General features: G+C 37.7%; 2 protein-coding genes, 1 long non-coding RNA gene and 2 pseudogenes across 4 annotated transcripts; 2 read left to right on the top strand and 3 right to left on the bottom strand.

The window, feature by feature from the left end:
* Positions 1-11,527: 11,527 nt before the first annotated feature.
* Positions 11,528-13,943, bottom strand: LOC143880951 (beta-1,6-galactosyltransferase GALT29A pseudogene; annotated as a pseudogene).
* A 10,641-nt stretch (positions 13,944-24,584) lies between these two features.
* On the top strand, positions 24,585-58,522 carry LOC143881834 (purple acid phosphatase 22-like). 2 transcript variants are annotated; one of them, XM_077385134.1, is made up of 6 exons: positions 24,585-25,228; positions 52,742-53,033; positions 54,310-54,479; positions 54,924-55,322; positions 56,695-56,783; positions 58,090-58,522. In XM_077385134.1, the coding sequence occupies exons 1-6, from the start codon at positions 25,082-25,084 to the stop codon at positions 58,304-58,306; spliced, it is 1,314 nt and encodes a 437-aa protein (XP_077241249.1). In that variant the 5' UTR covers positions 24,585-25,081; the 3' UTR covers positions 58,307-58,522. The 2 variants fall into 2 exon arrangements, with proteins under 2 accessions (XP_077241249.1, XP_077241248.1); XM_077385133.1 differs by lacking the exon at positions 24,585-25,228 and adding an exon at positions 50,122-50,586.
* LOC143880950 (beta-1,6-galactosyltransferase GALT29A pseudogene) lies at positions 39,238-41,172 on the bottom strand (annotated as a pseudogene).
* Positions 45,405-47,685, bottom strand: LOC143881835 (uncharacterized). Its single transcript, XR_013252026.1, has 2 exons — positions 45,955-47,685; positions 45,405-45,802 (listed from the first exon to the last, which is right to left on the bottom strand). It is a non-coding gene; the product is annotated as an uncharacterized LOC143881835 (long non-coding RNA).
* Positions 58,523-63,154: 4,632 nt separating the features above from the next.
* On the top strand, positions 63,155-70,798 carry LOC143880949 (purple acid phosphatase 22-like). Its single transcript, XM_077383930.1, has 5 exons — positions 63,155-63,431; positions 66,518-66,809; positions 67,708-68,279; positions 69,300-69,388; positions 70,342-70,798. Exons 1-5 carry the CDS (start codon positions 63,285-63,287, stop codon positions 70,565-70,567), a joined length of 1,326 nt encoding a protein of 441 aa, XP_077240045.1. The 5' UTR covers positions 63,155-63,284; the 3' UTR covers positions 70,568-70,798.
* The last annotated feature ends 1,135 nt before the right edge of the window (positions 70,799-71,933 follow it).

The following is a 71,933-nucleotide window of genomic DNA, read 5'->3' as shown; positions in this document are numbered from 1 at the left end:
TTGATACATATCGAGGACATTCTACTAGTGAGGCACTAATCCCATTCACGTGTTAGTACGTGATAGCAATATGGTGGCTTTATCCACACAAATCATATCATGCATAGGCTAATACTCCTAAGTAACCAAGATTCGTAAACAAATTGGAGTCCCATGAATAAACATTTCTTTTTCTTTCTTTCTTTTCGAATGGGAACCATATGAATAAATAGTTTAATGCATAGAATGGCGATTACTACATATCAGAAAATCAAATTAAACAAGGCATGCATTTAACTCGATGATAAAAATCACCAACATGCATAACGAGAGTGTATCTCCATATTCCTCAAAAGCACACCGCCTCCACCATTGTAGAGAATTGCTGCTAAGGTTTCTTCAAATATAAAATGCACTGAATTTTAACAAAAATAAGTCATGAAATTAGAATAGGTATTCTATTGAATGGAACTCCCTTCTTAACAAGAGACCTTGTCTAAACAAGATGATGGCATGGATCTTAAGGTAGACAAATCAAGCCATGAGTACAAGCAAATGTCCATATGAGCTTCTCACAAGACCAGGGGCGCGATTTCTCGAACTTTTGCTTTTGGTCATGAGAGGGTTATCAAAAAGATCAAAACTGGGATGGCTTTCTTGTTTACATGATTTCTATAGTTCTCATTTATGTAACTCTGCAACTTCCTTGTAATCCTTATCACGTTCATATTAAATTAAATACGAATATATATATATATGAGGAAACTGTTAAGCTCACCAAACTTATGGTGAGCTAGCTTGCCCAATCACATGGGGGCCCACTCTGTTAGGATGATCCAAACCATTCATTTGAAAGTCCCTTACATAGATGGGGGGTGTACCAAAAATCAGCTCCATAGGATCATCCTAACCCCTCCATTTGTGGAGGACAAAAAATGGAGAGATACAAATCTGCCAATAATATATATCATTATAAATTGAAGGTCCCTCTTAGAAAAAAAGGAAAAAAAGAAAAGAAAAGAAAAGCCTTGAACTGTTTGTTTATGTCAGTTTTCTCAGTTGTAATCAGGAGATGGGAAAGCAATAAATTTTTAAAAGTTTTTCTTTTCCAATAATTCGTGCAAACCAAATAGGAGATTTCTAGAAAAATATTTCTCGGGCAAAAACATTTTTAGAAAATTATTTTTGTTTCCATGATTTAGAGAAAAAATGAAATGATTATGAGAAAAATGATATTGTTATGTCTTATTTAGAGGGATATAACTATAAGGGCCCGTTTGGATACCTCATGCATTTGTATTTTGATTTGAATTTGAGTTTTGGATACAAAATACATCAATCATCGTCATGATCATGTTTTAAGAGAGAGAGATAGAGAGAGAGAGGGAAGGAGGGAGGGATATCTCGCTGCTGCCGGAGCAACCTCGAGGAGCAGCGACGGTGAAGGAAGTTGCCACAAATATTGATTTCCAAATATTGTCTCGCAAAACAGATTTGAAAATCGGAATTTTTTGCACTGTTGTAGTTGATTTGGAAATCTAAGGATCTGATCCAGTTCAAAATATCAAATAAATCCAAATCTAAATCTTGTGGGTATCCAAACGTGGCCTAAAGGTATTTGATAGGAACCATCTCAAAAGACATTTTCGCAAGCCGGTTTGTGCATGAGAGAGCAACCACCTAATGAATAAGACAAAATCTGTTGAAAAGTGAGCCTGTGTGTGTTACGTGCCTAATCGGCCGTAACACAAATAAACAAAATAAAAATGAAGACTAGGGAAGATGACGGTTGATTCGAGGCAACCGGGACCTCCTAATGGCCCGGTTTGAGAGGAGCCATTACTCTCCTAGAAACATACTCTCTATTTTGCTGTAAATTCTCTTCACCTTTATTAATGATAAACATGCCCTTTAAATAGAGCAACTACAACCCACGTTTGCAGTTACATGGATAATAGCATAACCCAAAAGATAGGAAACAATGAGAAAAATAAGGAAAAGTAATATCAGCCACGATTCCTAGTAACAACTACAACTTTAAATAACTCAAATAAAATATTTAAAAGCCTAAAACTTAGGAGATTTATTTGGGGAAGATTTTCCATCCGTTTTTTGGAGAATCTAGATTCGGCACGCATCATTCCTTCCCCCTTGAAACAACCTTTTTCCTCAAGGTTGAATTCCTTACTGGAGAAAATACTTCAATCTACCGGGGTCCCAATAGGGCATAGTTTTGTTGAAAAATATTGGCTTTTCATGATCTTCAAAAATGGTGGTCGTGATCATTCAAACCCCGCCTTCAAAATCAATTGTGATTGAGGTTGGAAAGGAATATGATTTTTCAATGAGCCCCATCACAATTAAAGAAGGATGGAATAGTTGAACAAACTCAATATGCTTTTCGGCAATGTGTTCAACTAGCCCATCCTTGACGTCATCTGCTCGAACAACAACATTTTCAAGATTCTTTTCTTCTTCGTCTTTGCACATTTCCTCGATTAATATGCTGATTTTGTCCAAGCCTTCTTTAAATCACCGTTGCTCTTCTATCCTTTTCGAAAAAGGACGCTTTGAGCTTTTGAAAATCTTCATACACGGAATCCAAAATCTCGCGGAATGGAGCCATGGCGCAGGACCGACTGCTCTGACACCAAGTTTTACGTGCCTAATCGGCCGTAACACAAATAAACAAAATAAAAAGGAAGAATAGGGAAGATGATGGTTGATTCAAAGCAACCGGGACTTCCTAATGGCTCGGTTCGAGAGGAGACATTACTCTCCTAGAAACATAGTCTCTATTTTGTTGTAAATTATCTTCACCTTTATTAATGACAAACATGCCCTTTAAATAGAGCAACTACAGCCCACGTTTTGCAGTTACATGGATAATAGCATAACGCAAAAGATAGGGAACAATGAGAAAAATAAGGAAAAGTAATATCAACCACCATTCCTAGTAACAACTACAACTTTAAATAACTCAAATAAAATATTTAAAAGCCTAAAACTTAGGAGATTTATTTGGGGAAGATTTTCCATCCGTTTTTTGGAGAATCTAGATTCGGCACGCATCATTCCTTCCCCCTTGAAACAACCTTTTTCCTCAAGGTTGAATTCCTTACTGGAGAAAATACTTCAATCTACCGGGGTCCCAAATCCTATTGGGCATAGTTTTGTTGAAAAACATTGGCTTTTCATGATCTTCAAAAATGGTGGTCGTGATCATTCAAACCCCGCCTTCAAAATCAATTGTGATTGAGGTTGGAAAGGAATATGATTTTTCAATGAGCCCCATCACAATTAAAGAAGGATGGAATAGTTGAACAAACTCAATATGCTTTTCGGCAATGTGTTCAACTAGCCCATCCTTGACGTCATCTGCTCGAACAACAACATTTTCAAGATTCTTTTCTTCTTCGTCTTTGCACATTTCCTCGATTAATATGCTGATTTTGTCCAAGCCTTCTTTAAATCACCGTTGCTCTTCTATCCTTTTCGAAAAAGGACGCTTTGAGCTTTTGAAAATCTTCATACACGGAATCCAAAATCTCGCGGAATGGAGCCATGGCGCAGGACCGACTGCTCTGACACCAAGTTTTACGTGCCTAATCGGCCGTAACACAAATAAACAAAATAAAAAGGAAGAATAGGGAAGATGATGGTTGATTCAAAGCAACCGGGACCTCCTAATGGCTCGGTTCGAGAGGAGACATTACTCTCCTAGAAACATAGTCTCTATTTTGTTGTAAATTATCTTCACCTTTATTAATGACAAACATGCCCTTTAAATAGAGCAACTACAGCCCACGTTTTGCAGTTACATGGATAATAGCATAACGCAAAAGATAGGGAACAATGAGAAAAATAAGGAAAAGTAATATCAACCACCATTCCTAGTAACAACTACAACTTTAAATAACTCAAATAAAATATTTAAAAGCCTAAAACTTAGGAGATTTATTCGGGGAAGATTTTCCATCCGTTTTTTGGAGAATCGATATTCGGCACGCATCAGTGTGGTTGCACTCTCATGTAACAGCCGGCCTGCGAAATGCCTTCGGGGATGGTCCCTAGGAAATCACCAATAAATTGAAGGTGCTATCAATAAAAACTTGAGTTGCAGTTATTCAAGTTACATTTTGTTTTAGTAAATGATTTTAGCACTCCAATGTTTTGACATGTCGCGAAAGTAGCATGTCTTTTTTGTTTTTAATTTGTGGTGTTGGAGCTTTTTGGGAACTGTAAATAACCTTTTGACAGCCCTTTAAATACTAAAAGATCAGAAGCTTGTGTGACATATCAAAACATTGGAGTGCTAAAATCATTTTTCCTATTTTGTCTGTATAAACAAACAATGAAAAAGCAGGAAATTCTGGAAAAGTTTTTCTTTTCCAAACTTTATCAAAAAAATCCCGCAATCCAAGAATGGCCTCAGTAATTTGAATTTTCCTAACAGTGAGACAATAAGAAGAGAAATTTTCAATTGATTTAGAGGGGTGTGATGTGGCTTGGAAGAATAGAAAAGGGGAGGGTGTCTTCACAAAATTATAAGGCATGATTTAGGGCATAATGATAATGTGTTTATGTCTATTTTCTAGGATATGCTTATAATCGTCTAATCAAAGCAATATTTTGGCTATGGTGTCAACGAATCCACTTCAAATCGGATCCACCTATGCCTCAATCATGACCCATTCAAATCCCTCAACTGTCATATCAGATTCAGTGTGTTCTTCGGATCCTACTTCTTCTGTCTCAGTCATGATCTATTTCAAATGGGACCATCCGTTAGAGTGTCCCAGTAGGTTCTATTTAAATTGTACACAGTTAGAATGTCCAGTCCACTATTAGGGTATTTATGCAATTTATTCAGATAAATTAGCCTTTTCTCTTTGACTAATCTATAGTTCTAAATAAGATAATGCATGTAAACAATAAAACTCATATAAAATACATAAAAGAATACCTAATGAAATCGTACAACAACAGAATTCAATGAAAAAGGTAAAAAATTGTATCATTGTGATTTGTGATTATGTAAAATTAACGGCACAGACAAAACGGAAAAAAAGAAACAAGAATTCCTTCATGAGATAGTGTGAAGGTTTGAGCTTTTTATTAAGTTCCCAAATCTAGAGTCCAAAATGAGCAGTGTCCTTACCATCAATGCTTATTTAACTATTCCTTCTTGATTTAAACAGTGAGACATTGTTTAGACTTTAGATTGTAGGAAAAACGTTTTTTGTGGAAAAATCTTCCCAGGAAATTTTTTTTCGTTTCCATGATTTAGAGGGAAATGATATAGTTATGACTTTTTTGAATGGTTGTTGACTTAAGAGGGCGTCTCCAAATATAAGGAATTGTTTGCTTCAATTCGAAAACTGATTAAGGATGAAGATACCATATTTCTATTAGCCCAGCCTCAAGAAGATGAGGTGAAGATGGTGGTATTTAGCATACCTATGGACGCCTTTGAAGGTATTGGCTTGGATATAGTAAAAAAGGATGTGGTCAACGCCGTTTCTCAATTTTGAATAGCAGTAAGTTGTCTAGAGCTTATACTCATGTTTATGATTGTTGAGAAAATCCGCTGGGTAAACCAATCCGATCGCGCACAAATTAAACGGAAAAGGAAAAAATAACACAAGCAAACCACAAGATGAACACCAAGATTTTATGTGGTTCAGCCAAGCCTACTCCACGGGTGAGAAACACGATATTCCACTATTAGAAAAAACAATATACAAGGATTACAATGGATTTAAGCCAAAACCCACAACCCGCAACCCTTTCCTTGCTTCTCAAACCCAAGACCGTACACCGAGAGAAACCCTGAAAAAGAACCCAAGAAAAACCCCGAGAAGAAAAACCGCTTCTCATCCAACAGCAGCGCACTTTTTAAGGAGCTGCTGCTGGATCAAATATCAAGGGCGGTACTTCTTTCGTACCGCCAATATTGACATGTATGCGCATTCACCGTATAATTTCTCACATGTTTATAACCATCATTCCAGAGATTGGAAATCCCAAAAGCTTCTCGGACTTTAGGCATATTGGCTTTATGTAATTTCTGATATAAAATCATATCTATGCTAATAGCCATTCGTCTTGGTAATGTTTCTAAAATAATATCCCATGGACAAGGGACTTTTATGAAAGGAAGACATATTATCAACAGCATATCTGTTGTCCAAGGAACTTATGCAAAGGTTGAACAGCAAAGTGAGGGGTGATAATATCTTGAAGCTAGATATGATAAAGGCCTATGATATGATGAACTGGGATTTTCTTCGAAAAGTATTGGAATCATTTGGCTTTAGCGAAGATTGTAAAATCTGATTAATGGAATGAAAAGCAACTTTTTGTTTTCAATTTTAATAAATGTAGAACCAAAAGGCCCTCTAGGGGACTTATACAAGGAGACCCTTTATCCCCTCTTCTGTTTATAACGGAAGAGGTTTTGAATAGGGGTTTGAAGAGTGATTTTCATGATGAAAAGGCCACTATCACATGTCAAGAGGGTTTGTTCTGACTACCCACAGCTTATTTGATGATTTGTTTTTAAAATTTCACTCGTTCAAAAACAATGAGAAGCAAGAATACTCAACCTATGACAAGGAGTTCTATGTAGTGGTGCAAGCTTTGCATTATTGGAGACAATATCTTATACCCAAGGAATTTTCTTTATGTTCTAACCATGAAGCACTGAGCTATATCAATGCAGAGAAGAAGTTGAGCGATAGACATGCCAAATGGGTTTCCCTTTTGCAGGTGTATACTTTTGTTGTCAAGCAAAAGGCAAGTGCAGAGAATGAGGTTGTTGATGTGGCTAGCTAGTTGTGTTGCTCATGCACTTATTATCATCATACTATGGCAATCCAGGTTATTTTCTTCGACTTGCTTAAGTGAGATTATCCTTCGTATCACGGCTTCAATATTGTCTATGCTGAATTGCTAGCAGGCCAACAATCCTCTTATCTTGATTTCTCATTGTACGATGGTTATCTTTTGAAGGAAACTCATTTATGCCTTCACAACACTTCACTCTAGATGAGATGATATGGGAATTACACGTGGGTGGAGCAGTAGAACATTTTGGTAGAGAAAAGACCATCGCAATGGTTGAAGATCGACTTTCTTGGCCTAGTCAGAAGCGTGATGTGGCTAAGGTTGGTAGGCAATGTCACTCATGTCAGTTAGACAAAGGGAGGAAGCAGAATACTGGTCTCTACAATCCTCTTCCTATCCCATACGAACTTTGGCAGGATCTAAGCATATATTTTGTCCCTGGATTGCCTAAGTCCTTAAGTGAGCAAGATTCTATATATGATGTGGTTGATCGTTTCTCCAAGATGACTCATTTTATGCCATGTAGCAAGACAATTGATACTATTCACATTGTGCATCCTTTTTTAACGAAGTTGTGTGACTACATGAGTGCCAAGTACCATTGTCTCAGATTGTGACATCAAGTTCATGAGTTATTTTTGCTATAACCTGTGGCGTATCTTGGGTATCAAGAAATTTTCTTCAATGTTTCATTCACAGACCAACGATCAAACAGAGGTTGTGAATAGAAGCTTGGGTAATCTCTTGAGATGTTTGGTGCATGATCATGTTAAGCAGTGGAATCTTATTCTACCGACAGCTGAATTTTCTACACCAGTCACATCCCTTTTGAGATTGTGATGGGAATTCAACCTCAATTGATTTGGTTCCTTTTCCTCTTGAAGTGAGACCAAGTGATAATGTATACAACTTTGGTACTCAAATCAAGTAGACTCATGATGATGTTAGGAGCATTGTAGGAATGAGTCATATAAGTCGCAAGCTGATTTACATTGCAGGTTCACTGAGTTTAATGAGAGTGACATGGTCATGATTAGCATACGTTGTGGCACTTCTATAAGGATGTCGATTGGGGTACAGAGAAGAAGTGATGAACATTTCTGTAAGAAACTAATTAAATGTCTCTAAGTAAAGGCATAATCATTATCAAGTCAAACATAATTTGTGAAGTAGCCATCTCCAACATAAAGATTATCACGTTTCACATAATACATGAGAACATACCTAAATCTCCTATCACATGTTGTGGCACTTCTATAAGGATATCAATTGGAGTACAGAGGAGAAGTGATGGAAATTGGTGCAAGAAACTAATTAAATGTCTCAAGGTGGAAAGCATGATGAAGTGACAGTAAATTGAGGTTAGGTGGTTGGTTCATTGCAAACTTAAAACAATGGTTTTAAATTTCGGTTTCGGCTAAAATTTCAGACTTATCCGAAACCGAAATTTCAGCCGAAATCCTGAAATTTCAGTGATTTCAATCGAAACTTTGTGAAAGAATAAAAAATTAATATTTTTTAACAAATTTCGCCGAAATTGCTGAAATTAACGAAATTTCAACTGAAATTTTGTAAATTTCGGCTTTTTCGGTTTTGGAACGTTTCGGTTTCGGTCTTAACCGAAATTTCGGATTTCGGTCGAAATTTAAAACCCTGCTTAAAACTGATCATGGGCAGTACCTAATAAGGGGAGTGGTAGCAAGAATGAAATTTTGAGAAATCACCGCTTCCAAGACCACCATTAAGAGTGAATGAGCACATCAAGTCTACCACAATTTTGTCTGCATCCAACACCACAAGATCAGCCATCATGATAGCAACCAAGGTAAGATCCACAATGAGAATAACATGTTCTACAAAAATATGGGTGAGCATAAAAGGTAGTGAATTCTAAATTGCATTCGCCAATTGAATTGCACCACACAGAATTCATTGGGGGTTACATATGGGGCATGTTAGAAACAGATGGGACAGACATTCGGTTCAAGGCCAAGTCCATCCAGAACAAAAATCTTCACCATTAAATAAAATGCATTAGATAACTGCAAAAGAGCCACAGATTCCTTTGAATCTGATTCTATTTGGCACCATTATGATGATGTGAGCCCCACGTGGGAACTTGGATGATGGCTTAGTGTTTTAGGAGTCTTAGCAGTTGTAGTCTGTCTATTTACTTCTATTAGTATTGCTGCTAGATTTAGTTGCTTTGACTTTTCTTTAGCTCTTATGGGCCGTTTGGATATGCGGATTTTAGAATCCGGGATTTCTTCAAAATTGTAGCTAAGAGACAAGAGAAGAAGCGGATCAGCCGTCGTTTTTGTCTCGTTTTTTACTTCTCGCCCTTCTTTCCGTCAGCAAGAGCAAGAGAGTAGCAGATCCTCCCATATTTCCAGGTTTTAGAGATCTCAGGATGCAGGAGAGATTTTTAAAACCTGAATCTCTCACTTAAAATCCAAGAAACGCGCTGTCAGGACAGCATACAGCAGCTTGATCATGAACCCTCTTTTACACTGTTTTCAAACTAAAAACCCGGATTCTAAAATCCGGGTATCCAAACGGCCCCTTAAAGTTAGAGGCATTTTTTGGAATTTCATTAAAAGTAGGGTTGCATGTGAAGAGTGGTATGAATAGTAAAACCCTATATAAGCTTATGTTTGCTTCAATTTATTATTATTGAATGAAGATTTATAGAATTTTTGCTGATGCTAAAGTGTGTGATTGCGTCTCTAGGTGAGAGTACCTAAGCCTAAGTGTGATTGCATCCCTTGGTAAGAATACCTAACTCTATGTGCGGTTGCTTGGGTTTCTCTCCTTATTTCTCTTTCTCCTGCTATTTTCTATTCTTTTTTTTTTTGATGCGTAAGCTGGGGTTTGGCGGGGACCCCTACCGGTTTATTAGAATATGAAAGATAATACATTCAGCAAACAAGGCAAAACCCTATCATAAGAATAGGGACACATACTAAGAAAACAAAGGCAAGACTTATCCTTAGAAATGATATACTAAGGAAAAGAGGAAGCACAACGAATCTCAAGAACCACTAATAGCCAAGGGCATCTATCATCCTCTTACTCAGCTTCTTAGCTCTCTGGCTCTTCCGTAAATTCTGATGGTTCTTTCTACTCACCTCATGCCATGCTTCACTTTCATGCGGTTGCGAGGCGGCGATGGTGTGGTGACCAATAGGTTCAGCAGAGGGAGCATCTGGATGTTCCTTTGAAAGATTTTCAACTTCATCATCTTTATCATCCTTATCATCTTTCTTCTCTTCTTTGTAACTATCAAGAATAGCATAGGAGTTGGAAGTCTGAACTTCATGGGTTTTTGCTATATGAACTTCTCTCAGATTAGGTGGCACTTCACTTCTTTCTCTGTTTGAAGGCTTGAGATGGTAGGGAGTTGAACGACTGATGTCTCTAGAGGGGCTATCCAAGGAAGGGTTATCATTTAAGTTTTCAACAGGATCAGATTCATTACTCTTTCGAACAGGTTTCCACACCTTTTTGCCTTGTACTGGCTTTGGGATAGAAAGGAGACTGCAATTCTCCAAAGAGTGGGGGAAATCTTTGCAATTTGTACAGGTTTTGGGTTTCCAGTCATAGACTATGTTTTGGACTATGTCTCCCGAGGAAGATTTGAGCGTAATAGAGTCAAGAAGCTGCTGTGCAGCACTAACTTGGACACAAATTCGAGCAAAATTCAGCCTTGATGCCTCAGCTGTTTTGGTATCCGTGTAGAGAGGTTTTCCAATTAGGCTGGCAATGCGGCTCAAACAATGCGAAGACCAAAATTTAAGGTGCGGCCCAGGTAGACGGATCCAAACCGGAACTTCGGAGAGATGCTGTTTTTCCATGTGGGAACTAGGGTCCCATCGTTGAAGGATTAGAGGCCTTCCTCCGTAGTTGTGGGATGTATCTTCAAGGACCCAGGAACAATCTTCAGGATTTGAAAATTTGAAGAAAAAAAATCCATTTTCAAGAGTATACAGTTGTAGATCCCCCATTAACTTCCGCTTCAAAAAAAAAAAGATCCCCCATTAACTTCCACTTCCAAGAAAGGCTTTCCTTTAGGGCCATGAAATAGGGTCTTCTACCCAAGAAGAATCCTACCAAACAGTTTTCCCATAGATCCTCAGCTTCCTTTGTCTCCTCATCCTTGAATAAAAACTCAAAGCTTTCTTTTTCTTTTTCTGCTGGAATGATATACTTGAGCTACTCTCTCTCTCTCTCTCTCTCTCTCTCTCTCTCTCTTGAATAGCTTATTTACTTATTTTCTCTGCACAAATCTCATCTAACAACATCCTTAGACCCCTCTTTTCCTTCTCTTAACATTCATTAAATCCTAGTTATAAATCTTAATCAAATCCCAACTTATAATTCATTCAGCAACCATATTTTCCCAAAACCAGAAATCAGCCAGCCTAAAAGGCCCATCAAAACCTTAGAGAAAAAGAATCTTAAGCAGCTACCCACCTTCCCTTTGATGTTCCCTACATCCCTTTCATGCCCCTTCTGTCCATATTCCATCTAGAAACCCAGACCCTCATTGACATTCTCCGCAGAATATTTTGAACCAGAATTATAATTCTCTTTTAAAACATCAGTTCTTAACCTGACTCCTAGAATCCTTAATCAAACAGTAAACCAATGCATTGGTTGCTTGTTCTACTTTGTGGAGAAAGTATTCAACCATAATTACTGAATCAAAGATCCTACATCAATGCATACATTAGTTTACAATACAGAGAAAGAAGAAACAGTAATGTAATATAGCACAGCTTCGCACAAAATGCAAGGTCTAGACTCTAGACTGTTATAGAAATACAAAAAGATGAATGGATATCAGCAGAACACGAGGTGAGTTTTTATTCTCTCCACAGACTTCTTTCAATAATAATCAGCAAAAGACTGTTATTATACACAGCACTTGGGCCCAAATTTTGGAATCACATTTTCAAATACCAATCTCATATTGACATGTGGTTTCAATTTTACATTTAGTGCCCAGCACTACTTTGGGTGGCACCCGTTTTTTAAATGAAACAATGAAAAATATTTCCTGAAGCAATTTTTTCCGTGGGAAACTACAATTACAACGTGAACATGTGAACTGAGGCTCGAAAGCAATCAAATGATTCCTGGGAATCAAGAGTTTCAAATCGAAACAAACTCAATGATATATGACCATAGGAGGAATCTTGAACCCAGAGTTTTTAAGGAATGGTATTACCTGTGGTCTCTCAACTAAATCGTGGTAAAAGGAGTACTCTGCCTCATAATCATGTAAATCAAACTCAGCTCTCTGGTTGGTATGACAATGATGCTTTACTAATTCTGATTTTCCAAACCCAAAAACACTAACCTTCTCGCAGATTCCCAATGCAAGCATGATGGCTTGCATCCCTGAAGAGTAATGAAACATCATAGTATCATGGTAAGCACCCCATTGTTCTGGGGGCTTCCCTGTCTCCTCCACAAATTGTTTCAGTGAATAATACTTCACAATCCTTGTACACAAGACATCGAGCCGGGGATCTGTAATGAGCAATGGGGCCTTGTGTGATCCATTGCAGATCACATAGTCCATGAAATGCACAGGTTGGCATATGTACATAATCATCGGCACTTTTTCACCATACGGATGACAGAAACAGCCTTGTCTACGTGAGCACAAGTGCAGGATATTACTGTTTACAAATGCAATGTTGGTTTTTGAACCCACATGTCGCTCATACCCCGCAGTCTGGGCATTGTTCAATCTGATCACAATCTCATGGCTGTCAATGAATGCACCACTCTCATTCTTCAGTAGAATCCCACTATTGCCAACAACAGCACAAGACCCATATGGGCGATTGGAACCCACAAAACCATAATGCTGATCGAGAGGACGCTTAACAAGATCGATCAAATCCAACATGATTTCGGGTTGGAATCGCTTAGTATGAATCCAATCACGCAGAGACGTGCGAATTTCTGGCCAGAACTTTGAATGCTTTAGAGAATCAGGGTGGATTGGGTTTCTTCTAAAAGATAACTTTGAATGCTTTAGAGAATCAGGGTGGATTGGGTTTCTTCTAAAAGATCTCAACTGCACATCATTTTGATTGTTTCCCCTTTGGGACGAGATGGAACGATGATGAGCCTGACCGCCAAAATTATCTCCCAGCAACTGATCAATCTGTTCTCTTGATTCTTGCTCTCCGATGTCATTTGCCGCAAATGCAAGCAGAGTCTTGTTAGTGAGCAGAGTCTTGTTAAAGACAAGTGGAAGACGAGAAATGAAATTCGCGCGAAATGCCTCTCTGCAACTCAGTGCAGTGCATATTGCAAACAAGAGAATAAAACAGAACGTTTGACGAATATGTCGTTTCATTGGAGCCAAAGTCTCGTATTTAAATACCAAGGAGTAATGTTAAAAATTTGCTAAGTAAAGAGTAGAATCCTAACCAAATATCTCAAAGTAAAAGTATCAACATCTTCACAGCAATGCCAGCATTGTAAAAAAAGATAAATTCCTGAAAACAAGATACAAAGCGCAAAAATTCAATAAAGTAATAGCTACAAATCAACAAAGAAAGCAGTAACCCCAACCCATATATCTTTAAGTGAAAATTCAACAAAATAGATCTCAACCAAGGTGGAAACCGCTAAAACTCGTCACAGTTGGTAAAAAAAAAAAAATCTAAAACTGAAGAATAAACCAGAGATCTTGAAGTGGGAATCTCGCCATATTATTAATCAAAAGATTAATAAAAACAATAGCTATGGAGGAGAAAAGCAGAACTAAGTCACAATAAAAGTCAAAAACCCTTTCAGTCCCGCCAACCATTTCTCCAAAAGGTGCACAAAATCCAACAGCAAGTTGAAGAAAATAAAAGCACCAAAACACACAAGAAAACCCAAAAAAATGGATACTCTAGAATCTAAACTATGTATCTTAGAGTGAAAACATAAAGGTTTATCTATAAGAGGAGAAAAAGAAGGATTTGGAAATCCAAGAATGGAGAAGAAGAAATGAAGAGTGAAATAATCAGATTTTGGGAATTATACCACTCGGCTTACAATAGATTATCGAAGCCAGGAGAGGGAAAGATCTCGTCGAGCTCCTTGTTTTTGTCCAAGCTGAGGAGATGTGATTTTCTAGTCGTCTATTTATAAATCCTTGACAGAGAGAGCGCCAAGAAGACGTGATTTTCAATTCCTCCATTTATAAATAACGGACAGAGAGAGAGAGAGAGACGTGATTTTCAATTTTGGATTGCATGGAAAAACATTTCACGGTAAAGTTTTCTTTGGAATTTTTTTTCTTTCCACAATTTAGAGGGAAATAATATCATTATGGTTCATGTAGAGAGATATATTATTATAAATTGAAGGTGCTTCTAGAGAAAAATTGAATAGGATTGGTTCAAGCTATTTTTTCATGTTTTCATGTGTAAAAACAAGTAGGAAATTTTAAAAATATTTTTCCTTTCCAAACTTTTCCTGAAAATTCCTACAATCCCAATAAGGCCTTAATTTATTGAGACATCCCTCTAAATTAACTATAATCATGTTGTTTCCCTACAAATGCGGAAAGAACAAAAAAAATCCTTAGAGGAAATGTTTTTCTTGCGATCGAAACAGGGTTCGAGGTAAATGATACTTCCACCCTTTTATCCACATTGTCACTCCCTTCGAACTTGTTTTTTCTTCATTTTCAGAAAAGATTAACAAAAGAGGGGTGGAAATATCATTTCCCTTTCTAATATTACTATTAAGATTAAATTAAGGTATGTAAGATGATACCTTTCCATGTGTTTAGCTACAAGCCTACAAGTGATTATTTTAGTGATTATTTTAGGCTTTTGACATAATTGGGTCAACTTAGGAAGTAAATACCTCCCTCGGTTGCCCTGATAACCAACCTTGGATCCAAGATGACAAGACTTTGCGTGTGGTCAAAAACTTCGATCTAGGGGGGATCATGACTCGACCCACATGATCCTAAGCCCGTGTCTAAACATCATCCAATGCGTAAGATTGTGTTGAAAAATTCAACTCTTTGGATCCACTTAGAAAAACCCTGAGATCCAAGGCATGTTTGTTATGGAATTAGAGATTCGATTTTGAGTCTAAAACTGATTCTTAGCCAAATGAGGCATTTGGTTCGGTGTAGTTAATTTGGATCTTTGCTGCGATGTGGAATCGATTTGAATCCAAAATCAATTGTACTTAAATGCCCACTATTAAACATGCCTTCTTTAGGGTTCTGCCAAGAAAAGCTAACCGTTGATTTTTGTAGTCATCTACCTTACACATGAGATGTTCCTTCAAGACGAGACCAAGATCATGTAGGTATCCTTATGATGGTCTGTAATATTAAGTATTGGATTTTGAGTCCAAAATTATTGAACTTAAAATTAAACGTAAATTTGAGTCCAATCATCAGTTTTGGACTCACTAATTAATTGCTTCTCAAAATCCAAAACAAATAGGGCCTAAGCAATTCAAACCATTAGATCAATGGACTTTCGTTTGTTGAGTGTGATTCCAACATTAGGTTAACTAAGTCAGGAGGTTGGAAACGAAACCGGTTTGGAATTAGAGGGGCGAGGGGCAAGCATGGTTTAAAATTTCGACCGAAAACCGAAATTTCGGATTCTGTGCCCCACGATGAATGAAATTTCCTTAGATTTTTTAATTCAATATTTAATCTAATGTATTCCATTCCGTTCATAAGGAAATCAGATTCAGGCAATCCAAGTGCATTGATTTTTTAAGATAAAATTGTCCAAGGAGAGTAACCAAGGATTTCTATTACCGGGGAAAGCAACCCCAATAGAAAAATGTCAATATCAAATCAACGGGAAAGGAATGAAGATCTCTCTCTATCATAAGAGATTATTTGCCTAAAAAAATAAGAAGTAAACATCTTGGTGGCAAATTTGCAGACCCTCATTTTAAGGAGGAAGAGCCGCCTATGGAATAATTTATATTCAATAAAGATGAATGATAGAATGAAGGACTCCCTTGCAAAAGTCAGCTTAAAGGACGCCCCTATTGGCTGATTTCTTAAAAATCAACATGGTTTGGACTTTTTTAGGCGCCATCCTACATTTTTAGGCGCATCACCATGTTGACTTTTAAGACATTAGCCAACAGGGGCGCCCTTGAAGCTGATTTTTGCAAGGGTGCCCTTTATTCTATCATTCCTCATAAAAAATCAAATGAATAACTTTTTTTTTTTGAAGAAGGCAACAGAATATATATTTATATATATGAATAAGCAGAACCGAGATGGTCCTGTCGGAACAATGAGCAAATAAAATAGCAAGACAATGACTCAAGGGGGGAGATAGTCAAAACACTCCATTTCGGCCCGAGAAACACCACTTTTAGCCAGAGAGTCGGCTGCCACATTGGCCGATCTCCGGACATGCTGAAAGACCATGGAGTAGCCCTTTCCTCTATCCTCTATTAATAACTTAAAGCCAGCTATGAGGTGGATCTTCACGCCTGAAAACTATGGCCGCCCATTGTGATTTGAAAAATCGGCTTAATGCTCTCTAATAATAAATAATAAATAATTATATAATATAGTTTAACTAGGTTTGAGTTTGGAAATGAGAAAGAATCATCATTGATTGTAACGTTGAAGTTTTCTTCTTCTCTTTGACATTGCACCAAAACTATGCAATATATTTTGTAGGGGTGTCAATGGATCCAAACGGTCTGAATGACCGTCCGAATCCGAACCTTAATGAACGGGATCTAAACATATGAATAGGATTTATGGGCATATTTCGGATCATCAAATCTAGGATCCAAAAAAATTTGGACTGTGTACGGGCACGCCACAGATGCCCTTTGGATAGTCACGATCCGAAATGGTTTCACGAAGGAAAAGAGAGGGATTTTGTTCTTTATGCATCATATTATTTGATAATAGTTATACATTATATTTGTGTATATAATTTTGATTAGTTTTATTGTTTACAAGCATTATTATACACATAGATTAAACATAGATTAAATTTTAATTTAGTTGAAGAAAGTGCATAGAGACACACTAATAGTGGACTGCCATTCTATCATTTTTTTTTAAAATTAATTGTTTACTTACCTTAGTGGGACATGATAGGACACTCCGATGGACGGTCCGAATTAAAATGGCTCGTGATCATGACATGGAAAGTAGGATCCAAAGAACAATCCGACTCCGACCCGACCGATAAGAAATTTGAATGGATCGTGACTGTGACATAGGTGGAGCCGTTCACACCCCTAATATTTTGGGTCCCCATTGGAATGTAGGTGGGCCACAGTCTTCCACCAAGTAGCATTGTGACCTGAGGTAGTCGTGCCAAAGCATACTTCTAGGAAATTAAGGTATAATCCAAATTTGCCACGTCAAACTTTGCCAGAAATGGATGATTTTCTCAAATTCGTAGGGACCCCACTTAAACATTTTCTTTATGTGGATTTCAAGAGGTTGGCTTAGGTGCTTGCCTTGTCAAGCTTGCAAGGAAAACAAAAATAACATAATTTGCGGTCCAACTGGTCCAAAATAGTTTTGCAATATTCGAGATGGTATTTGACCATCGATTTTAGGCTTAAAAAAGTCTTATAAGACAAAATTATTTTGAGCTTTGGTTTTTTAGTGACTTGATTAAGAGTTTCCTCCGTTCGGTTGCTTGGTTTTTTTTTTCCTAGGATTTATGTGGGAGAAAATTTAGTGGTGACATAAGCAAAATCTTGTCTTGAAAATGGTGGTCTCTCTTTCTCTCTCTACCCTCTCTCTCCACTCATCATAATATCTTTCTCTAATCAATGCTTGTTCCCTATTTTGTCTCCTACCTTTACCCACATAAATCCCAGGAAAAAAAAAAAAAAACCCGGCAACCAAACGGAGTCGACTTTATGAATTGGTCGTGAATTAGCCCTTCTACAACTACGTGTATGACAAATGTAAATAATTGAGGAATGCTGGATTGGAGGGTTCTATTTGAGAACACGAGCGTCTTATTGGCAATTTACAGGAGCATGGCAATTTGCTAGTGGTAGGAATAGAAATGTTTGGCCCACTTGTGGGACCCACAAATCTTTCTTTTATAGTAGATTGGTTGTTGGCCCTACTACATGTTTAGAATAATTATAGATCTACCCTATACAAATAAATGAATAAAAAATGAAAATTTATAAATCTCATTTATAAATGCATCTTCTTCTCAACAACCAGGCGAGTCAATCCAAAGTTTTCTACTTCAGAATGTGAGAACCAAAATGTTTTAAGAAAAAATTAATTACCAAGTTGCAAGCTCTATGCGAGAGTATGGCCAATAGTCTAAAACTACACACATCAATGCTGTTAGTGTTGGTATTTTAATATAAAATTAAATTTTGAGAAATGATATTCCCCACCCCCCTAACCGGATAAAATCCCCCGCATCTGACGGTTTTTCTGAGAATGGTTCACCATTAGGATAAATTCACCCTCTTTAACGTTTTTCTTTGCCTTTAAAACTTAACGAAAAGCGTTACCGATTTTATCCGTCCAGGGGGAGGGAGTGTCCTTTTCTACATAAAGAGGTTTAGTGTTTCAAAAGTTTGCTTTAATTACAAAACTGCCATCATGCTTTCGAATAATGAGTTTTCACTCTTCCCTCCCAAAGTGAATAGTCCACATTGGAAAGTGGAGAAAAATTTCATTATATGTAGCATTCCACAATTTCTTGACTACTAAGCACCCATCTTACAAGTTTTTCTTTCCATTTGCCATAACATTTCCACTTCCCTTTTTTAGTCGAGTAAAGGAACTGAACAGCCTAAGGAAAATTAAGTTGTATCGTAATGCCCCCGGGCTCTACTTCATTGGGATATAAAATAGGCATAAGAATTCACACCTATTTTTACGAGGGAAAATGAAGGCCATATTTGTTTTAGTGGAGTGATAAATCGACCCCCATATATCTTAAATCGACAACCTATGTGTCTTTCAACCTCAGAGGAGAGAGAAAGACACAGGGGTCGATTTAAGATATTTGGGGGTCAGATTTATCGCTGCCCTTGTTTTACGCCCATTTTAACAAAAGAAAGAATTCACTCCTAATTTTACGTGGGAAGGTAGAGGCAAAATTTGTTTTACGCCCATTTTTACGTTAGAAAGAAATAGAGCCGTAGAATAGTGACAAAGTGTTCTTCCGAATCTGTGGTCAGGTCCAGAATGGGGTCCATTCAGATTGTGATGGACCCATCTGCTGTGCTGAAGGTAGGGTGAGAACGCTTCTGGGTGCAACTGGGGTCGGGTTCGAGTTGAACCCGACAAAAAAAAGTCAGGTCGAGTTGAGTTGAACTCGGGTCGGGTTGGAAAAATGGTTTCTTCGGGTCAGGTCGGGTTGAACCTCGACGGGTTGGAAATCAGGTCGGGTCGGGTGGGGTTCGGGTCCGAGTTGCACCACTAGCTTCCGCGGACCCATCTCAATCCGACACACCGGAACAGATCCGCCTTTGTACAGTCCCAAAATGCCCTCATAAAAACTCGTATTCCCTTGGAAATAATTCCACATTTGTAGAGATCTAAACCAGAGAGAGAGAGAGAGAGAGAGAGAGAGAGAGAGAGATGGAATCAACTGTAAGCAGAAGCGGGGGATTTCTGGAAGGGATGTACAGGGTTCTGATGCGCAGAAATTCCGTCTATGTCACTTTCGTCATAGCCGGGGCTTTCGCCGGAGAACGGGTACCATTTTTTTTTTTTGGGTCATCGTCTTTAAAATCTTCTTATGATTCTGTTTCTACAAAATTTCTGTATACTAATCTTGTTTCTATTGAATTACGATCTCAAATTATGGAAAATGATATGGATTTTATTCTGTTTTACTTGTTTCAGATGGATTAATGGAACATTTCATATCAAAGTAAAGGGTTAGGGTTTCATTTTTGTATCACTGAAAGAAGGGAAAATGATGAGGATTGGATTTTGTTTTTCTTTCTTGCAGATGGATTGATAGGAAAATTTTATATCAAAGGAAAGGGCTTGGGTTTCTTTTTTTTTTCTTTCTTCACATGTGCAATCATCTCTATCTCTGTATTAGGTTTTCGTTTATATTCTGTTTCTGTGCGACTTGATTCTAGTTCTTTTGGACATTGACATGAGACATAGTATTGATATGGTTAAATTGATGAAGTGAACAATTGGAATTGAGGTTTTCGAATATGTTCTGTATTAGAGTTTCGTTTTCTTTTGGTGTGAAATGATTTACTGTGCATCAGAGATAAACAAAAAAGAACCATTCTTCTTCAAGTCATTGTTTCCCATTTATGTCCTTGCTATTGCTAAGTATTAATATGACAAAAAAGTAAACTTCAATACTCCATTAGCTCATGTGCAAGTTAATATCTTGCGCCGTTCATCAAGCCCTCTTTGAATGCATCATTGTTCCGTGGTTGAAGAAAGTCGACTCTAATGAGTTTGAAGGATGTTTTGAGAAAATTCTTTCCATTGACCTAGGTACTTCGAGTGGAGACCCGTTTCGATTTTCATAAGCTTTCCACTAAGGATTGAGCATAGTTGCCGATTCTGTTGCTGTGGGCATTCCTATTTTCTTCTGTAATGGAGAAGTGCAGAACCTATTTTGGTGTTACATTTTGAAAAAGATGCATTTCGAAAAAGACACGATCAATATTTTAGTGGGTTAAACAATTTTACAAAATAGAAGAAGATAAGAATAACAGGAAGAAAAATAATGGCAAAACATAAATACATATTATATTAGACTTACCATTGTTAGGGAGACCAAGTGCCTAATAATGATGTGGGTAGTGTGCGAAGGAAGTTTGGGGGCTACTCCACCGAAGATATTATTCGTAACCAGAACATTGTTACAAAAGATTGAATGAAAAAGGAGAAACCTTGGCCAAAGTGGTCTCCCCCATCCTCCAATCTGCAAAAGTTCAATTTTGATGCCTCGTTGGTGGACAATTCAGTCCGTGCTTATTTGTGTTTGTGCGCGCGCGTCATTTGGAACCACTTGGCTGAGAATATCTTACCTTTTTCTGGCCCAGCAAAAAGGATTGATTTAAATTAGGCAGAGATATACACACTCTTCACATGTATCAGTCTGATTGACAGTCATGTTGGTAACAGAGCGGTGCTGGTCGAGGGTGACTCATCGAATGCCATATCGTGGCTCAAGGGCAACTCTTTGGGACCTTGGAGATTTATTGACATTATGAATGATATTAGAGAGTTCTGCTTATGTAACTCTCACTTGTTTTTTTCCCTGCATCCCTTGCAGTGCCATTGAGTTGGCCGTCTTGCTTGCCAAAAATGGTGCGTCCAGGTCTATATCTATTTAGGGCAATCTCTGCGCCCAATGTACTTTTTGTGTTATGTTGTTTCTGTTTTTCGATCAATAAACAAAATTGTTAACATCGATCTAAAATTTACATAATGTCAGTCAGATCTATGTAATCCACAAAGAGAGCATTTTGTTTTATTTAACCCTCCCTCCTCAATTTTGGTATTAGTTTTAAAACAAGTGGGTCCGTAAGGGCATCTGAATTTTCTAAGAAAAATTGTAAAAGATGTACTAAAATAAAAAGATAGAACTGATTGAAGAAAACCAGAACACTAGAAACAGTTCATAATGTCTAAAATCGACTGAAACAGGCTGTAAGATCTAGTATAGATTGTGTTCCAGAATTCCATTTTCCTCATTGGAATGTCTATATAGGAAATTTCGCTTGGAAAGTAATGGATTTGTCAACGATGATCTTAAGTATTATACAATAAAAAAATTTCTCGATTGGTAGGTATGCACCTCTCACTTTTTTGAACCTTATTGCCTATAGGAATTGCTTGCCTGAAAAAGAAACCTTTCTCTGGCTTTTCATCAGACAATTGGGATGCATTATCAATGTTTTGTGGTTTTACATCTGATTCCCAATAATCAAACACCTCTTGTACGTTTTATCAAAAAGTATGCATCGATGATGTTTGTTTGTTTTACGACATACTTTCCAACAAATTCCACTTCTTTGCGATAATGTTCCACCTTTTCCATCATAATCTTTAAAACTAGAGAACCTAGACTCTCCTCATCATCATAGACATCATCTATGGCCATTTTCGGAAATTGATTTTCTTCTAACGCTCATAGATCCTCATTGTCATCATAAACAATATCAATTTGCAAACTCTCTAGTGCATCATCCTCTTATGGGGCTACTAGTTATATGGTCCACTTGCTGGCCTCTATTGGTTTATTCGTTAATGTCTTTTTTTATTGTTACCTCCACAAGTTTTGGTACTGTTCTGAAATTTTGTAAACCAGTTGGCAATTCCTGGGTACTTCCAAGCTCCTAAAAAGCTTACCAGTAACCTTAAGTAGTCCAGATTGACCCCAATTTTAAATCATATCAAGGTCAAGACCGAACCTGTTATCTGGCTCCAAATCTTGTCCATGACCAATTTTCTCTTTGAGCTTATCCTCTGAATCTCTCAACTAGCACTTATCCTTTCCTATCACACTCTCTTCTCAAAGTCACCGTCCCGCGAGCTTGCTTGCTTCTCGCTTTGAGATCCGCTTCTGACATCGCTTAACTTGAACTTTCCAAAGCCAAAAGCAGATCTCAAACTCAAGCTAGAAGCCGAAAGCCCTACCTAGCAATTTTCTGTCAAATTTCTGCCCATAGGGTTCTACATCACATGGTATTGACTTCATTCTTATTAATGACTTCGTTCATAAATTGTTTACTTGGGTGAAGTCCAGCCTTATGGAAGTTATTTTTAAAACAAATGTTGTCGGCTGCGTGATGTGTCAATGCGCCAATGTTAGGTGGAATATCCTTCTTTGTATTGCCTACCAGAGGTGTTTTATTGAGAAGATCTTAGACTTTTGTAAATGTCAAATTGATTTTGGAGCATTGCTGGAGCTCATACATGGAACTATACATGCCCCTGTAGCTTCCTTGCCATTTTGATGTCCATAAATATATTTTGGAATATTTTCATATAATGGATGTATTTAGTATGCGACTCAGTTTCTGCCTTCAATGTGTGAAGCTTTCGTGAGTCTCCCTCATCTGAAATTTCTGTCTCTGCATCTACTGAAGACATCCAAGACTGGTGGTTACAGCTAATGATTCATCTTAAACACGTGCAGAGGCATCCAAGACTGGTGGTTACAGCTGATTATTCATCTTAAACAAGTGCAGAGGCATTCTAACTGGGTTTACAAGTTTTAAATCCTGAACTTGAAATTTCAGATCTGCATAATATTAATATATAATAACATCTAGATCATGCCTTGAATGTTTTATTTTGGTACTTGTTTGATCTTTTCTTATCTGTTTAGTGTGCAAGAATGTGTGGGAGGATTTGTAGTTGATCCATGAAGTGGTTTTTCCTTGGATGCAGGCGGTGGACTACGGGGTGAAAAGGCTGTGGGAATACAATAACATTGGGGTATTGCATCTAAAGCTTATCTTACTTTTTGAATGTGTATATTTGGAAATAATCTCCATGTTGTTGTAGGCATGCCTGTATAAGCTTATCTTGATCATGAACCCTCTTTTACACTGTTTTCAAACTAAAGCCTGGATTCTAAAATCCACGTATCCAAACGGCCCCTTAGGGATTGCAAGATTCCTAATCAGGAACAGCAGCATTAGCGAGAGACTTTCGCCGCCATAAGGTCGAGTAGTTTGGGGTGATTAAGTCAGTTTGCTACCAGTAACTCAGCGGCATAACTTGGGTTTTGTGTTCTTGATTGCAAGTATTGATCTTATCTGTCCCAGAATTGGAATAAATTGTTACATCATCTACTGACTTTCAAAACTTATTTGAGAAGATAAAACCTGTAAGAAACTCTCCATTCGTTCTCTGGCATTGTTATGACTTGAGAGATAAACGTTTATCTGCATCGAATGATCTCAATTATATTAGAGATAGTGCTATTTAATCAAGAAAAATCAACCTCTTTGATCAATTCATTTTTTGTTATTACTGCAGAAGAGGTATGAAGATATTCCAGTATTGGGATCAAGGCCAGCTGAAGAATGAACACTATGCTCCCACTTTGAAATTTCAACGGAACATGAACATTCGCAGATCGTTCATCAACTGTTCTCATATTTTGGGAGAATTTTTATGTTAGTCAACAAATAAGCAATTTGTATGAAGGTAACAACGCAGTAATGGCTCGTTTAAGTTGGTTTTGGTGCTAAAAAAGTCTGGCACTGGGTTCTCTACCACGCTTTGCAGTATTCATATAGGCCAAAATATTGATCGAATAGGGTCTCCCGCTTCCCTTTGATGGAAGGGTTGGAGATAGGTTTGCCATTATCCGCTTCTATCACTTAACACCCACGGGTGTCTGTGTTTTGAAGGCATCAGGACTTAAGGCCGCCTCAAAATTTGGACTGTTTATGCCCTGTTTGTTTTGGATTTTCAGAACCGATTTTAGTCTATAACTGATTGTTGGACTCAAAATTAAATTCACATTTGTGTCCAATAATCAGTCTTGGACTCACAGTCGGTTCTCATAATCTCAAACAAACAGGGATTTATAAGACACCGGCAGGGTAACTCTAAGTAGGGTGTTTAGTGAAGTGTTTCTCAAACATGCTTACAGAGTCCCCCTAGAGATTGAAATGTGCATACTGTACCACCAAGGAGACCTTGGAGATGTCACAAAGTACCTGTTTGAATTTCAGGAATTTTCTAGAAAGGTTGGAAAAGAATATTTTTTCCAAATTTCTTGCCTTTTTATCTAGACAGAGACCTTCAATTTATGATAATTTATTACCATGTACATTTAAAGTTAGCCTTAATTCACCCCCTGCTCCTCGTCACATATTAAAAAGGCACCCAATTTGTGATATTAATCTCTACGATGTCGGCTTTGAAATGAGGGACTAACAACCAGCTGTAGAGAGGGAGGTGCAAATATCAAATCAAGATGTCGGCTTATAAACAAGGGACAAACCAACAGCTATCGAAAGCGAGGTGCATTTTTGTTGCTGATTTAACTCCTTTAAGCTATGGTCGGTCGATGGTGTAGAAAGCGAATGAAGCCAAGCCATTCAAAGGCACTTGTTTTGCATACAAAGAAGAGAATGTTGAGAGCGAATCCTCTACAAAAGAATGTTTCTTGACGCCATGGAATTCCTTCTTGGAGTTTTTGAGTCTCTAACACTCTACTACATATAGCTCTTATCTCTTCCACATCCCTTCATTTCTAGTGCAACTGTTTCATTTCCAAGAGAAATGGCCAAGCCAATATCCCTTCTGCTTAACATCTGCTTTCTCTTCACCTGCCTTTCTATGAATTCTCAGGCGTCGGATTATGTTCGGCCTCTGCCTCGAAGGATCATCACCACCCTTCATCAACAATCCGATTCTCATCCTCAACAGGTCTCTCTCTCTCTCTCTCAATTCAAAACATAACTAAAAATAATTATAAAAGAACTACTAAGTTGTTTAATCTACCACCCTAATGATCCAACGGTCAGATCTTTCTAGATTTGATCTGATATATTTCCACCATCTCTGGATAAATGTAGACTCAGAGGAAGTTCTCAGAGAAATATTTAATTTTATATTTCAATATTAATATCAAAAACTGCTTTCGGAGAATAAATTAGGGAAATGATTTCAACACAAACATGTTTTGATACAAGACCTCATGTTTCTTGTCTTTAGTATTTAAAGAGCTTTAAACTAAAAGGTACTTACGTGACAATTAAATTCTAAAAGACAAGATACATGAGCGCCTCTATTAAAACATAGTTGTGCTTATTTAGGGGTAGAATATTCGTGCTTTTTTATTTTTTTACTTGGGACAGCCTCCAGTGTATTTATAATCGGTGGAGACCGGCACCGAAATCGACCAAAACCGAAACGGTCATTTATTTCGGCCGAAATTTGACAAAAAAAAACTGTTTTTTTTAATATTAATTTAATATTTCGACCGAAATTCTGAAATTTGAATATCTGCTCTCACAAAGGACAAAGCAACAGCTATCGAAAGATATGGTCAGTTAGTCGGCACAAATATAATGTCCCTAGCATCGAAATTAGTCAATTAGTCAGAAAAACCAGAACTATCCATGTATATTAGTATTGAAAACAGTTGATTGTGAGAGCAGATATTCAAATTTTGCAAATAGCACAATAATATGAAATCAACTGCAGAATGAGTCAATGTACCTATCATAGTCAGGATCTTTACGGTCCACCTCACGGTCACGAAATATGGCAACTCTATTGTTTGTCCTATATCTAGCGACGGGCTCCTTCTCTAGCCGATTTCTACTTGATCTGCTGTTGCTAACTGTAGAAGATTCACCTGACACCCTACCAAGATTAATTTCAGGTCCTTCCACACTAGATTTCTCCTCCACCCTTGCTGGTGTCAAGGAGGGGCAGTGGTGGAAAATATCTGGCAGAGTGGATTCACCCTCTGGTTTAACCACAGAGCCCCCACCACTATTAGCACTAAATATACGGGCACGTGCTCTGTTATATTCATCTTTCCTCTCCTCCACACTTTTCGAGTGATTTGCTCTGGAAGAATGGGTATTTGCACCACTATTGGTTTGTGAGCGCTTCTGCGGCCTTTGTTTGATTGCAACCTTAGTAATGTTACTGGTGTCTTCAAATGGGAGATTTATAGGAATGTCGGCAAGACGAATCAAAGGAAGCCGGCATTCAGAAGTTTTGCGAACAACAATTCTAGAACCGGACCCATCAGGTGAATTGTTGTCCAAAATGACCATTGACTGCAGATAGTAATGCGGGGCTATACGGTGTGCTGCCAACCTTAAATAAGACGTTGGTAGTTGCTGAAACTCCAGTTGCTGTTGTGTGGGGTCACGAATGAACTTCATGACATCTTGCTCCATACGCAAAACTGGAAATGAGATAGAAATTTATTTAGCAGGATGAGGGAACTGATATATAAAAGACAACTAAAGCTAGTTACCAGAAAGCATATCCAAAATAGTTAGCCACCATCAGCTAGAAAGTAGAAATTGCTCATATTTGAATAAGAAAACACAAAAAGCATTCTTTCCCAACAAATAAGAAGAAACCTGTACAAAGAAAAGATTAGGTAAGGACAGGACCAGCTGGTTCTACTGTTCAAGCGGATTTAACAGAACCAATCAAGGCAAAAAAAAAAGATTTTTCTTCCATTCAATTTCAAAAAGATGGCCAAAAAGAGAAGCTTTTTAGTCTCATTCTATGGTAACTTTATGATCAATTTCATTTTCCTTAAAGAATGGTATCCCGGATTTTGTTGTACTTCAGGTGTTCTTTGACCTTCTTTTTTTTTTCTGAAAATTTGTTCTTTGACCTTTGTTGTACCTATTTTTATCTTAGCAAAGTTTTTCGCCTATCAAAATAATTAAAGACCGACCACATGCCACTGTTTTAGAACCTAAAAAGCATGGTTGAGAGCATAGCATATAGCAGAAATAACATCAAGTCATTGAATGAGTCTGCTTAGGCCAATACATATATATATATATATATATATATATATATATATATATATATATATATATATATATATATATATATATATATATATATATATTATTATTTTTTTGTTTGTAAAGTAGCAACACCTATAAGCAGTTCCCCTCATTCAAGGTTTCAGGTTTTGGTTTCGGTCATAACGGAAATGAAAACATGTCATTTTAGGATAAGAATTTTGGTGGAAATCCTGTAAAATCACGGAAACTTACAAAATCATATGTCAATGATGGACATTTAATATGAAGCTTCTTGATGTGTAGAATAAGCACAACTACACACTTAAACCCATAAAGAAAACACTCATAATGGTTTAACAACATCAAACACCTAGTGACACATGCCGTCGCACATGCATGATAATTCAATGCATATCACATTTCACAGTTAAGCCAAATAATATTTATAGATATTTTAGCATGCAAAAAAAAAAATATTTATAAATATTACGTATATTAGACTTCACAAGCAATTCATATAAATATAATTATAACTCAATGCATATCACATTTCACAGTTAAGTCATATAATATTTATAGATATTACGTACATTAGACATCACAAGCAATTCATATAAATATAATTATATAACACATCCTGGGACGATGTATCCATTAATACACTTCCAAGTTTCAGTATGTATTTCAGTGGGGATGAAGGAAATATTTGGATTGTTTCGTCTTGGTTTCGGTGGAAATTTAAAACCATGCCCTCATTCCTTGGCAAAACACAGCATATGTCAACGAGCACTCCTTTAAATCAAGATAGTCACAACTTGCAAAAGAACATAGAAATTTGGAAGTTTGCCAACTATACCCAATCTAATAAAAATGATGCCATGAGAAATTTGAAGAGTCCATATCTTTATGTTGGAGTAGCAATGAGATATTGCACTAAAACATGCAAGCAATGAGCAATACAAAGCACACTCACTTAACCAACACTGATCCCATTGCTAGCCCATTCTTCTACTATTTTGATTCTTCACCATCTCCCAACAAGGACCTTGTTCTTACTATTGATATCATCCCCTTACCTCTTCCCCTACCATAAATCTTGGTTACCATCTGCAGCCAACCTCCCTCTTAGATTACGATGATATTTCATCAAGGAGTCAACAACACCGAGCGTGTATTATCGGAAGAGACTAAGACATAATAATACTACTATGAACTGGATCTTCATGCCCGTATTTGTATTGAATATAAATTAAAAGAGCAACCAAGCAAGAACACTTGAGAAACAACAAACAACTTGATACATATCGAGGACATTCTACTAGTGAGGCACTAATCCCATTCACGTGTTAGTAAGTGATAGCAATATGGTGGCTTTATCCACACAAATCATATCATGCATAGGCTAATACTCCTAAGTAACCAAGATTCGTAAACAAATTGGAGTCCCATGAATAAACATTTCTTTTTCTTTCTTTCTTTTCGAATGGGAACCATATGAATAAATAGTTTAATGCATAGAATGGCGATTACTACATATCAGAAAATCAAATTAAACAAGGCATGCATTTAACTCGATGATAAAAATCACCAACATGCATAACGAGAGTGTATCTCCATATTCCTCAAAAGCACACCGCCTCCACCATTGTAGAGAATTGCTGCTAAGGTTTCTTCAAATATAAAATGCACTGAATTTTAACAAAAATAAGTCATGAAATTAGAATAGGTATTCTATTGAATGGAACTCCCTTCTTAACAAGAGACCTTGTCTAAACAAGATGATGGCATGGATCTTAAGGTAGACAAATCAAGCCATGAGTACAAGCAAATGTCCATATGAGCTTCTCACAAGACCAGGGGCGCGATTTCTCGAACTTTTGCTTTTGGTCATGAGAGGGTTATCAAAAAGATCAAAACTGGGATGGCTTTCTTGTTTACATGATTTCTATAGTTCTCATTTATGTAACTCTGCAACTTCCTTGTAATCCTTATCACGTTCATATTAAATTAAATACGAATATATATATATATATGAGGAAACTGTTAAGCTCACCAAACTTATGGTGAGCTAGCTTGCCCAATCACATGGGGGCCCACTCTGTTAGGATGATCCAAACCATTCATTTGAAAGTCCCTTACATAGATGGGGGGTGTACCAAAAATCAGCTCCATAGGATCATCCTAACCCCTCCATTTGTGGAGGACAAAAAATGGAGAGATACAAATCTGCCAATAATATATATCATTATAAATTGAAGGTCCCTCTTAGAAAAAAAGGAAAAAAAGAAAAGAAAAGAAAAGCCTTGAACTGTTTGTTTATGTCAGTTTTCTCAGTTGTAATCAGGAGATGAGAAAGCAATAAATTTTTAAAAGTTTTTCTTTTCCAATAATTCGTGCAAACCAAATAGGAGATTTCTAGAAAAATATTTCTCGGGCAAAAACATTTTTAGAAAATTATTTTTGTTTCCATGATTTAGAGAAAAAATGAAATGATTATGAGAAAAATGATATTGTTATGTCTTATTTAGAGGGATATAACTATAAGGGCCCGTTTGGATACCTCATGCATTTGTATTTTGATTTGAATTTGAGTTTTGGATACAAAATACATCAATCATCGTCATGATCATGTTTTAAGAGAGAGAGATAGAGAGAGAGAGGGAAGGAGGGAGGGATATCTCGCTGCTGCCGGAGCAACCTCGAGGAGCAGCGACGGTGAAGGAAGTTGCCACAAATATTGATTTCCAAATATTGTCTCGCAAAACAGATTTGAAAATCGGAATTTTTTGCACTGTTGTAGTTGATTTGGAAATCTAAGGATCTGATCCAGTTCAAAATATCAAATAAATCCAAATCTAAATCTTGTGGGTATCCAAACGTGGCCTAAAGGTATTTGATAGGAACCATCTCAAAAGACATTTTCGCAAGCCGGTTTGTGCATGAGAGAGCAACCACCTAATGAATAAGACAAAATCTATTGAAAAGTGAGCCTGTGTGTGTTACGTGCCTAATCGGCCGTAACACAAATAAACAAAATAAAAATGAAGACTAGGGAAGATGACGGTTGATTCGAGGCAACCGGGACCTCCTAATGGCCCGGTTTGAGAGGAGCCATTACTCTCCTAGAAACATACTCTCTATTTTGCTGTAAATTCTCTTCACCTTTATTAATGATAAACATGCCCTTTAAATAGAGCAACTACAACCCACGTTTGCAGTTACATGGATAATAGCATAACCCAAAAGATAGGAAACAATGAGAAAAATAAGGAAAAGTAATATCAGCCACGATTCCTAGTAACAACTACAACTTTAAATAACTCAAATAAAATATTTAAAAGCCTAAAACTTAGGAGATTTATTTGGGGAAGATTTTCCATCCGTTTTTTGGAGAATCTAGATTCGGCACGCATCATTCCTTCCCCCTTGAAACAACCTTTTTCCTCAAGGTTGAATTCCTTACTGGAGAAAATACTTCAATCTACCGGGGTCCCAATAGGGCATAGTTTTGTTGAAAAATATTGGCTTTTCATGATCTTCAAAAATGGTGGTCGTGATCATTCAAACCCCGCCTTCAAAATCAATTGTGATTGAGGTTGGAAAGGAATATGATTTTTCAATGAGCCCCATCACAATTAAAGAAGGATGGAATAGTTGAACAAACTCAATATGCTTTTCGGCAATGTGTTCAACTAGCCCATCCTTGACGTCATCTGCTCGAACAACAACATTTTCAAGATTCTTTTCTTCTTCGTCTTTGCACATTTCCTCGATTAATATGCTGATTTTGTCCAAGCCTTCTTTAAATCACCGTTGCTCTTCTATCCTTTTCGAAAAAGGACGCTTTGAGCTTTTGAAAATCTTCATACACGGAATCCAAAATCTCGCGGAATGGAGCCATGGCGCAGGACCGACTGCTCTGACACCAAGTTTTACGTGCCTAATCGGCCGTAACACAAATAAACAAAATAAAAAGGAAGAATAGGGAAGATGATGGTTGATTCAAAGCAACCGGGACCTCCTAATGGCTCGGTTCGAGAGGAGACATTACTCTCCTAGAAACATAGTCTCTATTTTGTTGTAAATTATCTTCACCTTTATTAATGACAAACATGCCCTTTAAATAGAGCAACTACAGCCCACGTTTTGCAGTTACATGGATAATAGCATAACGCAAAAGATAGGGAACAATGAGAAAAATAAGGAAAAGTAATATCAACCACCATTCCTAGTAACAACTACAACTTTAAATAACTCAAATAAAATATTTAAAAGCCTAAAACTTAGGAGATTTATTCGGGGAAGATTTTCCATCCGTTTTTTGGAGAATCGATATTCGGCACGCATCAGTGTGGTTGCACTCTCATGTAACGGCCGGCCTGCGAAATGCCTTCGGGGATGGTCCCTAGGAAATCACCAATAAATTGAAGGTGCTATCAATAAAAACTTGAGTTGCAGTTATTCAAGTTACATTTTGTTTTAGTAAATGATTTTAGCACTCCAATGTTTTGACATGTCGCAAAAGTAGCATGTCTTTTTTGTTTTTAATTTGTGGTGTTGGAGCTTTTTGGGAACTGTAAATAACCTTTTGACAGCCCTTTAAATACTAAAAGATCAGAAGCTTGTGTGACATATCAAAACATTGGAGTGCTAAAATCATTTTTCCTATTTTGTCTGTATAAACAAACAATGAAAAAGCAGGAAATTCTGGAAAAGTTTTTCTTTTCCAAACTTTATCAAAAAAATCCCGCAATCCAAGAATGGCCTCAGTAATTTGAATTTTCCTAACAGTGAGACAATAAGAAGAGAAATTTTCAATTGATTTAGAGGGGTGTGATGTGGCTTGGAAGAATAGAAAAGGGGAGGGTGTCTTCACAAAATTATAAGGCATGATTTAGGGCATAATGATAATGTGTTTATGTCTATTTTCTAGGATATGCTTATAATCGTCTAATCAAAGCAATATTTTGGCTATGGTGTCAACGAATCCACTTCAAATCGGATCCACCTATGCCTCAATCATGACCCATTCAAATCCCTCAACTGTCATATCAGATTCAGTGTGTTCTTCGGATCCTACTTCTTCTGTCTCAGTCATGATCTATTTCAAATGGGACCATCCGTTAGAGTGTCCCAGTAGGTTCTATTTAAATTGTACACAGTTAGAATGTCCAGTCCACTATTAGGGTATTTATGCAATTTATTCAGATAAATTAGCCTTTTCTCTTTGACTAATCTATAGTTCTAAATAAGATAATGCATGTAAACAATAAAACTCATATAAAATACATAAAAGAATACCTAATGAAATCGTACAACAACAGAATTCAATGAAAAAGGTAAAAAATTGTATCATTGTGATTTGTGATTATGTAAAATTAACGGCACAGACAAAACGGAAAAAAAAGAAACAAGAATTCCTTCATGAGATAGTGTGAAGGTTTGAGCTTTTTATTAAGTTCCCAAATCTAGAGTCCAAAATGAGCAGTGTCCTTACCATCAATGCTTATTTAACTATTCCTTCTTGATTTAAACAGTGAGACATTGTTTAGACTTTAGATTGTAGGAAAAACGTTTTTTGTGGAAAAATCTTCCCAGGAAATTTTTTTCGTTTCCATGATTTAGAGGGAAATGATATAGTTATGACTTTTTTGAATGGTTGTTGACTTAAGAGGGCGTCTCCAAATATAAGGAATTGTTTGCTTCAATTCGAAAACTGATTAAGGATGAAGATACCATATTTCTATTAGCCCAGCCTCAAGAAGATGAGGTGAAGATGGTGGTATTTAGCATACCTATGGACGCCTTTGAAGGTATTGGCTTGGATGTAGTAAAAAAGGATGTGGTCAACGCCGTTTCTCAATTTTGAATAGCAGTAAGTTGTCTAGAGCTTATACTCATGTTTATGATTGTTGAGAAAATCCGCTGGGTAAACCAATCCGATCGCGCACAAATTAAACGGAAAAGGAAAAAATAACACAAGCAAGCCACAAGATGAACACCAAGATTTTATGTGGTTCAGCCAAGCCTACTCCACGGGTGAGAAACACGATATTCCACTATGAGAAAAAACAATATACAAGGATTACAATGGATTTAAGCCAAAACCCACAACCCGCAACCCTTTCCTTGCTTCTCAAACCCAAGACCGTACACCGAGAGAAACCCTGAAAAAGAACCCAAGAAAAACCCCGAGAAGAAAAACCGCTTCTCATCCAACAGCAGCGCACTTTTTAAGGAGCTGCTGCTGGATCAAATATCAAGGGCGGTACTTCTTTCGTACCGCCAATATTGACATGTATGCGCATTCACCGTATAATTTCTCACATGTTTATAACCATCACTCCAGAGATTGGAAATCCCAAAAGCTTCTCGGACTTTAGGCATATTGGCTTTATGTAATTTCTGATATAAAATCATATCTATGCTAATAGCCATTCGTCTTGGTAATGTTTCTAAAATAATATCCCATGGACAAGGGACTTTTATGAAAGGAAGACATATTATCAACAGCATATCTGTTGTCCAAGAACTTATGCAAAGGTTGGACAGCAAAGTGAGGGGTGATAATATCTTGTTGAAGCTAGATATGATAAAGGCCTATGATATGATGAACTGGGATTTTCTTCGAACAGTATTGGAATCATTTGGCTTTAGCGAAGATTGTAAAATCTGATTAATGGAATGAAAAGCAACTTTTTGTTTTCAATTTTAATAAATGTAGAACCAAAAGGCCCTCTAGGGGACTTATACAAGGAGACCCTTTATCCCCTCTTCTGTTTATAACGGAAGAGGTTTTGAATAGGGGTTTGAAGAGTGTTTTTCATGATGAAAAGGCCACTATCACATGTCAAGAGGGTTTGTTCTGACTACCCACAGCTTATTTGATGATTTGTTTTTAAAATTTCACTCGTTCAAAAACAATGAGAAGCAAGAATACTCAACCTATGACAAGGAGTTCTATGTAGTGGTGCAAGCTTTGCATTATTGGAGACAATATCTTATACCCAAGGAATTTTCTTTATGTTCTAACCATGAAGCACTAAGCTATATCAATGCAGAGAAGAAGTTGAGCGATAGACATGCCAAATGGGTTTCCCTTTTGCAGGTGTATACTTTTGTTGTCAAGCAAAAGGCAAGTGCAGAGAATGAGGTTGTTGATGTGGCTAGCTAGTTGTGTTGCTCATGCACTTATTATCATCATACTATGGCAATCCAGGTTATTTTCTTCGACTTGCTTAAGTGAGATTATCCTTCGTATCACGGCTTCAATATTGTCTATGCTGAATTGCTAGCAGGCCAACAATCCTCTTATCTTGATTTCTCATTGTACGATGGTTATCTTTTGAAGGAAACTCATTTATGCCTTCACAACACTTCACTCTAGATGAGATGATATGGGAATTACACGTGGATGGAGCAGTAGAACATTTTGGTAGAGAAAAGACCATCGCAATGGTTGAAGATCGACTTTCTTGGCCTAGTCAGAAGCGTGATGTGGCTAAGGTTGGTAGGCAATGTCACTCATGTCAGTTAGACAAAGGGAGGAAGCAGAATACTGGTCTCTACAATCCTCTTCCTATCCCATACGAACTTTGGCAGGATCTAAGCATATATTTTGTCCCTGGATTGCCTAAGTCCTTAAGTGAGCAAGATTCTATATATGATGTGGTTGATCGTTTCTCCAAGATGACTCATTTTATGCCATGTAGCAAGACAATTGATACTATTCACATTGTGCATCTTTTTTTAACGAAGTTGTGTGACTACATGAGTGCCAAGTACCATTGTCTCAGATTGTGACATCAAGTTCATGAGTTATTTTTGCTATAACCTGTGGCGTATCTTGAGTATCAAGAAATTTTCTTCAATGTTTCATTCACAGACCAACGATCAAACAGAGGTTGTGAATAGAAGCTTGGGTAATCTCTTGAGATGTTTGGTGCATGATCATGTTAAGCAGTGGAATCTTATTCTACCGACAGCTGAATTTTCTACACCAGTCACATCCCTTTTGAGATTGTGATGGGAATTCAACCTCAATTGATTTGGTTCCTTTTCCTCTTGAAGTGAGACCAAGTGATAATGTATACAACTTTGGTACTCAAATCAAGTAGACTCATGATGATGTTAGGAGCATTGTAGGAATGAGTCATATAAGTCGCAAGCTGATTTACATTGCAGGTTCACTGAGTTTAATGAGAGTGACATGGTCATGATTAGCATACGTTGTGGCACTTCTATAAGGATGTCGATTGGGGTACAGAGAAGAAGTGATGAACATTTCTGTAAGAAACTAATTAAATGTCTCTAAGTAAAGGCATAATCATTATCAAGTCAAACATAATTTGTGAAGTAGCCATCTCCAACATAAAGATTATCACGTTTCACATAATACATGAGAACATACCTAAATCTCCTATCACATGTTGTGGCACTTCTATAAGGATATCAATTGGAGTACAGAGGAGAAGTGATGGAAATTGGTGCAAGAAACTAATTAAATGTCTCAAGGTGGAAAGCATGATGAAGTGACAGTAAATTGAGGTTAGGTGGTTGGTTCATTGCAAACTTAAAACAATGGTTTTAAATTTCGGTTTCGGCTAAAATTTCAGACTTATCCGAAACCGAAATTTCAGCCGAAATCCTGAAATTTCAGTGATTTCAATCGAAACTTTGTGAAAGAATAAAAAATTAATATTTTTTAACAAATTTCGCCGAAATTGCTGAAATTAACGAAATTTCAACTGAAATTTTGTAAATTTCGGCTTTTTCGGTTTTGGAACGTTTCGGTTTCGGTCTTAACCGAAATTTCGGATTTCGGTCGAAATTTAAAACCCTGCTTAAAACTGATCATGGGCAGTACCTAATAAGGGGAGTGGTAGCAAGAATGAAATTTTGAGAAAACACCGCTTCCAAGACCACCATTAAGAGTGAATGAGCACGTCAAGTCTACCACAATTTTGTCTGCATCCAACACCACAAGATCAGCCATCATGATAGCAACCAAGGTAAGATCCACAATGAGAATAACATGTTCTACAAAAATATGGGTGAGCATAAAAGGTAGTGAATTCTAAATTGCATTCGCCAATTGAATTGCACCACACAGAATTCATTGGGGGTTACATATGGGGCATGTTAGAAACAGATGGGACAGACATTCGGTTCAAGGCCAAGTCCATCCAGAACAAAAATCTTCACCATTAAATAAAATGCATTAGATAACTGCAAAAGAGCCACAGATTCCTTTGAATCTGATTCTATTTGGCACCATTATGATGATGTGAGCCCCACGTGGGAACTTGGATGATGGCTTAGTGTTTTAGGAGTCTTAGCAGTTGTAGTCTGTCTATTTACTTCTATTAGTATTGCTGCTAGATTTAGTTGCTTTGACTTTTCTTTAGCTCTTATGGGCCGTTTGGATATGCGGATTTTAGAATCCGGGATTTCTTCAAAATTGTAGCTAAGAGACAAGAGAAGAAGCGGATCAGCCGTCGTTTTTGTCTCGTTTTTTACTTCTCGCCCTTCTTTCCGTCAGCAAGAGCAAGAGAGTAGCAGATCCTCCCATATTTCTAGGTTTTAGAGATCTCAGGATGCAGGAGAGATTTTTAAAACCTGAATCTCTCACTTAAAATCCAAGAAACGCGCTGTCAGGACAGCATACAGCAGCTTGATCATGAACCCTCTTTTACACTGTTTTCAAACTAAAAACCCGGATTCTAAAATCCGGGTATCCAAACGGCCCCTTAAAGTTAGAGGCATTTTTTGGAATTTCATTAAAAGTAGGGTTGCATGTGAAGAGTGGTATGAATAGTAAAACCCTATATAAGCTTATGTTTGCTTCAATTTATTATTATTGAATGAAGATTTATAGAATTTTTGCTGATGCTAAAGTGTGTGATTGCGTCTCTAGGTGAGAGTACCTAAGCCTAAGTGTGATTGCATCCCTTGGTAAGAATACCTAACTCTATGTGCGGTTGCTTGGGTTTCTCTCCTTGTTTCTCTTTCTCCTGCTATTTTCTATTCTTTTTTTTTTTGATGCGTAAGCTGGGGTTTGGCGGGGACCCCTACCGGTTTATTAGAATATGAAAGATAATACATTCAGCAAACAAGGCAAAACCCTATCATAAGAATAGGGACACATACTAAGAAAACAAAGGCAAGACTTATCCTTAGAAATGATATACTAAGGAAAAGAGGAAGCACAACGAATCTCAAGAACCACTAATAGCCAAGGGCATCTATCATCCTCTTACTCAGCTTCTTAGCTCTCTGGCTCTTCCGTAAATTCTGATGGTTCTTTCTACTCACCTCATGCCATGCTTCACTTTCATGCGGTTGCGAGGCGGCGATGGTGTGGTGACCAATAGGTTCAGCAGAGGGAGCATCTGGATGTTCCTTTGAAAGATTTTCAACTTCATCATCTTTATCATCCTTATCATCTTTCTTCTCTTCTTTGTAACTATCAAGAATAGCATAGGAGTTGGAAGTCTGAACTTCATGGGTTTTTGCTATATGAACTTCTCTCAGATTAGGTGGCACTTCACTTCTTTCTCTGTTTGAAGGCTTGAGATGGTAGGGAGTTGAACGACTGATGTCTCTAGAGGGGCTATCCAAGGAAGGGTTATCATTTAAGTTTTCAACAGGATCAGATTCATTACTCTTTCGAACAGGTTTCCACACCTTTTTGCCTTGTACTGGCTTTGGGATAGAAAGGAGACTGCAATTCTCCAAAGAGTGGGAGAAATCTTTGCAATTTGTACAGGTTTTGGGTTTCCAGTCATAGACTATGTTTTGGACTATGTCTCCCGAGGAAGATTTGAGCGTAATAGAGTCAAGAAGCTGCTGTGCAGCACTAACTTGGACACAAATTCGAGCAAAATTCAGCCTTGATGCCTCAGCTGTTTTGGTATCCGTGTAGAGAGGTTTTCCAATTAGGCTGGCAATGCGGCTCAAACAATGCGAAGACCAAAATTTAAGGTGCGGCCCAGGTAGACGGATCCAAACCGGAACTTCGGAGAGATGCTGTTTTTCCATGTGGGAACTAGGGTCCCATCGTTGAAGGATTAGAGGCCTTCCTCCGTAGTTGTGGGATGTATCTTCAAGGACCCAGGAACAATCTTCAGGATTTGAAAATTTGAAGAAAAAAAATCCATTTTCAAGAGTATACAGTTGTAGATCCCCCATTAACTTCCGCTTCAAAAAAAAAAAGATCCCCCATTAACTTCCACTTCCAAGAAAGGCTTTCCTTTAGGGCCATGAAATAGGGTCTTCTACCCAAGAAGAATCCTACCAAACAGTTTTCCCATAGATCCTCAGCTTCCTTTGTCTCCTCATCCTTGAATAAAAACTCAAAGCTTTCTTTTTCTTTTTCTGCTGGAATGATATACTTGAGCTACTCTCTCTCTCTCTCTCTCTCTCTCTCTCTCTCTCTCTCTCTCTCTCTCTCTCTCTCTCTCTCTCTCTCTCTCTCTTGAATAGCTTATTTACTTATTTTCTCTGCACAAATCTCATCTAACAACATCCTTAGACCCCTCTTTTCCTTCTCTTAACATTCATTAAATCCTAGTTATAAATCTTAATCAAATCCCAACTTATAATTCATTCAGCAACCATATTTTCCCAAAACCAGAAATCAGCCAGCCTAAAAGGCCCATCAAAACCTTAGAGAAAAAGAATCTTAAGCAGCTACCCACCTTCCCTTTGATGTTCCCTACATCCCTTTCATGCCCCTTCTGTCCATATTCCATCTAGAAACCCAGACCCTCATTGACATTCTCCGCAGAATATTTTGAACCAGAATTATAATTCTCTTTTAAAACATCAGTTCTTAACCTGACTCCTAGAATCCTTAATCAAACAGTAAACCAATGCATTGGTTGCTTGTTCTACTTTGTGGAGAAAGTATTCAACCATAATTACTGAATCAAAGATCCTACATCAATGCATACATTAGTTTACAATACAGAGAAAGAAGAAACAGTAATGTAATATAGCACAGCTTCGCACAAAATGCAAGGTCTAGACTCTAGACTGTTATAGAAATACAAAAAGATGAATGGATATCAGCAGAACACGAGGTGAGTTTTTATTCTCTCCACAGACTTCTTTCAATAATAATCAGCAAAAGACTGTTATTATACACAGCACTTGGGCCCAAATTTTGGAATCACATTTTCAAATACCAATCTCATATTGACATGTGGTTTCAATTTTACATTTAGTGCCCAGCACTACTTTGGGTGGCACCCGTTTTTTAAATGAAACAATGAAAAATATTTCCTGAAACAATTTTTTCCGTGGGAAACTACAATTACAACGTGAACATGTGAACTGAGGCTCGAAAGCAATCAAATGATTCCTGGGAATCAAGAGTTTCAAATCGAAACAAACTCAATGATATATGACCATAGGAGGAATCTTGAACCCAGAGTTTTTAAGGAATGGTATTACCTGTGGTCTCTCAACTAAATCGTGGTAAAAGGAGTACTCTGCCTCATAATCATGTAAATCAAACTCAGCTCTCTGGTTGGTATGATAATGATGCTTTACTAATTCTGATTTTCCAAACCCAAAAACACTAACCTTCTCGCAGATTCCCAATGCAAGCATGATGGCTTGCATCCCTGAAGAGTAATGAAACATCATAGTATCATGGTAAGCACCCCATTGTTCTGGGGGCTTCCCTGTCTCCTCCACAAATTGTTTCAGTGAATAATACTTCACAATCCTTGTACACAAGACATCGAGCCGGGGATCTGTAATGAGCAATGGGGCCTTGTGTGATCCATTGCAGATCACATAGTCCATGAAATGCACAGGTTGGCATATGTACATAATCATCGGCACTTTTTCACCATACGGATGACAGAAACAGCCTTGTCTACGTGAGCACAAGTGCAGGATATTACTGTTTACAAATGCAATGTTGGTTTTTGAACCCACATGTCGCTCATACCCCGCAGTCTGGGCATTGTTCAATCTGATCACAATCTCATGGCTGTCAATGAATGCACCACTCTCATTCTTCAGTAGAATCCCACTATTGCCAACAACAGCACAAGACCCATATGGGCGATTGGAACCCACAAAACCATAATGCTGATCGAGAGGACGCTTAACAAGATCGATCAAATCCAACATGATTTCGGGTTGGAATCGCTTAGTATGAATCCAATCACGCAGAGACGTGCGAATTTCTGGCCAGAACTTTGAATGCTTTAGAGAATCAGGGTGGATTGGGTTTCTTCTAAAAGATAACTTTGAATGCTTTAGAGAATCAGGGTGGATTGGGTTTCTTCTAAAAGATCTCAACTGCACATCATTTTGATTGTTTCCCCTTTGGGACGAGATGGAACGATGATGAGCCTGACCGCCAAAATTATCTCCCAGCAACTGATCAATCTGTTCTCTTGATTCTTGCTCTCCGATGTCATTTGCCGCAAATGCAAGCAGAGTCTTGTTAGTGAGCAGAGTCTTGTTAAAGACAAGTGGAAGACGAGAAATGAAATTCACGCGAAATGCCTCTCTGCAACTCAGTGCAGTGCATATTGCAAACAAGAGAATAAAACAGAACGTTTGACGAATATGTCGTTTCATTGGAGCCAAAGTCTCGTATTTAAATACCAAGGAGTAATGTTAAAAATTTGCTAAGTAAAGAGTAGAATCCTAACCAAATATCTCAAAGTAAAAGTATCAACATCTTCACAGCAATGCCAGCATTGTAAAAAAAGATAAATTCCTGAAAACAAGATACAAAGCGCAAAAATTCAATAAAGTAATAGCTACAAATCAACAAAGAAAGCAGTAACCCCAACCCATATATCTTTAAGTGAAAATTCAACAAAATAGATCTCAACCAAGGTGGAAACCGCTAAAACTCGTCACAGTTGGTAAAAAAAAAAAAATCTAAAACTGAAGAATAAACCAGAGATCTTGAAGTGGGAATCTCGCCATATTATTAATCAAAAGATTAATAAAAACAATAGCTGTGGAGGAGAAAAGCAGAACTAAGTCACAATAAAAGTCAAAAACCCTTTCAGTCCCGCCAACCATTTCTCCAAAAGGTGCACAAAATCCAACAGCAAGTTGAAGAAAATAAAAGCACCAAAACACACAAGAAAACCCAAAAAAATGGATACTCCAGAATCTAAACTACGTATCTTAGAGTGAAAACATAAAGGTTTATCTATAAGAGGAGAAAAAGAAGGATTTCGAAATCGTCTATTTATAAATCCTTGACAGAGAGAGCGCCAAGGAGACGTGATTTTCAATTCCTCCATTTATAAATAACGGAGAGAGAGAGAGAGAGAGACGTGATTTTCAATTTTGGATTGCATGGAAAAACATTTCACGGTAAAGTTTTCTTTGGAAATTTTTTTCTTTCCACAATTTAGAGGGAAATAATATCATTATGGTTCATGTAGAGAGATATATTATTATAAATTGAAGGTGCTTCTGGAGAAAAATTGAATAGGATTGGTTCAAGCTATTTTTTCATGTTTTCATGTGTAAAAACAAGTAGGAAATTTTAAAAATATTTTTCCTTTCCAAACTTTTCCTGAAAATTCCTACAATCCCAATAAGGCCTTAATTTATTGAGACATCCCTCTAAATTAACCATAATCATGTTGTTTCCCTACAAATGCGGAAAAAAAATCCTAAGAGGAAATGTTTTTCTTGCTATCGAAACAGGGTTCGAGGTAAATGATACTTCCACCCTTTTCTCCACATTGTCACTCCCTTCGAACTTGTTTTTTCTTCATTTTCAGAAAAGATTAACAAAAGAGGGGTGGAAATATCATTTCCCTTTCTAATATTACTATTAAGATTAAATTAAGGTATGTAAGAAGATACCTTTCCATGTGTTTAGCTACAAGTGATTATTTTAGTGATTATTTTAGGCTTTTGACATAATTGGGTCAACTTAGGAAGTAAATACCTCCCTCGGATGCCCTGATAACCAACCTTGGATCCAAGATGACACGCTTTGCGTGTGGTAAAAAACTTCGATCTAGGGGGGAATCATGACTCGACCCACATGATCCTAAGCCCGTGTCTAAACATCATCCAATGCGTAAGACTGTGTTAAAAATCAACATGGTTTGGACTGTTTTAGGCGCCATCCTACATTTTTAGGCGCATCACCATGTTGACTTTTAAGAAATTAGCCAACAGGGGCGCCCTTGAAGCTGATTTTTTGCAAAGGTGCCCTTTATTCTATCATTCCTCATAAAATATCAAATGAATAACTTAAAGCCAGCTATGAGGTGGATCTTCACGCCTGAAAACTATGGGCGCCCATTGTGATTTGAAAAATCGGCTTAATGCTCTCTAATATATGCAATATATTTTGTAGGGGTGTCAATGGATCAAGACGGTCTGATGGATCGTCCGAATCCGAACGTTAATGAACAGGATCTAAACATATGAATAGGATTCATGGGCATATTTCGGATCATCAAATCTAGGATCCAAAAAAATTTGGACTGTGTACGGGCACGCCACAGATGCCCATTGGATAGTCACGATCCGAAATGGTTTCACGAAGGAAAAGAGAGGGATTTTGTTCTTTATGCATCATATTCTTTGATAATAGTTATACATTATATTTGTGTATGTAATTCTGATTAGTTTTATAATTTACAAGCATTATTATATACATAGATTAAACATAGAAAAAAATTTAATTTAGTTGAAGAAAATGCATAGAGACACACTAATAGTGGACTGCCATTCTATCTCTTTTTTTAAAAAAAATTAATTGTTTACTTAGCTTAGTGGGACATAATAGGACACTCCGATGGACGGTCCAAATTAAAATGGATCGTGATCATGACGTGGAAAGTAGGATTCGAAGAACAATCCGACTCCGAACCAACCGATAAGGAATTGAATGGATCGTGACCGTGACATAGGTGGATCTTACCCAAAGTAGATCCGTTGACACCCCTAATATTTTGGGTCCCCAAAGTGGACCCGCTTAAAAAAAATTTCTAAAACAAAATTATTTTGAGCTTTGGTTTTTTAGTGACTTTGATGGGAGTCGACTTTATGAATTGGTCGTGGATTAGCCCTTCTACAACTACGTGTATGACAAATGTAAATAATTGAGGAATGCTGGATTGGAGGGTTCTATTTGAGAACACGAGCTGCAAGGGCGTCTTATTGGCAATTTACAGGAGCATGGCAATTTGCTAGTGGTAGGAATAGAAATGTTTGTCCCACTTGTGGGACCCACAAATCTTTCTTTTATAGTAGATTGGTTGTTGGCCCTACTACATGTTTAGAATAATTATAGATCTACCCTCTTTAACGTTTTTCTTTGCGTTACCGATTTTATCCGTCCAGGGGGAGGGAGTGTCTTTTCTACATAAAGAGGTTTAGTGTTTCAAAAGTTTGCTTTAATTACAAAACTGCCATCATGCTTTCAAATAATGAGTTTTCACTCTTCACTAAGTGAATAGTCCACATTGGAAAGTGGAGAAAATTTTCATTATATGTAGCATTCCACAATTTCTTGACTACTAAACACCCATCTTACAAGTTTTTCTTTCCATTTGCCATAACATTTCCACTTCCCTTTTTTAGTCGAGTAAAGGAACTAAACAGCCTAAGGAAAATTAAGTTGTATCGTAATGCCCCCGGGCTCTACTTCATTGGGATATAAAATAGGCATAAGAATTCACACCTATTTTTACTAGGGAAAATGAAGGCCATATTTGTTTTAGTGGAGTGATAAATCGACTCCCATATATCTTAAATCGACAACCTATGTGTCTTTCAACCTCAGAGGAGAGAGAAAGACACACGGGTCGATTTAAGATATTTGGGGGTCAGATTTATCGCTGCCCTTGTTTTACGCCCATTTTAACAAAAGAAAGAATTCACTCCTAATTTTACGTGGGAAGGTAGAGGCAAAATTTGTTTTACGCCCATTTTTACGTTAGAAAGAAATAGAGCCGTAGAATAGTGACAAAGTGTTCTTCCGAATCTGTGGTCGGGTCCAGAATGGGGTCCATTCAGATTGTGATGGACCCATCTGCTGTGCTGAAGGTAGGGTGAGAACGCTTCTGGGTGCAACTGGGTCGGGTTCGAGTACCCGACAAAAAAAAGTCGGGTCGAGTTGAGTTGAACTCGGGTCGGGTTGGAAAAATGGTTTCCTCGGGTCAGGTCGGGTGGGGTTCGGGTCCGAGTTGCACCACTAGCTTCCGCGGACCCATCTCAATCCGACACACCGGAACAGATCCGCCTTTCTACAGTCCCAAAATGCCCTCATAAAAACTCGTATTCCCTTGGAAATAATTCCACATTTGTAGAGATCTAAACCAGAGAGAGAGAGAGAGAGAGAGAGATGGAATCAACTGTAAGCAGAAGCGGGGGATTTCTGGAAGGGATGTACAGGGTTCTGATGCGCAGAAATTCCGTCTATGTCACTTTCGTCATAGCCGGAGCTTTCGCCGGAGAACGGGTACCATTTTTTTTTTTTGGGTCATCGTCTTCAAAATCTTCATATGATTCTGTTTCTACAAAATTTCTGTATACTAATCTTGTTTCTATTGAATTACGATCTCAAATTATGGAAAATGATATGGATTTTATTCTGTTTTACTTGTTTCAGATGGATTAATGGAACATTTCATATCAAAGTAAAGGGTTAGGGTTTCATTTTTGTATCACTGAAAGAAGGGAAAATGATGAGGATTGGATTTTGTTTTTCTTTCTTGCAGATGGATTGATAGGAAAATTTTATATCAAAGGAAAGGGCTAGGGTTTCTTTTTTTTTTCTTTCTTCACATGTGCAATCATCTCTATCTCTGTATTAGGTTTTTGTTTATATTCTGTTCCTGAGAAAAAAATTGCGACTTGATTCTAGTTCTTTTGGACATTGACATGAGACATATTGTTGATATGGTTAAATTGATGAAGTGAACAATTGGAATTGAGGTTTTCGTATATGTTCTGTATTAGAGTTTCGTTTTCTTTTGGTGTGAAATGATTTACTGTGCATCAGAGATAAACAAAAAAGAACCATTCTTCTTCAAGTCATTGTTTCCCATTTATGTCCTTGCTATTGCTAAGTATTAATATGACAAAAAAGTAAACTTCAATACTCCATTAGCTCATGTGCAAGTTAATAAGGAACTCAGGATAAAGAAGCTACAAATGAGGTAGTGAAAGGAGAGATGTGTCTCCTTAATATCTTGCGCCGTTCATCAAGAGGCTTGATTGAAGTCATCACTAGGACAAGCCCTCTTTGAATGCATCATTGTTCCGTGGTTGAAGAAAGTCGACTCTAATGAGCTTGAAGGATGTTTTGAGAAAATTCTTTCCATTGACCTAGGTACTTCGACTGGAGACCCGTTTCGATTTTCATAAGCTTTTCACTAAGGATTGAGCATAGTTGCCTCACTAAGGATTGAGCATAGTTGCCGATTCTGTTGCTGTGGGCATTCCTATTTTCTTCTGTAATGGACAAGTGCAGAACCTATTTTGGTGTTACATTTTGAAAAAGATGCATTTCGAAAAAGACACGATCAATATTTTAGTGGGTTAAACAATTTTACAAAATAGAAGAAGATAAAAATAACAGGAAGAAAAATAATGGCAAAACATAAATACATATTATATTAGACTTACCATTGTTAGGGAGACCAAGTGCCTAATAATGATGTGGGCAGTGTGCGAAGGAAGTTTGGGGGCTACTCCACCCAAGATATTATTCGTAACCAGAACATTGTTACAAAAGATTGAATGAAGAAGGAGAAACCTTGGCCAAAGTGGTCTCCCCCATCCTCCAATCTGCGAAAGTTCAATTTTGATGCCTCGTTGGTGGACAATTCAGTCCCTGCTTGTTTGTGTTTGTGCGCGCGCGTCATTTGGAACCACTTGGCTGAGAATATCTTACCTTTTTCTGGCCCAGCAAAAAGGATTGATTTAAATTAGGCAGAGATATACACACTCTTCACATGTATCAGTCTGATTGACAGTCATGTTGGTAACAGAGCAGTGCTGGTCGAGGGTGACTCATCGAATGCCATATCGTGGCTCAAGGGCAACTCTTTGGGACCTTGGAGATTTATTGACATTATGAATGATATTAGAGAGTTCTGCTTATGTAACTCTCACTTGTTTTTTTCCCTGCATCCCTTGCAGTGCCATTGAGTTGGCCGTCTTGCTTGCCAAAAATGGTGCGTCCAGGTCTATATCTATTTAGGGCAATCTCTGCGCCCAATGTACTTTTTGTGTTATGTTGTTTCTGTTTTTCGATCAATAAACAAAATTGTTAACATCGATCTAAAATTTACATAATGTCAGTCAGATCTATGTAATCCACAAAGAGAGCATTTTGTTTTATTTAACCCTCCCCCTCAATTTTGGTATTAGTTTTAAAACAAGTGGGTCCGTAAGGGCATCTGAATTTTCTAAGAAAAATTGTAAAAGAGGTACTAAAATAAAAAGATAGAACTGATTGAAGAAAACCAGAACACTAAAAACAGTTCATGATGTCTAAAATCGACTGCAACAGGCTGTAAGATCTAGTATAGATTGTGTTCCAGAATTCCATTTTCCTCATTGGAATGTCTATATAGGAAATTTCGCTTGGAAAGTAATGGATTTGTCAACGATGATCTTAAGTATTATACGATAAAAAAATTTCTCGATTGGTAGGTATGCACCTCTCACTTTATTGAACCTTATTGCCTATAGATTGCTTGCCTGAAAAAGAAACCTTTCTCTGGCTTTTCATCAGACAATTGGGATGCATTATCAATGTTTTGTGGTTTTACATCTGATTCCCAATAATCAAACACCTCTTGTACGTTTATCAAAAAGTATGCATCGATGATGTTTGTTTGTTTTACGACATACTTTCCAACAAATTCCACTTCTTTGCGATGATGTTCCACCTTTTCCATCATAATCTCTAAAACTAGAGAACCTAGACTCTCCTCATCATCATAGACATCATCTATGGCCATTTTTGAAAATTGATTTTCTTCTAACGCTCATAGATCCTCATTGTCATCATAAACAATATCAATTTGCACTCTCTAGTGCATCATCCTCTTATGGGGCTACTAGTTATATGGTCCACTTGCTGGCCTCTATTGGTTTATTGGTTAATGTCTTTTTTTATTGTTACCTCCACAAGTTTTGGTACTGTTCTGAAATTTTGTAAACCAGTTGGCAATTCCTGGGTACTTCCAAGCTTCTAAAAAGCTTACCAGTAACCTTAAGTAGTCCAGATTGACCCCAATTTAAAATCATATCAAGGTCAAGACCGAACCTGTTATCTTGCTCCAAATCTTGTCCATGACCAATTTTCTCTTTGAGCTTATCCTCTGAATCTCTCAACTAGCACTTATCCTTTCCTATCACACTCTCTTCTCAAAGTCAACGTCCCGCGAGCTTGCTTGCTTCTCGCTTTGAGATCCGCTTCTAACATCGCTTAACTTGAACTTTCCAAAGCCAAAAGCAGATCTCAAACTCAAGCTAGAAGCCGAAAGCCCTACCTAGCAATTTTCTGTCAAATTTCCGCCCATAGGGTTCTACATCACATGGTATTGACTTCATTCTTATTAATGACTTCGTTCATAAATTGTTTACGTGGGTGAAGTCCAGCCTTATGGAAGTTATTTTTAAAACAAATGATGTCGGCTGCGTGATGTGTCATTGCGCCAATGTTAGGTGGAATATCCTTCTTTGTATTGCCTACCAGAGGTGTTTTATTGAGAAGATCTTAGACTTTTGGTAAATGTCAAATTGATTTTGGAGCATTGCTGGAGCTCAAACATGGAACTATACATGCCCCTGTAGCTTCCTTGCCATTTTGATGTCCATAAATATATTTTGGAATATTTTCATATAATGGATGTATTTAGTATGCGACTCAGTTTCTGCCTTCAATGCGTGAAGCTTTCGTGAGTCTCCCTCATCTGAAATTTCTGTCTCTGCATCTACTGAAGACATCCAAGACTGGTGGTTACAGCTAATGATTCATCTTAAACACGTGCAGAGGCATCCAAGACTGGTGGTTACAGCTGATTATTCATCTTAAACAAGTGCAGAGGCATTCTAACTGGGTTTACAAGTTTTAAATCCTGAACTTGAAATTTCAGATCTGCATAATATTAATATATAATAACATCTAGATCATGCCTTGAATGTTTTATTTTGGTACTTGTTTGATCTTTTCTTATCTGTTTAGTGTGCAAGAATGTGTGGGAGGATTTGTAGTTGATCCATGAAGTGGTTTTTCCTTGGATGCAGGCGGTGGACTATGGGGTGAAAAGGCTGTGGGAATACAATAACATTGGGGTATTGCATCTAAAGCTTATCTTACTTTTTGAATGTGTATATTTGGAAATAATCTCCATGTTGTTGTAGGCATGCCTGTATAAGCTTATCTTGATCATGAACCCTCTTTTACACTGTTTTCAAACTAAAGCCTGGATTCTAAAATCCACGTATCCAAACGGCCCCTTAGGGATTGCAAGATTCCTAATCAGGAACAGCAGCATTAGCGAGAGACTTTCGCAGCCATAAGGTCGAGTAGTTTGGGGTGATTAAGTCAGTTTGCAACCAGTAACTGAGCGGCATAACTTGGGTTTTGTGTTCTTGATTGCAAGTATTGATCTTATCTGTCCCAGAATTGGAATAAATTGTTACATCATCTACTGACTTTCAAAACTTATTTGAGAAGATAAAACCTGTAAGAAACTCTCCATTCGTTCTCTGGCATTGTTATGACTTGAGAGATAAACGTTTATCTGCATCGAATGATCTCAATTATATTAGAGATAGTGCTATTTAATCAAGAAAAATCAACCTCTTTGATCAATTCATTTTTTGTTATTACTGCAGAAGAGGTATGAAGATATTCCAGTATTGGGATCAAGGCCAGCTGAAGAATGAACAATATGCTCCCACTTTGAAATTTCAACGGAACATGAACATTCGCACATCGTTCATCAACTGTTCTCATATTTCGGGAGAATTTTTATGTTTGTCAACAAATAAGCAATTTGTATGAAGGTAACAACACAGTAATGGCTCGTTTAAGTTGGTTTTGGTGCTAAAAAAGTCTGGCACTGGGTTCTCTACCACGCTTTGCAGTATTCATATAGGCCAAAATATTGATCGAATAGGGTCTCCCGCTTCCCTTTGATGGAAGGGTTGGAGATAGGTTTGCCATTATCTGCTTCTATCACTTAACACCCACGGGTGTCTGTGTTTTGAAGGCATCAGGACTTAAGGCCGCCTCAAAATTTGGACTGTTTATGCCCTGTTTGTTTTGGATTTTCAGAACCGATTTTAGTCTATAACTGATTGTTGGACTCAAAATTAAATTCACATTTGTGTCCAATAATCAGTCTTGGACTCACAGTCGGTTCTCATAATCTCAAACAAACAGGGATTTATAAGACACCGGCAGGGTAACTCTAAGTAGGGTGTTTAGTGAAGTGTTTCTCAAACATGCTTACAGAGTCCCCCTAGAGATTGAAATGTGCATACTGTACCACCAAGGGGACCTTGGAGATGTCACAAAGTACCTGTTTGGATTTCAGGAAATTTCTAGAAAGTTTGGAAAAGAATATTTTTTCCAAATTTCTTGCCTTTTTATCTAGACAGAGACCTTCAATTTATGATAATTTATTACCATGTACATATAAAGTTAGCCTTAATTCACCCCCTGCTCCTCGTCACATATTAAAAAGACACCCAATTTGTGATATTATTCTCTACGATGTCGGCTTTGAAATGAGGGACTAACAACCAGCTGTAGAGAGGGAGGTGCAAATATCAAATCAAGATGTCGGCTTATAAACAAGGGACAAACCAACAGCTATCGAAAGCGAGGTGCATTTTTGTTGCTGATTTAACTCCTTTAAGCTATGGTCGGTCGATGATGTAGAAAGCGAATGAAGCCAAGCCATTCAAAGGCACTTGTTTTGCATACAAAGAAGAGAATGTTGAGAGCGTATCCTCTACAAAAGAATGTTTCTTGACGCCATGGAATTCCTTCCTGGAGTTTTTGAGTCTCTAACACTCTACTACATATAGCTCTTATCTCTTCCACATCCCTTCATTTCTAGTGCAACTGTTTCATTTCCAAGAGAAATGGCCAAGCCAATATCCCTTCTGCTTAACATCTGCTATCTCTTCACCTGCCTTTCTATGAATTCTCAGGCGTCGGATTATGTTCGGCCTCCGCCTCGAAGGATCATCACCACCCTTCATCAGCAATCCGATTCTCATCCTCAACAGGTCTCTCTCTCTCTCTCTCTCTCTCTCTCTCTCTCTCTCAATTCAAAACATAACTAAAAATAATTATAAAATAACTACAAAGTTGTCTAATCTACCACCCTAATGATCCAACGGTCAGATCTTTCTAGATTTGATCTGATATATTTCCACCATCTCTGGATAAATGTAGATTCAGAGGAAGTTCTCAGAGAAATATTTAATTTTATATTTCAATATTAATATCAAAAACTGCTTTCGGAGAATAAATTAGGTAAATGATTTCAACACAAACATGTTTTGATACAAGACGCTCATGTTTCTTGTCTTTAGTATTTAAAGAGCTTTAAACCAAAAGTACTTACGTGACAATTAAATGCTAAAAGACAAGGTACATGAGCGCCTCTATTAAAACATAATTGTGCTTATTTAGGGGTAGAATATTCGCGCTTTTTGTTTTTTTTTTACTTGGGACAGCCTCTAGTGTATTTATAATCATGGTTTTAAATTTCGACCGAAATCCGAAATTTCGGATTTTGGTGGAGACCGACACCGAATCAACCAAAACCGAAACGGTCATTTATTTCGGCCGAAATTTCGGTTTTTCCGAAATTTGACAAAAAAAAACTGTTTTTGTTTATATTAATTTAATATTTTACCAAAATTTCTACCGAAATTAAATATTAAATAAAATATTGGTTTCGGGTTATGTACCAGATTTCGACTGAAATTTTGAAAATTTGAAATTTCAGTCGAAATTTCGAAATTCTAGGGTCCGAAACCGGTACTGAAACCGAAATTTTAAACCTTGTTTATAATTACTCTTTTATGTCGGAGGAGGATGTCCCAAGTAAAAAAAATAAAGTGGGTCAGTATTTCATTTCCCTTTATTTAGTTTCTTATAAATGCTAATGATATCTGAGTGGCCGTACTTGTGATAATGAAACGAACTACCTTGTTTTATATTTTCAAGCAGGCTATTACAATTCCCAAAAAGCTCTCACTAGCCAATCACAGAAGTGTAAAACGAAGGGATTCGTCCCATTATCAAAGCATGGTCGTGCGGGTATCAGTAGACTCTAAAAAATTTGGCTACTGATGTTGTCACTACCATGTTAATATGTTATCATTACAGTAACTCACCTTGTCTTTTCTTTTTTAGTTGGCTTTTGAGAGTTTTTAGGGAATTGTAATAAACTTTGGCAGCTCTTAAATAATAAAATACGAGCACAGCCCTTCATCATATAGTTTCTCTCAATTATGATCCAGATCATTCGTCCAGTGCCTTCCAGTGTAAAATTGGCTCCTTTCAGGCAATCCTAACCATTCAATTGAAAGATTTGATTGTCGATTCAATTTTAACGGTTGCCACTTGTAAGATCACTTATTGAATGGTTAGGATCATCCAGCGAATTCAGAGCTTCGGCAACTGTATGTGGGCCCTAGAAGATGTCTGATCAAGATCATGCTAACGTCATGTGGTCCTGTGGATGGGTTGGAAGCATTGAGTGTCACGTAGAAGGCACTTTCATGGTTTTTGTCCCTTTAACGTAAAGTCCACACCTAAATTCCCTTTCTATAGAAACATCATGTCTTACGCCTCTTTTCCTTTGAAATTTTTACCTTACTTTAGGTGCAACAACTAAAGTAACCTCTAAAATTGATCCGCGTTTGGATGCTAGAATTATTTTGGTTCTTGGGACTTTTGTGGAACAAAAAACTTCGTGGGAGATTGGTGGGAAAAAAAACTCCCTGGAAGTATCCCGGTAAAATAAAAATCTCATGTTTGGTTGACCGGACTATGGTGGGGAAAAAAAATCCCGGTAAAATAAAAATCTCGCTTTGTTTGGTTGCTTGAACTGTTGGGAAGAAAAAAGTTCTTCTTTTGGTTATTTTGGTTCCTCGGATTTCGTGCGGGATTATTTTGGTTCCTGGGATTTTTTTTTCCAGATTTGGGTTTCGTGCGGGGTTATTTTGGTTTGTGAGATTCTTTTTTGCCCACTATATAACTAGCAACCAAACGTGGGTTTCCTACGGAAATTCGACAAAAGTCCCAAGAACCAAAAAAATTCTGGCATCCAAACGGTATTGATCGTCCTATGAAGTGGGCCCACTCTATCTCCATGGCTAAATTCTCAAATCACTACATAATATTCACATTCTGTTCTTCTCATTTCAGGTGCATATTTCATTAGTAGGGAGAGATCACATGAGAGTTTCTTGGATTACAGATGATAAAAGTGTTCCATCGGTGGTCGAATACGGAAAAATTCCAGGAAAATACGGGTCATTGGCTACCGGAGAACATACATCGTACCGTTACTTTTTCTACACGTCTGGAAAGATCCATCATGTTAAAATCGGACCGTTGGATTCTGGCACGATCTATTACTACCGATGTGGGCAAGTGGGCGATGAATTCAGCTTCAAGACGCCTCCGGCGACTTTCCCGGTCGAATTTGTGGTTGCAGGTTGATATCTTAAACTTAAGATCCTTTTTGGATTGCAGGAATTTTCTGGAAAAGTTTAGAAAATAAAAACTTTTCCAAACTATCCATTGTTTTGACTACAAATGAAAAAATAAATAACTTGAGCCACAGCATTCCAAGTTTCATTTAGAGGGACCTTCAATTTATAATGATATCCATCTAAAAAAGCCAAAGCTGAGGGGAAATTTTCCTAGGAAAATTTGTCACGAGAAATGTTTTTTCTGCAATCCAAAAACAGGGCATAATGGCTTTGAAATATACAGTTGTGCATACATGTGCCATACTTATTTCCTTAGGAGTAAATATTCTTCTTGGAGATGTAATTTGCACCTACTACACACAGCCTACTCACGTGTAGGGCGGCGATCAGGACCTTTGATCCGGACAGATTATCAAGTGGATGGTCCTTAGCATGAAAAATATGGTGAATCGCCAACCAACCTTCACCATATGTGATTCTAACCGCGAAGATCTTTTGGTTTTTTCAATCATTGACATGGTGGCCCACCAGATCAACAGTTCAGATCACCCCCAATTAATTATCACAGTTATCTAAGGGCGTGTTTGGATCTAACAAAAACATTTTTTTTGGAGAAAATCCATGGAGAAATTGTGAAACTACGGATTAGTCCAAAAGCTTAAGCTGTTTGGAGATGGCGTTGTTTAATCTTTTATACTTTAACATTCCCCCTCACGTCTGGCCCCTCTTTTGGGTTGGCCATTACATATGATTTTTTAACATAAAAGGAGTTTTGAAGTGAGGACCTTTTGCTCTATACCATGTGAAAGTACCAATTAGTCCGAAAGCTTAAGCGGTTGGAGATGGCGTTATTTAATCTTTTATACTTTAACAGAAATATCTAGGGTTTCGTTTTTTTTTTCAATGGTAATATCTGGGGTTTTGTAGGTTTGCATTTTGATTTAAAATAGAATTTGGATGCCAAATGCTGATAAATTCACTTTTCTTGGAAAAAAAAATCTCAGCCCCTAAATCTACCCGCAATAAAAAGACAAAATAACCCTCAATGATCCACCATGGATGATGGTTAGGATCATCCTACGGAAACGATCTAGTGGGGTACAACCTATTTACATTGTGGACCAACAAATGAACAGTTTGGATCATCCTCCGAGTGAGCCCGACTGTACTTTTAAAAACAATACTGGACTTTGAGTGCACCCACCATATAAAATCTCCATATCCCTATCCATTGATATTAAGTTTAACTATGATTATGGGGTGTATCATTTGTTCCAGGGGACTTGGGCCAAACGGAATGGACGGCATCCACGTTGGCCCACATCAAGTCGTCAGTCTATGACGTTCTTTTGCTACCTGGCGATCTATCATACGCCGATAATCAGCAGCCGCTGTGGGACACATTCGGGCGCTTCGTCACACCACTTGCGAGCCATAGGCCTTGGATGGTAATGTTAATAAAAGATTAAATAACACCATCTCCAATTGCTTAAGCTTTTGGAGTGATATATTGGTTGTTTCTCATAGCTATTGCCTCATGGCTGGTCGGGTTCTAAAACCAACAGCTCCTTAATATAAAGAATCCACATGTAAAGCCATCCTGTAAGAGGGGCACATGTGCCACGTGTACAGCCAACTCAAAAAGAGGGGCAACACGTGAGAGAGTGTTGAAAAGTATAAATGATTTAAAGGGTTTTGATAATGAGTGCGTTAAGATGCATTGGGAAAGAAATTTTACACATGTTTTGATAAAGAAACAACATGTAAAATGACTCTAAAACTTCTTTTCCAATGCAGCTCAAGGGGTGTCTTTAGTTCACTCAATTAGCAAAACCCATGATTAAATAATGTGGCTTAATCTTTTGGAGTAATTGGTTGTTTTACTTTTACAGGTAACTCAAGGCAATCACGAGATTGAAAAAATTCCCATAATAGGGCCTCAAGAATTTAAATCATACAACACCAGGTGGCAAATGCCATTTCAGGAAAGTGGGTCCAACTCCAATCTCTACTACTCGTTCGATGTTGCGGGGGCCCACATCATCATGCTGGGTTCCTACACAAATTTTGATGTCGAATCAGCTCAGTACAAGTGGCTCGAAGCCGACCTGGCTAAAGTCGATAGGGTAAAGACCCCGTGGCTTATAGTGCTTCTACACGCACCGTGGTACAATACCAATACTGCTCATCAAGGAGAAGGAGAGAGCATGAGAGAAGCCATGGAAGAATTACTTTATAAGGCCCGCGTGGATTTGGTTTTCGCTGGCCATGTCCATGCTTACGAGCGCTTTGTAAGCATGACTTTATCTTCTGAGGGTAGTTTGGTCATTTTCAAATGCTTGAATAATTCATCTAGGGCAGTCATAAATAGACTCCCAAATATCTTAAATCGACTCCCTATGTGTCTTTCTCCCTCCTCTAGGTTAGAAAGAGAAAGAGTAGAGAGATAGACACATGGGGAGTCGATTTAAGATATATGGGAGACGATTTATCACTCCCCTTCATCTATGGGACTTAGCCATATTGTTTTACTAGGACTATAACTAATGTTCTATGCATCAAAATTTTAGGTCCCGTTTGGATTGCAGGAATTCTTTGGAAAAGTTTGGAAAGGAAAAAGATTTCTAAAATTCTCAACCTTTTTTACTCGTAAAAAAACTAAAAAATAGATAACTTGAACCAATCCTATTAAATTTTTACTAAGTGGGACCTTCAAATTATGATAATATCCCTCTAAATTAACCATAAACATATTATTTACCTCGGAATGAAAAAAAATTCCGTCAGAATGTTTTTCTTACTATCCAAACAGGACCGATCTATTGGCCACCTCTAAGACGATTTATAGACCTGCATTTTCTTATGCCATGTTTGGATTGCAGGTATTTTTTGGAGAAGTTTGGAAAAGAATTTTTTACCAGAATTTCTTACCTTTCCATTGTTTGGTTTTTTTTAACCCGGAATTTATCTAGGAACCAAGGGCGGCACCTTTGCGCATTTCCATTGTTTGATTATACATGAAAAAGTAGCTTGAATCACCCGGTTCAAGTTTTATTTACAGGGACCTCAATTTACACTGTTATCCCATTAAACAGGAATGCTAGACTCACAGGCACCCTTGCAAAAAACGGGGGTAAAGGGCGCCCCCATTGGTCAATTTTCATTTATGACAGTTATGATGTAATTGGTTGTGCCATATATTAAATGAAAATTGACCAAGGGGGCGCCCTTTTACCCCATTGTTTTGGCAAGGGTGCCTGTGAGTCTAGCATTCTTCCCCATTTATGCCCCTATATATGCAAATCATGTCCATCGAAACTGTGTAAACAAAAAAATATGGGATATGATATATCCGCCCCTTTTGATCACCAGGAACATCCCCTGTCAGTGTTTGTGGCAATCAAGGGCATTGATTTCTTCTTACATAAGTACAACAGCCCCTCTTTAGTCATTGATACATTGACAAGGGGTGTTCCTGGTGAGCAAAAGGGGCGGATATATCAGTTCCCAAAAATATTTCTAAGAAAAATTTGTGCTAGAAATGTTTTTTCCTGCAAACCAAACAGTCTACCACTAGATCAATGGATTTCTTTCTTATATTATTTCTACATCAAATAATTACTCCTATTACTAGGATTTCTGATTTTTTATGTATATTTGCAGACTAGGGTCTTTAACAACAGCGCTAACCCTTGCGGTGCTTTGCATGTGACCATCGGCGATGGGGGCAACAGAGAAGGGCTTGCTCTATTGTGAGTATTTCTTGCTTCACTAAACCACAATGACATTGTCTAGAAGTACGGAAAAACTTTTATTAGAAAAAAAATCATATAAAATAAAATTTCCATAGTTTGGTAAGCTCATTTTCAAAAGAATTTTTTTTCCAAAATTGCAAACTTAGGAGACCCAATAATCTTTTTCAACTGAAAAATCCCATAATTTTTTCCCCAGACCCAAACACCTCCTATACGACTTCAATATGGGCATTTATTATTGCTGACTTTTAATCATATGGTTTTCCATTTTTTTGAAATGATGGAATTTTATTAATTAAAGAGCACAAACACCCACCGAGGGGGTTGAGAGAACAAAGAGAAAAGGAGAAGGAAATAGATGATACACCAAATACAATCAAGGAGGCAAGGAGTCGAAAGTCATTAGAGCCAGATGATCAACCTCTACATTAGCCAACCTTCGAGTATGCTGGAATCAAAACGAGAGACCCTCCCACTCTATCCAGAATCTCATCTACTATCTTGGAGAGGATGACCTCCTTCTAGCCACTTGATTACATTAAGGCAGTCACCCTCAACAATAATATTGGCCAACCCACCTTTGGCCACCAGTCTGATGCCTCGAAGAACAGCCCTTATCACCGCCTCAGTAGCCTTTGATTCGAACAGGACCAGAGAATGCCCACTAGGTTACACCGAACTCATTTCTAAGAATGCCTACAAGAAAATACCTTTTTTTCTGTTTCTTTCATTTCCCCCAATCATTTGGCATTTTCTCTAGTTTTATTTCCATACTTTTTCCTAGATAGGGTGCTGAGTGAGAATGACACTATGAGAAGCCTTATCCAGACCCACCCATATGACATTACATAATCCGAACAGTTCATTTGGCTAGCTCTATGGCAGATTTGGTATGTCCAGAAATATTGAACTCGATTCCGGTTAGTCCCATTCTTGCAAAAGACAAATCAAGAAAATAAGAAATAATCCACATTGGAGCTCTATGATTAGGTTAGAAATGTTGGAACACAGCAATTTTCATATTATCTCAAGTGCAAATTGTGGGGCCAACATATGAAAGGTACAGGTCAAGTAAACCTGCACCGGCAGGCCCAAATCATGATCAAGAAACCATGTCACCTCCCTACTTATTTTGATTTTCATAAACCATTGATAATTATTCAAAAATTTCCATGGAAATTCTGTTTTTCCATATTTCTACGTTAAAATAGAACTACATGAAATTAGAAATTTGATGAATTGCCATGAAAAAGCTTCAGTGATTAAATACTTGATTAAACCCTTGTTATGTTTATGCTTGAAGGTTTAAGACACCCACTTCTCCGCTATCTCTGTTCCGGGAGGCAAGCTTCGGACATGGGCGTCTGAGGGTAGTGAATGGGACGCACGCCCACTGGTCATGGCACCGCAACGATGACTCCGACTCGAAAATTCGTGACGAGGTGTGGATCGAGAATCTTAGCAAACGTTGTTGTGCGTGTGAGGATTTACCATTGACTGCTGCTAATGACGAACTTTAGATAATGGAATCTCCTCTCCAGAGATGATATTGACGTGCTTTACTTTTAAGTCCTAGGTTAGTCATTGCCTCCAAGGTCTTAATCTTTCTCATTTGGTAGTAATTTAGCAACCTACAATGTTTGTATGCTACAATTGTCTTAATCTTGGCAGAGATTGTATTTTGTAAAGCTAAGGCAATAAAATTCTGGATATGAAGAACAGATATTTCACTAAAACACTAACATTACGGTATTGCAGCCATCCAAAGAAGAAGATTACAATTTACACACAAAAAAAAATAAAAAATAAACAAAGATTACAAGTGTATTATGGGGTTGGGCCTGTAGCGCTCAATGGTTGAGGCTTTGTATCTTCAGGTAGCAAGTTCGATCCCAGCCCAGCCCAGCTCAACTCAACTCAACAAAGCCTATGTCCCAAACTAGTTGTGATCCCAGCGTAGCTACCAAAAAAAAGGTGTCCGATGCATGGCTGCAACCAAAACCTTATATAAAGTCCCTATATCACATTTTAACCCAAATATTTTCATGAGCCATTGATAATTATTTAAAAATTTCCATGGAAATTCTTATTTTTTTTCCATTTCTACGTTAATACAGAACTACATGAAATTAGAAAGTTGGTGAATTGCAATGAAAAAAGTTTCAATGATTAAATACTTGATTAAACCCTTTTTATGTTTATGCTTGAAGGTTTAAGACACCCATTTCTCCACTAAAAGGTTTCAGTTGAAAATTTTAGTGGGAATCTTATTGAATCATAAAAATGTATAGAAAATTTTATCATTAACAAAGCTCCAGGAAATTCTAGAATAGCAAAAATTCATGGAAAGCATCACACAAGCGGTCATTCATCCATATTGGTTGAAAAACATCAAACACCTAGTGAATTGTGACGTTAGACATTTTCCACATTTAACCTATAAATATTTATGTATCATACACATCCCGTAAGAGGGGCACATGTGCCACGTGTACAGCCAACTCAAAAAGAGGGGCAACCACGTGAGAGAGTGTTAAAAAGTATAAATGATTTAAAGGGTTTTGCTAATGAGTGCGTTAAGGTGCATTGGAAAAGAAATTTTACACATGTTTTGATAAAGAAATCTCAATACAGGTGTAGGAGGCTGAAACTATATGTAAAATGACTCTAAAACTTCTTTTCCAATGCACCTCAAGGGGTGTCTTTAGTTCACTCAATTAGCAAAACCCATGATTAAATAATGTGGCTTAATCTTTTGGAGTAATTGGTTGTTTTACTTTTACAGGTAACTCAAGGCAATCACGAGATCGAAAAAATTCCCATAATAGGGCCCCAAGAATTTAAATCATACAACACCAGGTGGCAAATGCCATTTCAGGAAAGTGGGTCCGACTCCAATCTCTACTACTCGTTCGATGTTGCCGGGGCCCACATCATCTCGCTGGGTTCATACACAAATTTTGATGTCCAATCGGCTCAGTACAAGTGGCTCGAAGCCGACCTGGCTAAAGTCGATAGAGGAAAGACTCCGTGGCTTATAGTGCTCCTACACGCACCCTGGTAAAATACCAATACTGCCCATCAAGGGGAAGGAGAGAGCATGAGAGAAGCCATGGAAGCCTTGCTTTACGAGGCCCGAGTTAATGTTGTTTTCGCTGGACATGTCCATACTTACGACCGCTTTGTAAGTCATAACTTTATCTTCTGAGGGTAGTTTAGTCATTTTCAAATGCTTGAATAATTCATCTATGGGACTTAGCCATATTGTTTTACTAGGACTATAACTAATGTTCCATGCATCAAAGTTTAGGCCCAGTTTGGATTGCAGGAATTTTCTCGAAAAGTTTGGAGAGGAAAAATATTTCTAAAATTTTCAACTTATTTTACCCACAAAAAAAAATAAAAAAAATATGATAACTTGAACCAATCCTATTAAATTTTTACTAAGCGGGAGCCTTCAAATTATGATAAGATCCCTCTAAATTAACCATAAACATATTATTTCCCTCGTAAGGAGAAAAAAATTCCGTCAGAAATGTTTTTCTTACGAACCAAACAGGACAGATCTATTGGCCACCTCTAAGACAAGGTATAGTAGACCTGTATTTTCTTATGCCCTGTTTAGATTGCAGGTATTTTTTGGAGAAGTTTTGAAAAGAATTTTTTTCTAGAATTTCTTACCTTTCCATTGTTTGATTATACATGAAAAAAGTACCTTGAATCACCCTGGTTCATATTTTATTTACAGGGACCTCAATCTACACTGTCATCCCATTAAAGAGGAATGCTAGACTCACAGGCACCCTTGCAAAAACGGGGTAAAGGACGCCCCTATTGGTCAATTTTAATTTATGATAGTTATGATGTAATTTATTGTGCCATCTTAAATTAAAATTGACAAATGGGGGCGCCCTTTATCCCCTTTTTTGCAAGGGCGCCTGTGAGTCTAGCATCCTTCCCCATTAAATAAGCACTATGCAAATCATTTCCATGTAAACTGTGTAAACAAAAAAATATTTATAAGAAAAAATTTCTGCAGTAAATGTTTTTCCTGCAATCCGAACCGTGCTTATATGATCCTAACCATCAGATAAATGGATTTCTTTCTTATATTATTTTCTTTAATTGATCAGCCAATCAAGGCTAAAGACAATTCAATATCTAAGTTCATTATATCTACGTCAAATAATTACTCCTGTTACTAGGATTACTGATTTCTTATGTATAATTTGCAGACTAGGGTCTTTAACAACAGCGCTAACAACAGAGAAGGGCTTGCCTTATTATGAGTATTTCTTGCTTTACTAAACCACAGTGGCTAGAAGTATGGAAAAAAAAATTATTAGAAAAAAAAAATTAATAATAAATTTTCCATCGTTTGGTAAGCTCTTTTTCAAAAGAAAAGTTTTTCCAAAATTTTAAACTTTCCCGCTTTTCAATGAAAATTGGAAACATACGAGACCCAATAATTTTATTTCCATGAAAAAATCTCATAATTTTTTCCCTATATCCAAACACCCCCTAAAACAACTTCAATATGGGAATCTATTATTGATGACTTTTAATTATATGGTTTTCCATTGTTTTTTAAATGATGGAATTTTATTAACAAAAAGAGCACAAACGCCCACGAGGGGGTTGAGAAAAACAAAGAGATAAGAAGGAGAAGGAAATAGATGATACACCAAATACAATCAAAGACTTACGGAGTCAAAAGTCATTAGCGAATGATAATCAATTCCTGCTCGAGCCAGATGATCAACCTCTACATTAGCCAACCTATGAGTATGCTGGAATCAAACCGAGAGGCCCTCCACTGACCCTATTCAAAATCTCATCTACTATCTCGGAGAGGATGAGCTTCTTCTAGCCCCGCTCCGTTTGGTTGCTGGGTTTTTTTTTTTACTAGGATTTATGTGGGAGAATATTTAGTGGTCACATCAGCTTTTTCTTGCTGACATCAGCAAAATTTTGTCTTGAAAATGGTGGTCTCTCTTTCTCTCTCTACCCTCTCTCTCCACTCATCATAATATCTTTCTCTAATTAATGCTTGTCCCCTCTTTTGTCTCTTACCTTTACCAACATAAATCCTAAGAAAAGAAAAAAACCCAGCAACCAAACGGCCTTTGGCTGCCAGTCCGATGCCTTGAAGAACGGCCCTCAGCTCTGCCTCATTAGAGTCCTTGATGCCAACAGGGCTAGATAGTGCCCACTAGGTTACAACGAGCTCTTCTCTCAGAATGCCTCCAATAGAATACATTTTTTTTTGTTTCATTCAAACCCTTCATCCAAGACTTACGGGGCTGAGAGAGAGAGAGAGAGATTTTTAAAACCGGTGAGATGGAAGGTCCACCCTTCACCCAAAACTTACGGGGCTTAGTGTGGGGATTTGAAAGGTCAGGTTGGAATTTGGATTGTTTAGTTGTGTACGATTAATTTAATGCAGAGTTCGAAAACAATTATTTGCGGATCTCTATGTAGGTTAATGATATTCAGTCATGTTTCGATAATGGGGGAACCCGTCCAACATAGATTGTTCTAGGTAAGTCCTACCCATATGATATTCATCTCTAAAATATACTTTTATCTTAAAAAACAAGGCTAAATGCAATTCCACCTTTTGGTTTCGGTCGCAACTACCTTAATTTTTAAAATCAAGTGTTTTTTAGGATAAATCTTATCATGGATATTTATGCAACAAACAATGAATAGCCTTTATCTTGGAATATGTATAATCATGGACAATCTATCCAACAGTTTACCTTTTTGTTTTGACGAGCTCTGCTAAATTGTTAGAGCTGGGCCAGAACACTAACTAGTCACGATTAAGGCCTTTTGCAAGGCCACAAAATGAAAATATATTACAATAAGAAATGTTGGGGTTTGGCCTATAGCTCAAACGGTTGAAGCTTTGTATGTAAACCTTGAGGGCGTAGGTTCAATCCCAGCTTACCCACCAAGAAAAAAAAGAGAAATGTTATCAGCAAAACCAAGTTTTTAATATTCGAACAAACCTAGATGTCTTTTCTTCTTTAATGGGCTCGTGAGAGCTTTTTGGGAAATGTAATGACCTTAGCTCTTTAAAAACTGAAAGACAAGATGAGTTAGTGAATATAACAAAATATGGTTGTGCTGATATCATTTACCCTACAATAAAGTTTGGAATATAGTTTTAATTATAGATCAGCCATCCTAACGTTCACCCTCTAGCTGCTTAAAAAAGGGTGCCAATATCAAATCAAGATGTCGCGGATTTAACTCCTTCACGTTATGATTGTTTGATGATGGTGTAGAAGGAACCAAACCAATATATTAAAAGCTAATTGTTTTCCATCAAGAAAGAGAATATTGAGAGCATATCCCCTATACAATAGGAAGTTTCTTGAGGCCAATGGAATTCCTTCTTTGGGTTTTTGAGTCTCTAACACTCTGCTACATATAGCTCTATCTCTTCCACATTCCCTCATTTCTAGTGCAACTGTTTCATTTTCAAGAGAAATGGCCAAACCAGGATCCCTTTTGCTTAACATCTGCTACCTCTTCACCTGCCTTTCTATAAATTCTCAGGCGTCGGATTATGTTCGGCCTCCGCCTCGAAGGATCATCACCACCCTTCATCATCAATCCGATTCTCATCCTCAACAGGTCTCTCTCTCTCTCTCTCTCTCTCTCTCTCTCTCTCTCTCTCTAACAATTATAGATGCAGAGAAAGCTTTGAGAGAATGAAATATTTTAATTTATTTTTCAATATAAATAATATAAATTAGGGAAATGATATCAAAATTCATAACAACCATGTTTTAATGATTGCACTAACCCATCTTGTCTTCGTTTATTTAAGGGTTCTAAAAAGCTCTCACAAGCCTATTAGAAAAGAAAAAACAAGCTGAGTTTCTGCAATTATTAAAACATGGTTTTGCTGATATCATTTCTCATAAATTATTGTGATAAATAGTCCTTATTCACGCCAGAGATAATTTATTTGTTCCTGAAAAAGGCTACTGATGTCGGAGACCATGTTTTGATAATGGGACGAACTCACCTTGTTTTACATGCATTTTGTTAATTACAATTCCCTAAAAAAGCACTCAGCAGCCTATCATAGAATTGTAATACAAAGTGAGTCGTTCAATTATCAAAACTTGGTCGTGTGGATATCAGAAATATTATGCTTTGCTGTTGTTGCAAGTCATGCTGATAAGGTGCACATATGAAGCTCGCAAATAACGGGAAAAGGAGAAATAATACGGTTGGACGCACATATATGACAAAAAAAAATGATAAAAAGACAATGGTTTTTACATTTTAGGCTCTTTCCTAACGGTCACATTTGGGCCACATGTGTGGACATGATTGGGTTTGTTGGTCTGACCAGTGAGAAAGTCTGGCACTTTGCGTTTGATCTAACACGAGCAAATGATCCTAGCCCTTGATCTATCAAGATCTAGAAGATCAACAGTCTTGATTAAACATACATCTCCTGCATGACCCCAAGGTTGAGATATTGTCAACATGATTGGGTGGATTTAGTATCCAGATCGTTCATCCAGTGCCTCCCCGTGTAAAATTGGCACCTGTCAAGCAATTCAAACCATTCAAATGAAAGATCTGATTGTCGATTCAATTTCAACGGCCCTTACTTGTAAGGCCACTTGTTGAATGGTCAGGATCATCTCAAAGCTTTGGCAACTGTATGGTGGGCCCTAGTAGATGTATGATCTAAATCATGATAACGTCATGTGGATGGGCTTGAAGCATAGAGTGTCACGTAGAAGGTACTTTCATGGTTTCGTCCCTTCAACGTAGAGTGCACTGTGCACACCTAAGCATTCTGTTTTACGCCTCTTTTCCTTTGAAAAAAAAGAAAGTATGCAGGCAAAGTGGTTTTTTCAAGAAAGTGATTTTTCCATCTTTTTGGTGAGAAAATTTAGAAGTAAAGTGCAAGAAAGTTGGCTTTCCACGTCATTTTTTATATTTTCCACCTATGTAATTCCGCTTTCCTGAGAAAACAAGTGAACGGCAGAAAATGTCAAATCATGTCAAATCACAGGAAAATTTGGCTTACTTTCTTCTCCTTTCCTTTCTCAAGAAGGCAAGTGAACATAGCCTCTGAGAAAGTGGGTGGAAAATGATGCCATATTTAATGATTGCTTGAGATAAACTGTTCCAATACTTGTCCGCAAGAAATATTCCAAATGATAGGGGTTTCCATTTCTCCTCAAATTAGGATGAAAAGAAAAGAAAACTCGATTTTCTCGTACTTTATTATTACTTGGAAAATCACGTCATTTTACCTTGCATATACTTCTAAGCAAGGATGTATCTAAAGAGACAGCGGTAAGTCATTTTGTCTAGGTAAAAATATGGTTTGTCTGAAACCATGGTTTTAAATTTTGGGTTTTAGTATGTGTTTCGGCTCTTACCGAAATTGAAATTTGGGCCGAAATCCTGTAATTAAAAAAAAAAGGTCTTATTTTATTCATTCCAAAATTTGGGAACAATATTATTTTTTATTTAAAAAAACCAATTTACCGAAATTTGAACCTAAATTTCTGCCAAAATTTAGAATTTCGTGAAATTTGGGATTTCAGCAAAATTTGGTTTCGGTCCCAACCGAAATCTAAAATTAAAAACCATGTGTTTCGGTCCCAACCGAAATTTAGTTTCGGTCTCTCCAAAAGCTTAAGCGGTTAGAGATGGGGTCATTTAATCATTTATACTTCAACACTCCCACTCACGTGTGGGCTCTCATTCTTTCTGTTTTGGTGGGGTGGGGTGGGGTGGGGTGGGCTGGCGTGGGAGGTGGGTATGGCCATGTGGTCTCTCTTTTATGTTGGCTCTATACATGGATATTTAACATATCAAGGAATTGTTCGGTCTTGAACCCCGGGCCAACTTTTCTACCTATTTGGTTGTTTCCCATGGTATCAGGGCTATTACCTCACTGCATGGCCAATTGGCCAGTCCTAAAAAGGAAGAGGGGCCACACGTAAAGGGAGTGTTGAAGTATAAAATATTAAATAACACCATCTCTAACGGCCTAAGCTTTTAGAGTCATTGGCTGTTTCACAGTTTGAAATAATAAAATGTTCCAAGATTATAAGAGAAGTTGATAAATTGTACTCCAAAGAAGATCATATAAGAGAGGGATTTGCTAAGGTCCATCGCAAAAGGCTTTTTGCGGCTGGTGTGTCGCACTTCAGACCAGGCACCTCGTGAATGAAGACAATCTCTTGAATGGAGACAAAAGCTTTTGTCTTCATTCACGAGGTAACTAGTCTGATGTGCGACAGACCAGCCACAAAGATCAGGGACTATTCTTTATTGCTGGGGGTTCGTCTTCTCTAAGATATTAAAGCGATTTTGTCCAACAGTCACAAATGAAAACACTCAACAATAGAGACAGGGTGCATGGGGGGTGGGGCGGTGGGGTTAGGGTTGGCTCTCTTCAACATGATGCTCAAGTCGGGTTGGGTTAGGGTTGAGGTAATGCTACGTACCCTGGATTACCAAAGGCTGCACAATTAATTTTTCATGCGGAAAATTCTATGAAAAATTTTCCCCATGAAAAAAATTTACGTACGTCCAAACAGCTCCACAGCGAACTTTGGCTTAGTAAAGAAAACATATCCCCCTAACAAGTCCTTCAACACTAAGCAAATTCATTCTTAATCCCCATGGCTAAATTCTCAAATCATTACATAATCACCTTCTATTCATTGTCATTTCAGGTGCATATATCATTAGCAGGGAGAGATCACATGAGAGTTTCTTGGATTACAGATGATAAAAGTGTTCCGTCATTGGTCGAATACGGAAAAGTACCAGGAAAATACGACGCATTGGCTACCGGAGAAAATACATCGTACCGTTTCTTTTTCTACTCTTCGGGTACGATTCATCATGTTAAAATCGGACCGTTGGATTCTAGCACGATCTATTACTACCGATGTGGACGAGTGGGCGATGAATTCAGCTTCAAGACGCCTCCGGCAACATTCCCGGTGGAATTTGTGGTTGCAGGTAGATATCTTACACTAAGGCCATGTTTGGCAGCCGTGAAAGTTTTTTCCATGGAATCTTAGTTTATCTAGTGGTGGGAGAGGGTTAAGGAGGATGGGAGAGGGAGAGAATTGAGAGGGCATGATTAAGAAGAGGGTGAACAGTGGCTGAAAAACAAGGAAAAGAAAAACTTTATTCAAAATAGAGTTTTTGTTTTCCTTTACATCCTCACCATGCCCTCTCAGTTCTCTCCCTCTCCTCACCATGGTCCTTAGCATGAAAAATAATGTGATTGGCCAACCTTCACCATTGGTGCTGCTGATCTCAAATATTTTTCTTCTATCAACTATTGACATGGTATCCATCCAGATCAACGGTTCAGATCACCAAAAGTATCACAAATATCTATGGGGGTGTTTAGATCTCATGAAAAAAATTCTATTGAAAAGATTCAGGGTATAGCAGGTTTTCAATTTTTCCTTGAAAACAGGGAAAATTTTGGATAAAAAAAAAGGGCTGCCCAATGGGACCCGCTCCCAACAACAGGTAAAGAGGCTATTTCTGGTCCCAATTTGGCATCTCTATCATATTGAGATTTTATATGTTGCCAATTTGGCATCTCTACGGACCACACTATAGGATGATCCATACTGTCCGTGTGATGGGCCATAACGTAAGTAGGTTGTGCCTAAAAAATCATTTCTATGGGATGATCCCAACCCTCCAGTCTATAGAGGAACTGCATATTATGGAAACCTTATAGATCGAAGGGCTAAGATAATCCTATAGAAATGACCACACTACAGGATGATTCAAACCGTCCATGTGATGGAACACAACGCAAATACGGGACTATAAGGGTGTACACCATATAAAATCTACTTGATATTTAACGATGGCTATGGGGTGTATGTATAAGGGGACTTGGGACAAACGGAATGGACGGCATCCACGTTGGTGGCCCACATCAAATCAACGGACTACGACATCCTTTTGCTACCCGGCGATCTATCTTACGCCGACAATCAGCAGCCGTTGTGGGACACATTCGGACGCTTCGTGGCCCCACTGGCGAGTAGTAGGCCTTGGATGGTAACTGAAGGCAACCACGAGATCGAGAAAATTCCCATCATCGGGCCCCACGAATTTAAATCATACAACGACAGGTGGCAAATGCCATTTCAGGAAAGTGGGTCCGACTCTAATCTCTACTACTCGTTCGATGTTGCGGGGGCCCACATCATCATGCTGGGTTCCTATACAAATTTTGATATCGAATCGGCTCAGTACAAGTGGCTGGAAGCTGACCTGGCTAAAGTCGATAGGGAAAAGACCCCGTGGCTTATTGTACTTCTACACGCACCCTGGTACAATACCAATACTGCCCATCAAGGGGAAGGAGAGAGCATGAGAGAAGCTATGGAAGCCTTGCTTTATAAGGCCCAAGTTGATGTGGTCTTTGCTGGACATGTCCATGCTTACGAGCGCTTTGTAAGTCACAACTTTATATTCTGAGGGTAGTTTAGTCATTTTCAAATGCTTGCATAATTCATCTCTAGGAATGACTACAGACCATCTTCTAGGGATCAAAGTTTAGGTGGATTGCTAGAATTTTCTGCAAAAGTTCATAAAGGAAAAATATTTCTAAAATTTTCAACCTATTTTACCCACAAAAAGAAGAAAAAAAAGATAACTTGAATTAACTTATTAAATTTTTGAGGAATTCTAGACCGAAGGGAGCCCTTGCAAAAAAGAGGTAAAATGGCTCTCCTATTGGCTACACATCACCATCATGCATTAATAACTGCTGAAAAGTCAAACATGACGGTGATGTGCAGCCAATGGGAGAGCCCTTTCACCTCTTTTTTGCAAGAGCTCCCTTCAATTTAGACTTACTTGGTGGCGGCCTTCAAATTATGATAATATCCTTTTAAATTAGCGATAAACATGTTATTTCCCTCCAAATTATTGAAAGGAAAAAATTTCCTAAGAGAAAAATTCCGTCGGAAATGTTTTTTCTTGCAATCCAAAAAGGGCCTTTACTGTATAATTCTTTCTCTACCGGGTCTGAGCCACCTCTTGGACAAGTTATAGACCTAAATTTTCTTATGCCCTTTCTGTATTGCGAGAATAGTTTGGAAAAGTTTGTAAAAGAAATTTTTTTCGGGAATTTCTTTCCTTTCTAGTGTGTGATTTTACAAGGAAAGAGTAACTTGAATCACCCCAGTTCAAGTTTTATTTACCGAGACCTCGATTTATAATGTTATCCCTTTTACATAAGCTTAACCAAATCATTTCCTTTTATATCCTGTAAAAGAAAAAATTTCCTGCAATCCAAACAGGGATTATATAATCTGACTCAGGGATCAATGAATTGCTTTCTTTCATTATTTCGTTAATTGATCATCCAATTAAGGCTAAAGACAATTTAATATCTAAATTTATTCTTTATACATGAAATAATAACTCTGATTACTTAGATTACTGATTTTTTTTGTTTATGTTTTGCAGACTAGGGTTTTTAACAACAGTGCTGACTCCTGCGGTGCAGTGCATGTGACCATTGGCGATGGGGGCAACAGAGAAGGGCTTTCTTTAATGTGAGTATTTCTTGCCTCACTAAACCACCTTGGTGCTGTGTGGAAGTATGGAAAACTGTTATTGGAAAAAAAAATCATGGAAAACCAATTTTCTATCATTTGGTAAATTCATTTCAATAGAAAAGTTTTTTCCAAAATTGAAATTTCACTCTGTTTTCATTGAAAGTTGCAAACTCGCTAGACCCAATATTTTTTTCCATGAAAAAAATTCCATCATTGTTTCCCTAAATCCAAACACCCCCTTAAACAACATCAATACGGGCATCTTAAATGATAAATGCGCCTCTTTTCATTACTCTGGACACCCGGGTGCACTTTATCTATGACTGCAAAGAGGCAGCCGTGTATCACCCGGGTGTCCCAAGTAATGAAAGGGGGCGCATTTATCATTTCCCTCTATTAATAATGACTTTTAATTATATGGTTTTCCTTTCTTTCATTTCCCCCCATCATTTGGCATTTTCTTTAGTTTTTTTTCTATGTACTTTTTCCTAAAGGGGGCAGGAGTGAGAATGATACTATGAGAAGCCTCATCCTGACCCATCCATATGACATTGGCATGATCCGAACTGTTCATTCGGTTAGCTCTATCAAAGATTTGGAATGTCCAGAAAATTGCACTTGATTCCAGTTGCTCCATTCTTGCAAATGGAAAATGAAAATTCAAGCTCTATGATATACAAATCGCAGGAACACATAAAGGATACAGATCAAGTAAACATGCACGGGCAGGCCCAAGTCATGATCAAGAAACCATTTCGCTTCCCCTACTAAGTGGGATTTTCATCAACCATTGATAAATATTCAAAAATTCCCATGGAAATTGTGATTTTTTTCCATTTCTTCTACCTTTAAATAGAACTAGATCAAATTAGAAATTTGATTAAAAAGCAATGAAAATAATTTCAATAACTAAGTACTTGATTAAACCCTTTTTATGTTTTTGGTTGAAGGTTTAAGACACCCACTTCTCCTCTATCATTGTTCCGTGAAGCAAGCTTTGGGCACGGGCGTCTGAGGGTAGTGAACGGGACGCACGCTCACTGGTCATGGCACAGCAACGATGACTTGGAGTCGAAAATTCGCGACGAGGTGTGGATCGAGAGTCTTACCAAACATTGCACGAGTGAGGATTTACAAGCCCAAGTACCATTTACTCTTGCTAATGACGAACTTTAGATAATGTAATCTCCTCTCCATAGATGATATTGATTAGCTTTACTTTAAGCACTAGGTTAGTCATTACCTCTAAGACCTTAATCTTTCTAATTTGGTAGTAATTTGGCAACCTACGATATTGTATGCTACAATTATCTTAATCTTGTCTTAGATTGTATTTTGTAAAGCTAAGGCAGTAAAATGCTTGATGAAGAACAGATACTTCACTAAAACAGTAGCATTACGGTGTCACAGCCATCCAAAGAATTGAAGATTACAAGTTACCCACAAAAAATAAGTATAAAGATTACGAGTGTAATATAGGGTTGGGCGTGTAGCTCAATGGCTTAGGCTTTGTATCTCGACCTTGACGTAGCAGGTTCGATCCCAGCTTAGCTACCAAAAAAAACAGTGTAATGCCCACCAGAAAAAAGAAGTGTGAGATGGCTACAGTCAAAACCTTATATAAAGTCCTAACTTTAGTCCCTATATCACATTCTCATACAAACAAGAAAATAGAAGTGAACATATTCATACACTTTTCTCTCTCACCCCAGACTCGTCCCATGTGGGCTATCACTTTCATTATTAGCTGACCCAATCACGGATCAGTATTAAGTATGTGGGCCATTCTACCATGCATTATTAATACGGCCCATTTGCAGCCTTAGATTGAGATCTTGAATCAACCAATGGCAATCACTTTTTACCATAGCCCACAAAGCGAGCATTGGACCAAGCGATTTAGCGATGTGCTCCCCACCATTACCACCGTGAAAGTGTGAGATGCATTTTAACTCATGATCGAGTCGGCTCACCCATGAAGCTAAGATCATAGTGATAATTAAGAAGATCTCGACCGTCTAAATCGAGCATTTGGACCAAACGATGTGTCCCCCGCGATCACTACCGTCTACGTGTGAGATGCATTTTAACTCATGATCAAGTGGGCTCGCCATGGATGCGCCATGAAACTAAGATCATAGTGATTAGAAGATCTCGACCGTCCAAGTCGTGCATGGTAAGTAGCGTGCAGAACCACTTTTTTGGTGATGGTGCAGTCTCCATCAATTGTCGTATTTATTTGTAACACCTTCTCTAGTTTCAAGTGGCCAACACAGAAATATTACAAAAAACTTATCACAGTCGAACAAAAAGGCATGATTCATTCATGAATGAAGATAGGTTTCCTCTTTCTTCATTATTGTATTTGTTTTACCAGAAAAAAACAACTACTGAAATACAATGTTAGTGATCTTACATATGGAATATCATGGGAGAGACTTTTCGGTCTTGGACTTTCAGTGGTGGTCCCAGTCTTGTAGGGTAGGTTCCACTTGCCAAATGCCTGGCCCCACCAAAACGCACGATACAGATGTTTGGATTA

The sequence above is a fragment of the Tasmannia lanceolata genome, unplaced genomic scaffold (genome assembly GCF_043159265.1).
Source record: "Tasmannia lanceolata isolate RefF3 unplaced genomic scaffold, GAP_Taslan_0.1 ptg000007l, whole genome shotgun sequence".
Taxonomy (NCBI): domain Eukaryota; kingdom Viridiplantae; phylum Streptophyta; class Magnoliopsida; order Canellales; family Winteraceae; genus Tasmannia; species Tasmannia lanceolata.
This window is presented reverse-complemented; position numbering and strand designations above follow the sequence as displayed.

What these genes read in the sequence shown, in the direction of transcription:
- LOC143881834 (XM_077385134.1), top strand. Translation starts at nt 25,082, where the DNA reads ATGGCCAAGCCAATATCCCTTCTGCTTAACATCTGCTTTCTCTTCACC. An exon ending in CGAGCCATAGGCCTTGGATG is followed by an intron (nt 54,480 to 54,923) that starts GTAATGTTAATA and finishes TTACTTTTACAG; the next exon opens with GTAACTCAAGGCAATCACGA. An exon ending in TCCATGCTTACGAGCGCTTT is followed by an intron (nt 55,323 to 56,694) that starts GTAAGCATGACT and finishes GTATATTTGCAG; the next exon opens with ACTAGGGTCTTTAACAACAG.
- LOC143880949 (XM_077383930.1), top strand. Translation starts at nt 63,285, where the DNA reads ATGGCCAAACCAGGATCCCTTTTGCTTAACATCTGCTACCTCTTCACC. An exon ending in CCGATTCTCATCCTCAACAG is followed by an intron (nt 63,432 to 66,517) that starts GTCTCTCTCTCT and finishes TTGTCATTTCAG; the next exon opens with GTGCATATATCATTAGCAGG. An exon ending in TCCATGCTTACGAGCGCTTT is followed by an intron (nt 68,280 to 69,299) that starts GTAAGTCACAAC and finishes TATGTTTTGCAG; the next exon opens with ACTAGGGTTTTTAACAACAG.